Source organism: Manacus candei, unplaced genomic scaffold (genome assembly GCF_025592945.1).
Source record: "Manacus candei isolate 608988 ecotype Guabito, Panama unplaced genomic scaffold, ASM2559294v1 h1tg000014l, whole genome shotgun sequence".
Taxonomy (NCBI): Eukaryota; Metazoa; Chordata; class Aves; order Passeriformes; family Pipridae; genus Manacus; species Manacus candei.
The window spans coordinates 30,012,242-30,083,674 of record NW_026138062.1 but is presented as its reverse complement, the minus strand read 5'-3'; the positions used below and the strand labels follow the sequence as shown (position 1 = coordinate 30,083,674).

General features: G+C 38.2%; 2 protein-coding genes across 2 annotated transcripts; one reads left to right on the top strand and one right to left on the bottom strand.

Moving 5' to 3' along the window:
• Positions 1-19,022: 19,022 nt before the first annotated feature.
• ALG5 (ALG5 dolichyl-phosphate beta-glucosyltransferase) lies at positions 19,023-39,871 on the bottom strand. Its single transcript, XM_051778908.1, is given in 6 exon segments — positions 19,023-21,572; positions 36,659-36,716; positions 37,391-37,437; positions 38,284-38,321; positions 38,323-38,453; positions 39,527-39,871. Coding segments are annotated over 5 exon segments (567 nt in total). The 5' UTR covers positions 39,863-39,871; the 3' UTR covers positions 19,023-21,572; positions 36,659-36,701.
• EXOSC8 (exosome component 8) lies at positions 39,781-49,348 on the top strand. Its single transcript, XM_051778906.1, has 11 exons — positions 39,781-39,877; positions 41,591-41,627; positions 42,232-42,295; positions 43,417-43,490; positions 44,035-44,080; positions 45,048-45,153; positions 45,241-45,286; positions 45,546-45,642; positions 46,221-46,341; positions 48,582-48,688; positions 49,136-49,348. The coding sequence occupies exons 1-11, from the start codon at positions 39,861-39,863 to the stop codon at positions 49,249-49,251; spliced, it is 831 nt and encodes a 276-aa protein (XP_051634866.1). The 5' UTR covers positions 39,781-39,860; the 3' UTR covers positions 49,252-49,348.
• The last annotated feature ends 22,085 nt before the right edge of the window (positions 49,349-71,433 follow it).

Genomic DNA, 71,433 nt, shown 5'->3' with positions numbered 1-71,433 from the left:
GCTGAGGTGTGGTGTGTAACTTAATGAGGCATGGCTCTTGATCATGAATCTGAGGGCCCTCACTGCTGGGTCTCACTGCATCTTTTCAGGTGTTGAAAACACCAGTTTCTCATGCCTCTGCTCACAGTTGCTGTTACCAATAAAGGGATGGCAGGACAAGGTGGGTCTGTACCCATTGCCGCTCTGGTGCAGAGCCTGCTGTGCTATCTCCCGTCCATCTTCATTGGCAGTGTTCATTAAAATGCCAGTACTGCTACTGGAGCAATCCCAGCCGGTGGGGGATAGCAGCAGAGCCGCTGTTGAGATTGATCGATCAGTTCCTAAAGCTTTACTTTGATTGAAGCTTCCCGTTAAATAGGCAAAAACTATTCATGAAATGACTGAATTGCATTCATATTTGTGTGGTGCTAATTTTAACTGTGCCGTTATGAAAAAAGTCTAGCTAACAGAGATTAGATGGGTATATATACTACTACAGTTTGATATACTATAGATTATAGAGCAGGCAGCAATTTTTTTGCATACAGTTGTACTTCAGATCATGTGGCATTTGCACATAGAAGTTTTATTATGATAGCTGAATACTTGCTGGTGTAACCTCTGATCTGATAAACCCTTTGAACTATGTGTCTTCTCAGGAGCAGGGCTGAAATATCCCACATCTCCTTCCCCCTCTTTCCACACACACTTTCAGACCCATTCCTCATTCCAAATCTTCAGCATGGCTTTCAAAGCCTATGTCCGCTTTATAAGGCTCTGCTCCTCCTGCCAGGGTGACTCATCACCTGTCCCTCCTCTGCACCGCCTAGGGTCTGCTAATTCCATTTCTCATTTGCTGTTATCCCTCTTGAGTGCCTCATTTCCCATCCTGCCCCTTGTAAATGCTTTCCCTTCATCTGCACATGATCTAACTTATCTTCTCAAATCCTGTCCTGTAAAACATGGACCAACCTTCTTTAATCATAAACAAATCCTGATATGAGGGTATCCTCCTTATTTTGGTCTGTATTTTGTCTTTTTTTGCTGGATAGCTATGTAAAGAAAATCAAATAAAAGGTTAAGTAGAAAATAGTAAAGATTGGATGTAGCTGTAAAAGAGAAGGAAGCATTCTAATTCCTTTTAGCATTAAAACTGTGTAAAACACATAGAATAACATGAATTTTCCACTCGGAGAGAACTGCAAGTTCCTAAGAGTTGTAAGTCCATTGACTCTGTATGTACTGCTCCAGAGCTCCGCTGAAGTACTGGCACTGTCCTCCACCTAACAAGAAATAGCTGTTAAAACAGCAATGTCATGTGCTGTGTGATGGAGATAGCTCAAACAGCTCCAAGTGTGCTGGTGCAGGCACTAGAAGACTTCTAGCCACAGTATCATGGATTTTCTGAGTGAGTTACATTTTCCTCAAGGGCTTTCTCGAGGCGAAGACGCAGCAGGCACTTGCCTCTGGCAGCAGATTTTTGAGAACAGCAACGTAGCTGTGGTTCTGTTGCCCGCTCTGCCTGTGCCAGAGCCCTGGAAAGTGAGGGCTGTTCCTGTATTGCAGGGTGGAGTCAGACATGCAGGGCAGCGTGGCCAAGAAGAAGCTGACTATTCAAGCAGCAGCAATCACCATCTCACTCCTTCAGTGGGTGCTTGAACAATGAGCCCGAGCCCTTCCAGGATGCCTAGCTCCACACTTTTAGCTCCCCTTTCCAGGATAGGACTGGGCCAGTCCCAGCCCCTCACCCTCGGGGTTGACTAAGTTTGATGTCTCTTGTGCTGTCTAGAAGCTTGGAGCTTGCTCAGTTTACCCTGCTTCTTATTCATAGACAGTTTGGTTATCTCAGTATCCTAACTAATGTCCAGCCAGTTTGGACACATCTGTATCAGGTTTAAAGATAAACACTTGAACCATCAGGAAGTCTTCTGTCGCACCTCTTTTCCAGCACTGGCAGGATGAAACATTTGCTCTTTACAAACATATTTCATGCTCCTCGCGTCAATTTTCCTGCATGTTTGTGGCTTAAGATGATAATTCTCAGAAGAAAAGCAGGTGGAAAAAGCAGCTGCAATCTTGTGCAACATATTGGTGAATGAGGCATTGCAGAGATTGTGCTGGGCAGCTGAGTTCTCTGTTCCGTCACAGCAAAGGCATTACAATTGCTCATCTTACTGCTCTTTGCTTCAGACTCTAAAAGTGAAGCTATAAATCCAGAGAGACAGAAGAAGGAGGTAGGCAGGCAGGTTTGGAGATCTGTGCCTAAAGGGAGAGAAGGGAAAAAGAGAATCATCAGTAGAGTGGATGGGTAACAGGGATCACCTGAGAAGACTGTAAAACAGTAGTTCAGAAATACTGGGAGAGACAGAGGTGACCAGGCTGAGTGGCTTCATGTACTGCCACCAGGGTGTGGATTCTGACCCTTTTAGGTTAGATGACCAGTAAGATCTAAAATCTATCATTTAGCCTCATGGCACTTTTCATGTGGAGTTGAAAGAGGTGTCAAGAAGTGAAAGAGCATACTCTGATATGGACAAATGAACTTAAAGCAGTCTTGATAACTTTGAATTACTAGCCGAAAAAGACTCAGGAAAACATTTGCCCAGGTTACTACAGTTTTCAGAAGTGGAAAAGATAATTTCCTACCCAGAACAGTAATTGAGCTAAAGATTTTTGTTAATGCACGTATGTAAGTACCTGCTGAAGCAGTTGAACAAGAATGAAATCATATTATTTGTGATTAAAGATTTTGGGGGCAAATTCTGCTCTGAGCTAAAACCCCATAAATTTTAAGGCATTCCAGTGAAATTTGTCATCATTGTATTATACCAAAGCTCTATAGACTCCCTTGGTTTTTTTCCTTTTCTTTGATTCATGTACAAAGGCTTGGCTTTAATTCACCAAAAATTTTAATGCATTGAGATCCAGCTACCTGTCTTGTTATTTGTTCTGTTTGTTTTCTGCTGCAGAGAATAAGACTCAAGATGCTCAGAACGGTATGATGGTTGAGATGCCTTTTTACTCCAAGAAATGTAGCTTAACCCCAGACTAGCTGAGTTTAGTCTGAAGAATAAGATCTTCCAGTTGATAGAGTCTGTTACTTCCTCCTCAAAACTATGAGACCATGTGAGGAAGAGGACAGACACAATCTACTTTTGTACTTCTTGTTCCTTTTGCATAGCAATGTTGATGCCTTAATAAACCTTAGAAGGTAAATTCCAGAAGGATTCTATTTCCACCCTTTTTAGCCAGCACTGGCTGAAATGTGTAATAAATCACTTCCCTGGTGTTTTCTTCACCTGGATGAAATATTTATGTGCCTCTGGCTCAGCTGGCACTGGCTCAAGAACCACTGTAATCCCCTGCCTTCACTTCACCTTCTGAACTTCACACCTAATGCTGGGAAGAATCAGATGAATTATCAGCCATTTTATGTAACTCCACTCTTTATCTTATAATGTGAGCAGTTTTCTTGTTGTTGATGATTTGCTTGGATGAAAAGAAACAGTATGGAAAAAATAGTATGTAAAGATTCATAAATGGTAAGAATGAACCACTGTCCTCTGACTTCCCATACATTCAGAGGTCCCACGATTTCACTGAACTGTGGCATCAAAGCCAGCAGCTATGGTTGAGCTAGAGCAAATCTTCTGGATAAAGAGATTTTGAAATCTTTAGTGATGGAAAATCCATTACAAGCCCTGCTAAGTTGTTCTATGGTTAGGCTTATCCTCGGTTGTGAAGAAAAATGGCTTTATCTGCTCTGAATTTTTCTAGCTTCAGCTACTAGCAGTTTGATCTTGTGTCTTTACACATGAGATTGAGAGTTCATTATTACATGTCTGTTCCTTTACAGCCCATGCTTGTGCTACCTTTTCCTTCATACACTCAGCAATGGCTATTAAGTATCAGGTGATTAAACCATCTTAAGAGTTACTGGGCTCTTCTTTGAGCCTTTTCCAAATTCTTAACATCTTTTTGAATTGTGGACATCAAGAACTCAGGCTTCTCCAGCTCTACCAGACATCAGGGGACATACACAGAGCGCAATAAACTTTGTTAAACTTGTATGTCTTTGTTTCAACGTATAGAGATCACATCAGCATTTAATAATTTTGGCTCATGCTGAAAAGCCCAAGATTTATTCAGATTCCAGGTTAGACTCCCCATCTTCTCATACGTTGACCTGCAAACATTCTTCACTCCATCATGTCACCTTACTTTGAGTGTGCAGAAACATCTGCTGTTTTCTTGTGCCAGGCTTACAAGGAAATACTAGAGTAACTTCCCTATGGGAAGAAACTCTCCCTCTGAAGAGCAGATTAAACAAAAATCTATCAGAACAACTGGTCCTTCCTTGGAAATGGGGAGGGATGGAGTGACCTTGAAGACCTCACCTGCCCTATTGATAATCTAACTACATAATCCCTTTAATTTTTTTCTCTTCCCTTTTCAACAATGCCATACTTTAAGTCATTGGCAAAGTTCTCAGTAACAACTTCATGGATTGTTTTGCGTCATTGTTAAAAACATAGTTAAATACTGTTGGGTCAAGAAATTGTCTCTTTGAAACCTCGTTAAAAACCCATCAAGCTGATAAAATTTTCCTCATTTATGGTGACATTTTCAGACCTAGGAACTAGTCAGTTTTTAATCAATGTAGAATAATGCAAATTCAATACAGCTTACATTAATTTCCTAATTAAAATGTCAGGTAGCGCGAAGCTGAATACCTCTGAAAGGTATGTAGTATCAAACTCATTTCCTTTACCAGCTAATCTTTTAATTCAGTTTTAATTTCACCAGATGTATTTGTTGAGTGGTGGTACTTATGTTATCCTCCCTTAATTCTGTAGTTACTATGACCTGTGTTAACTGTTCCAGTGTTTTCCCTGGAATTGCTTTTAGCTCTGAAAGACCTCTAATCATACCGCCTATTCCATATATCTGAAAATGCTGATATAATATTAACCATCTTCCACTTTGACGTACCTAGCCTTTCAAAATCTGTTGAAGTAACCTGTGTTGGTCAGAGAGCTCCTTATTGCTCATATTTAAAATTCTTGAGAGCAGGGTGTCAGGACTCAATGATTTCAAAATGTCTTAAGTTAGGATTTGCTTTTTAACATCATATTTGGTTATTGTTAAAATAGAAAATATGTTGCTATATTGCAGTATAAGTAATTTATAATTTAACCTTTTTTCTTTTCCAGATACTTTTTGAAATCTTTCCTTTATTATACTCAGTTCTATCATTTCCACCTAGTACTGATACAAATAACTGTTTGAATTACTTTAACTTCTGGAGTGCTTAACTCCTTTCTTACTGTTATTTCTTCTAGCCAGGGATTTGTCCTCCTCTTTTTTCCATTATGATTTTTTTTCGTAAAATCTCTATTACTTTGTTATCTGCCATGTTTTATAGAATATATTTGTATTTGTACTTGTTCTGAGTCCTTCTGTTCTCTGTTAACCGGAATAGCCTCCGTTCTTAGTTGGATTGTGGTTTTGAAAGCATCCCCCTAGAATGTTTTAGCAGTTCCTAATTATTATTCCCTTTTCTATTTATTTGCTTTCTTTTCAGCTGATTTAGCTTTTAACTGTTTTCAGCTTTGTTAGACTGGATGGCTGGGTTTTTTTGTGGAGGGTTTTTTTTATTATTTCCAAGAACATGTATAGCTGTCTGAACTGTCTTCTGGTCACACATCACAAATATGATCAAGTCACAATGCCTTGGACTTAAGCAATCTTTATAATTTAGTGACAGATTTCTCTACCAACCAAGACTAACTCTAACACATGTTCCTTTCATGTTAGATGTTGAATTTTTGAGGCCAGGGAAGCCTTCCTTAGTGAGGAGAACTTTTCACAAGAAACTATTAACCTGATAGGATATCATTCCTGACCCTTCCTGGAAGTAGATTTAAAGTGAGTCTGTGAAGAGATTATTCTCTTGGCCGTGTTGGCAATGAAGAAGAGGTACGAAGAAGGTAAGCAGGTTTTGGAAGTATTGAGTGGGGTCATCTTGATGTGCTAATTTTGGTTCTGGTGTGTCTTCTTCCATTTGAAACTCAGCTTAAGTTCCATTGCTCTCTACAAGCACCTGAAAGGAGGCTGTAGCAGGGTTGGCCTCTTCTCTCAGGAAACTAGTGACAGGATGGGGGAATGGCCTCACCTTGCACGAGGAGAGGTTCAGGTTGGATATTAGAAAAAAAATTTTTCACTGATAGAGTGGCTAGCCATTGGAACACGTTCCCCAGGAAGTGGTGGAGTCACCATCCCTGGAAGTGTTCAAAAACCAAGAAGACGTGGCACTTTTTGATATGGTCTAGTGGGCATGGTGGTATTCAGTTGAAGGTTAGATTTGGTGATCTTAAAGGTGTTTTCCAACCTTATTGATTCTATGATCTCAGAATCATGGTCTATTAAGGACATGAAGCTGTTGGAGTAAGTCCAGAGGAGGACTCTGAAGAAGATCAGAATGCTGGAGTACCTTGCCTGTGAAGATAGGCTGAGAGAGCTGGAGTTGTTCAGCCTGTAGAAGAGAAGTCTCTGGGCAGACCTTAGAGCAACCTTCCAGTACCTAAAGGGTCCCTTCAAGAAAGCTGGAAGGGAGGAAGACTTTTTGAAGGACATGAAGTGATAGGACAAGGAATAGCTGTAAACGGACAGAGCATAGGTTTAGACTAGATATTAGGAAGAAATTCTTTACTGTGAGGGTGGTGAGACACTGGAACAGGTTGCTCAGAGAAGCTGTGGATGCCCCATCCCTGGAAGCATTCAAGGCCTGATTGGATGGGGCTCTGAGCAACCTGGTCTAGTGGAAGGTGTCCCTACCTATGGCAGGGGCTTTGAAACTAGATGATCTTTAATGTCCCTTTCATCACAAACCATTCTGGTATTCTATGATGTACAGAAGTTTGGGGCAAAACAGAAACAAAATACTTTTGTCTTTACAATGTCAAGGTATGGAGTTATAGAAGCATTACCTTAGCCACCTGTGCAACCATATCTCTCACCATGTTTTGTCTTTTTCTGTCATAGTGCAGCAGTAATCCCTAAAATGCTCTTGTGTGTTCTGTTAATTTAGAAAGTATGGTTATTTGGATTTTCACATGCTTATATGGTTTCTTAATATTATTGCTGTAGAAAGGGAAAAGAATGGTCACAACAACAACAGGCCAGTAATTCCCCCCCTCCTTTTTTTCATGGATTTACAAGCTCATTAACAAATGTCTCAAAACAGAGACTGTAAAGATGTGTATCACTTTCTGAGAAAGCCCATCTTGACCTTCCCTCTCCAGATGAAAACATGAAAAGATGTTCGCAATTAATGTCAATGGCAAACATCTCCTTAATAATATTTTATTTTAAAACACTCCCACGGTTTAAACAAAGACTGTATGTGTGCCTGCCAGGGGAGAAAAGAAGACATCTTTATAAACTAGACTATTTAAAACTCAAAATATAAAAAGAGGAAAAAACCCTCAGTGATATCTGGCAGACAAAAACATTGTACTGATAAGCACAGCTTATTTGTTCAGTGAGAAGGGAAAGTGCCATTTGTGTTAAAAAACTCGATATATTTTAATTAAAACTTGATTTATATGGATTGGATTTATCTGTATTTTCATTATCTGGCAGAAGTAAAAAGAACCCCATAAAGTTATAGTTGCTTCAAGCAATAGGGGTCAAGCAATGCATCATTTTACCATCTTTTTGCTTTAACACAAGTTAGGTACTGACTGAATATTTTGCTTAGGAGTTCCAAAAAGGAGACCACTGCACTCCAATCCACTTCTTGCAAATATGTTAACAGCAGTTGTCTTGGAGATCATGAAGTTATTACTGCTCCATACGACCAGTAGCAGTAATCTGGAGGTCTGTACCCTTCAAAGGGAGATGCATTTGGTAATTTATACCCTAATTTAAAGTTGACTGTAGTTCATAGGAACTACCACTATTTTCATTAAGTTATAGTTCTAGCAGTTATTAAGTAAGGATTGCAAAACTAAGCATGTGATAAATTCACTCCCCTGGGAATCACCTGGCACCAAATTCCAAGCCTCACATTTAATCAAGTTATCAGAGAAACTGAGACACATGAAGATCTGTTTTACTGAATATCTGCTCAGTGATTATCAGCATCCAACATATAGAAATTTTAAAGAATATTTTTATGCCTACAAATATTTTTAACCGACTCAGTGCCTAGGATGAAATACTTTGAGATAGTGCATTAGTCTTAGAGTCTTTAGTCTTATAATAAAAAAACTCAACCCAAACCAAAACAGAAATAGGAGGAGGAGAAGCTATTTCTTATAGACGAAAATAGATCAACATTTAAAGAGATGCCACTAAAACATACTGTAGGTATATCACTATATGAACTTTGGACAGAAAAGTATTTATTCCTTAAGTCATAAAGCAGCTACTTATTTTCTAGAGTCTTACCACATTTGCATAACAGAGATAGACAGCGATGCAGAAAAGTATTTATTCCTTAAGTCATAAAGCAGCTACTTATTTTCTAGAGTCTTACCACATTTGCATAACAGAGATAGACAGCGATGCATATACTGTTGCCTTTTCATGACGCCTCTTCATCTTTTTCCACCCTCCAGACCATATTCCAGAAAAATTTCCTCACTCCTTCCACAGAGACATCTGCCCAACTGTAAAATGGATCTTTTTTGTTGTTGTTGTTGTTGTTTTGTGGCTTCCAGAATTTTACTTCCCCCCATCACAAGACTTAAAGGCACCATATTCTACAATCTAACACATTTAGATTCAATGAAACCCTATGTTACTGCACACTAATGTAATAATGAGAAATGTAATTAAAGTCACTACTATAATAATATCTTATCGGAATGCACAATGAAGATAAACTTGCTTATTCCAGAGACAGAGGGTTTATTGCATAGGAAGTAGTTTGTTCTGATGGATTCTTTGATGTACAACTGGTATCTTTCTTAACTGGAGGGATGGGGAAGAGCTTGGTATATATTGCCACATTTTCTTTCATCTGCCAAGAGGAGAATGATTAAAAATAAAGGGGGCTTCAGGATCAAAGAAATGGAAAAAGTTACACTGCCTAGTGAGCAGGCTGAGGGAAAAAGTTTTAAAAAAGATCTTAATTAGTAAATATTTAGAAAGCACAGATGCTGAATAAACACCTCATTTAGCTACAGACTTCAGCAGAGCAATTACTGGATGAAAAAAATCAAAAGACTCAAAAATAAAACTAAGTTGGTGGCAAGTATATAAACTGTGTATAGAAATACCACAACTATGCACAAGGTATCAGGTTTTCTTCATAAAGGGCAAGAAATTACTCTGACTCATCGCTCCATATTTTGTACACAAATGAGACTGGATGGCAACTGAAAGCCTCAGAGAAGGCTCAGAAGTCAGTCCCTGGGAACAGGATGAGATAGTTTCAGCAAATTGGTCCTTGGCACTGTGTGTCTCAAACTGGGATATTCAGCTAGGTCTAGTCTCTGCCAAAGGAGGCACTAACAAGCACAGGGAAATAAAGAAGAAAAGGAGTGATTTCTTTTTTCTGCTTAAGGCTTGCGAAAGCTGGAGCACAACATTAATTGTTTATTCCAAAGACTTAAACACTCAGTGCAAGGGTCCATGTTTGCAGAGTCCAAGTGGAAATGACTCAGTATGCTAAAAAGAAAAAGAGGAGGCTGTCCTGTTGTAATTCACGTAATTAAAATATTCTGCCTAAATACGTTACATCTCCCCCCACACATCAAAGGCTTGTGTTTCCTCAAACTCTCCATTTACATTTAGGGAAGCCAGAGTTCTTAAGCTCTTGTGAGAGAGAAAATATCATGTGGTCTGGGCATCTCTGCCTTGGTGTGGATAACAAATCACGACACTGTGTAAAATACCAGGTGGTGGGCAAAGATGCCTTATATTTAACATATACTGCAGCACCACCACTACTGCTCTGTTACTCTTTGCTGCATTAAGGGCAGTTTGTGTGTCAGTCTGTAGTGACATGTACCTGCATTAGGGCATCTAGGGCCTCTAATAATCCATCAGCAGTCCAGCTGTGTTGGAAAACTGGGTTGCAGGTGTTAAAGAATCGGCAGGAATTTGTGTCTTAGCTGGTATAGTTTCAAAGGTTTTCTGGGGATGAATGATTTTTGGTTTAGTTGCTTTTTGAAGGTTATATGGGGAAGTTTTGGAAAGTAGAGGGCTACCTAGAAGGGCAGCACTTCTAATGTGAATGGGGCAAGTGAATGTGCTGTGCTGTGTATTTCAACTGGCATTTGGATGGGGCTGCCCTTTTCCTCTGTGGCTTTAGATAAAATTAATGAAGACTTTCTTCACCAGCCTGTGTGAGATATTTGCTGTCTTGCCTGGCAGCCTCCAGGTGATGGAGAATGCAGGTTGAGAGGCTGCAGTTTAGGGAAATAAGGACTCAGAGACACTGATGTGGGAAAAGCAGCAGGAGCAGTAGCTGTGTGCTTTGGGCCAGTAATGAGTGACAGTCATTGCAGAGGTCTACTGAAAGCAATGAGGAGCCAGCAGTAATTCTTGTCCAGGCTGCTTGCACTGTGAATAACCAGTACTGGGGCTGGTGTAGCTTTGTGGGGCTTTGCTGGGAAGAGAGATGGACAGGAAAGATGAGGGACAGACACTTAGTGCTTGTTGTACCTTCTTATATCACATCCAGGAGGCCTAATGATAAGAGCAAGAATGACCAAAAGCTTTAGAAGAAAAGGTGGATGCTATTTTCCCTTTATAGCCCAGCTGGGCCTACAGCTGGGATGGTACCAAGTCAAGGATGCTAAGAACATGAAAATAGTGAGGGTAGGGGCCAGGGTGTGGTGGTGTAATGCCCCCCCCCCCCCATCTCTAGATGTCAGATTGAGTCTTTGCCTTGCATTAGAGGGCTGTTTTCTGGCTGACCATGTGATGGATAGTGACAGGACTCTGCTGGTGAGGGCAGCAACTCAAAAGCTGGAGTCCATCACCTGGCTCATATTCTTCTTGGCTGAAGCAACTTCTCCCTTCAGGTTTCTTTAAGGTAATTTGGTACTTCCAGTGGGCTGGTGGCACTTACTGGGGTATCTTGTGAAGACAAGGTACTGTGTATCTTGTGAAGACAAGACTTAAGACTGAATACTATAAACAACTACCACATAGTTCAGGGGATGAAGAAATGAGACCATTGACTGAGTGTATTTTAGAAAAATTTCCTTGTTCAGTATTTTCCCATGATACTCCTAATCTAATTTTCTCTAGCAGAAGTAACCAATCATTCTGTTGCTCTTAGTCTTATGCTACAAAACATCCCAATTAATTATGTCTTAGTGAAGAGTTGGGGAATAGATCTCATTTCCACAACATGGCTGTATAATCCCTTTTTGGCAAAGTTTTAATGATAGTAATAGCATTCTCCCTCCTTGCCTTAGTCCCTCAGTTGAAAGTTGTTGAGCATAAGAGATGGTACTCGGTCACAGTGGGGTGGTTCTCACAGTGGAAGGCAGGTGGTCGGGCTCTTCGTGATAGACAAGGCTGGGTGCTCTCACAGGAGGGTGAGTGAAGTGTGTGTGTGACTCCATGGTGGTCTCCAGCTGATGAATGCAGGACTGCTCTCAGCAGGGACCAGTCCACCTTCCCTTGGCTGTGGCTTCTTGTCCCTTCCCTTGCACAGGCATTTGTAATTGAGTCTCCATGTGGGGAGTTTGATGGGTAAAAGGTCCTGCTGAAAATGAAGCATGCTTCGAATGGACAATTGGGCAACATGCTGCTGTAGGTGTGGTTTTGCGGTAGTGACATGAAGGAAGAGATGAGGATGACAAACAAGAAGATCAAGACTCCACCTTACAGCAGTACAGGAACCTTATGTAGGCTACCTCTTCATGGTATGGGGGCTCCATATGCCTCTGCATGGCAATTTCTGGGTTTGTTTTAATGTGTGTAGGAGCAAAGCCATTTGGAGTCAGCTCATAGAAAACACACAATACCCTTGAAATGTGTGCTTCAAGAGGCAGTTGACTCAGGGCTTCACAAGAGACTTGCACCTCTTTGTAGGAGAGCGAACACCAGACCATCTTCTGAGGAAGGTAGGAAGTAGGAACTACGTTACCACAGCAATGTAATGGTTACAGCAAAATGGAGAAGAGGGGCTCTGAGTCCTGCTTAGCTTAAAGGAATTTAATCTGTGGTACCTCCTTTCTGAAACAGCCACTGAGCTATGGAAAGGTCTAGCATGAGGCCACCAAACTCTGAAATTGGGCCACTGTTCAGCAAGGAGTGCAAGACTCTTGAGGATACAGACTAAATGAAGAGGTACACACCCTCCTTTCTAACAGAGGAATGTGTCTGAGAATGGGAAGTCTTGGTTCTTGTCCATGTGTTGGAAACTGCTTCACAACACTCGCCTGAGAAGCCACTGAATAAAACGCCTCTGCAGCACTGGAAACAAGACAGAGGACTCCTTTCCCAAGAGGATATTTAAACTTTTCATTGGAAAAGATTTAAACTTGTCATTGGATATATTTTGTCAGCAATGATTTTATTACTCAGTAGCTATTAATCATGTGCCTTACTGTGGCATTCATATTTCAAGTCATTATCCTCTTATTTTCTGGCAAAAATGTAGTAGATCTGTAAGACTGACTGTTCCCTGCTGTTGAGAAAGCCATGGCATCATAAAACTTGAGAAGCCTTGCACTAATGTAATCAATCTACTCAATGACAGCTATATTTGAAATATTGTGTGCATGTATAATGCCTCACAATAGAAAACAAAATACTAGTAGCATTACTGTGTTCTGCCTCTAATCCAGAGTTTGGTGAGTTTTTTGTGTGAAACTACTTCTGTGCTGCAAACCCTTCTTCTACTTGAAGGTCTGTTCCCTCAGACTTAGTGGTGCTTATCAAACACAAACGGTGTGCTGCCACATAACATTTTGATGTCAGGTTTGCATCTTAGCAAAATGACAACTATATCTTCTTTTTTCCTTTTTTTTTTTTTTTTAACTACATTATCTCTCCGATATCAAAGATTATGTTTGCCACTGACTTTACATCCAGTGAATGTTTCCCCATAAACTTTTTTACTGTGTTAAGCAAAGCCCTGGGGAATGTGAGTCCATTTATTTTGAAGTTCTTTAGTGTGATACTGACTACAAGGGCAACAGCCATCTTAGGTGTATCTATCCTCACTTTGGTCCATCCTCTTCTTTGAGAATGAAGAATTTGTCTCTAAAGGACACAGTCCCATCTAGAAGGACTGTATGGGATTCAACTCTGAGTGGATATAAATGCAGATTAAATTATGGACAAAATGTTGACAAGTCTGCAGCAGAAACATGGAAAGAACAAACCTTTTGCAGAGCTAGGGATGTGAGTTTCCTAAGAAACTTTTAGGGTCCTCCTAAATTATTATCTAGACACAGCTGAGAATAACAGTCTACCTGCTGAATTTTCCTAGTTCTTAAATATCTGAAGTGAGTGCAGTAGAGGCTTTACAAATGATCATTCTGCAAATGGTTTCCCCAAACATTTTGCTTGATGGGAGAATAAAAGCTCTTGCACATTGCTCAAACTTGTACAGTGATATTATGCATTACATTTGCACTTAGTAGCAAAGACTGTATTCTCCCCAAAGTAATCACTGTGCATAATAAAGCTTCTTTAAAGCAGGGAACATGATTGCTTGGTGTTGACTGCACACCTACAGAACTATATGCCTAGTGCTTACACTAATAGAGAACATCTTCGGCGGAGAGAAGCTAAACCCCAGGATTTTTAGTGCAGCCTGCAGACAGGATAATTGGGGTCCTAGGTAATCAACAAAATTATGTCATATCCCCTGTGAATATTTGCTGTTCATAGCAAGGAGCTTCTATTCTAACATATTAAAATATTTTGTCCTACCACTGGAAAATTCAGTAGGAGTTTTTTGAGGGTAAATAAATTATCATGCCCATGTTCCAGATTAGGGCTAGACTGATGTACTGTATAATCTTGAGTAAATCAGGAGTAGCCAGGAATAGAAAGAATGCTTCATTATTTTACAACCCAGAGAAATCATTACACGTGAAATTAGATTCCTGTAACCATGCAGGTCTGTTCAAGCCACTCCTGAAATTCCTTCATGATGTTGGAGGAGGCACACAGCAAGATAATCATCCCTTGCTATTTTCTCCAAAACCTTTCCATATGGGAGGCAGAGCATCCATGGTTTCAGGGAATGGAGTGGGCCTTACACTGATTTTTTCTTCCTTCAGTCTTCTCAGTGTAGGATGCAACCACGTTCTCTCTCCTTTGAATGACTGTTCAGGTGTAACTAATTTCTAGGGTACCTGAGCAGTGATCCTGTATTTGGGATTTTATGATGATTCTCTTCTATTTTCTGGGGAAGGCAATGTCCAGGATATGAAGTTCACTATTCCTTGGTTATCATGAGACTTAGGAAGGCACTGTCAAGTATGTGAAGGACAAACATCACACATGCAGACAAAATGGCAAGTAACATCTCCACTCTAGTATTTCTGTAGGATATGAAAAATCACAGAATTCCTTATTCCTCTTTTAATACTTAAAAATGAATGGGTCTATTAAGTTGTCTAGCTGTATTTATTTATTTTGGTAAACAGACTTTTAAAGTAATTAATTAATTTTATAAGTGAATTGATAAGGTCCAGATTTCTTCTGCCACGGGGTCACTACATGCAGATATGAGTGTGGGTGTAAGAATTTTAGAGGTATCATGGAAGTTGAGGCAATGTATGAAAACATGAACAGTGCATGCAGCAGTTGCTTAAAACTAATATATTCTTGTGCAGTCAACCACTCCTTTTTTTCTATCTTTCTAGCAAATACTGGAATAAAATTGCTTGGTGTTTCCTTTATGAGAATAATTGATCCTTCTTGTAGTCCCATTGCAGTACTCCTGCAGAAAACTGTTTTTTTTTCTTCTGTTACTGTTCTCATGGAGCTTTTTATTGAGAAAATAAATTGTCAAGAATAGTAAAATCAGACATAACATCAGAAAACATTTTTGTGAGACCAGAAGTTTATTGTTTGATGAAAAAACAGTAAAGGTTCTAACCTCATCTGCGCTTAAGCTTTCATTGTCATGAAACCTTCTAGCAGGCAGAACCTAGCCAGACTTGTAAAACAAACAGAGGGAGAGCTGACGCGGTTGATTACAATTTCCAAAACTTATGACTTGGCTTAAAGACTGGAAGATGGCCATGGATATAGTTTTGAGTTTTTGTTTTTTTGGCAACAAGGTATGAAAGCTATCAGAAGTTCTGTTGTTGAGACCTTAGATAGCATCAGACCTAGTCAGCCAAATGGAGTTAGAAATTTCTTGTGGTTTTAACCTTGTTCCTAGTTTGATAGCAGATGATTCAGAGTATGCAGTGGGTGGTTTATGACAGCCTGTACAACTGAGGTTATAATATGGCTACTGGGTGAAGTCTGTCTGACATAACTAGCTAAACCTTTTTCTACTCTACAAAGACAGGAAGATAAGAATTTGTCCCACATGTGGAAGGCTGCTTTCCAGAGACCATGCAAAGTGAATTTGCCAAAACTGTTTGCAGAACTCAATGATTCTTCATCATTGTGTGGTTCAAATAACTCTTCTGATCTCCAGTCCAAAAGTGGATAGTCAATGTTTTGTAATGGGATCTTTCTACAGCTTCAGAATAACCCCAGATGAAACATCAGAACATGCCAAAAACCAGGTGGGAATGCCAGAATTAATGTCACCTCATTCTTCAAGAATATTGCACAGAACATGCCATTGACAAAGGCATGAATTCAGTCTAGATGTTGAAGTTCACTCTGCTAAAATGACAAATTGATCAACATTCAAAGGAGGAAAGTGATCTTGACAGCAAAATGTGAAGACTCAAGGAAAGCAGAGCCTGACGGATGCAAAGGCATGGACCTGAGAGGGAGTTAAGGTCATGTAGGTAAGAAGGATCACCTGTGGCTAAGCCAGTTTGGGAGGGTGTTTGGTCTGCAGCTGTTTCTTGAATACTGAGTTTATATGCAGAAAGAGAATGTGAGAATTTGCAGCTTGCATGGGAGTGCTGGGAAGTGTAGTAGAGCAAACGTAGTCAAAGGATAACCTCTCACAACCTGTTAAAGCTCTTATGACTGAATACTGCTTGCTGATGGTAGACTGTCCTTAGAAAAGGTCTGAGAATTCGGAGGCCTTAATGCAATATCTGGAAGCTGCAGAAAGTCTGAAAAGGAGTATTCCCTGCTTGTAGTGGCTTTCCTCAAGAGAAGCTGAAAGCATTTCCCCTGGGCCTTGCTGTAGAAATGCTTACTTTGCAGTTAGCCAACATGCCCAGCTGCCCACAGCCCATGCTCCTGCAGCTTGCTTGCTGCTGTTTGCCTCAAGTAAGTCAGAATATTTCTAGTAACTGCAGTCATGCATTTACAGTGCATTGAAGAGCTACTGCTGACCTGGCTGCTGATCTGAAACAGGCTAGACCATTTAACTTCAGGTGTGGAGTGATATTACCAGCAGATTCCACATCCGGCAAGAGTTCAACTCCTTCTGCAAAAAGGGAAACACTGAAAACATTGCTTTAGCAAAAAGCAGGTCTACTTTTTGCACTAACACAAACATACTGTGTTTGTGTTAGTGTATGTAAATGTGTGTAGTTTAAGGATCTGGCGGACAGACCAACAACTTACAGACTGATTTACAGACTGATACACCTGCAAGAGTGTACAGGTACTTGGAAGACTGCGTCCAGGACGCAGGACTGGAAAAGTTTTGTTTCTTTCTTACATCAGGGAAATACCTAATTATGCAGTTGGGCAGTTGAACAGCTCGATGAACAGTATAAAGAAAAATAGATTAAAAAATATCCAGGAAAATGGAGGCTAGTTAGCTCTTTCTTTTCTGATGGATCTATTAAATGAAATCATATTCTAGCACACAACTCTCAGCTATGATCTCACAACTATTAGTTAAGCTTGGTCATATGAAAATGCCATTTCTTTTCCCAGTAAGAAACCAAGGTTTGTCTGTAGCTTCTCCCCTGAGGGCTTGTGTGCTCAAGACTCTCTCATGTGCTGTTGGCTAATGCAATAGGCAGGTTGTAGTAGCATCCAATTCTTAACCTCTAAATCCCTATCCCAAAGAGGTAGATAACTTATGGTTCAACTGGCAGGGTGCAGTCTTCAACAATGCTGGAACACTACTTTAATTCATACCCCTTGAGCTGTTACAGACATGCCACTGCATCCCTAAGAAACATACACGGATCATAAATAAGGTTAGATGTTATTTTAAGTAATAAACATTGAGATACAGAAGCTTCATTGCAGCCTTCTGTCTTCGCCTGTCTCTTCATTTCAACTATTTTTAGTTTGCAGTCAGCATTATGACTGTGAAATCAAGGAACACTTGGACAATAGGTACGTAAATAATTATGGATAGGTCTCCAGAGCCTTAAACATTAGCAGAGAATTCAAGTTAAATACTGTCTGGGACTATTCAATGGCTTGGAAATGTTGCTGTGCTTATACATATTGATATAATTTAATTTCCTATGGTGAAAAAACTAACCTGGACATTGGCAGTGGTGGAATGGTCCGCACAGAAGCTTTGAGAGCTTGCAAATCTATGTATTACTGAACGCAATTCTGCAGAATGAGCTGGAGCCATCTTCTGCTTACACTTCACAACAGTGATCTCTGAGAACTTTATACAGGTTAAAACTGATTAAAGCTGTGTTATTACTCATTTAAGAGTTACCCTGCCTTGTGACAATACTGCAGTGTTGCTGAAACCTGTTTGAGATATTAACTGCTAGAGTTGTCAAAGAAAACATACTGCACATCTGCAGACATGCCTGAGAGTAAAAACAGATATTTTTATACTGGTTTTCCAATCCATATTTAAAATATGAGTTAAAAAATAGCTTGTAAGGATGAAAGCTAAGTGTATATCAAGGGATACTGCATTGCTGTTGCTTTGGGTTGTGATAAAAAATGACAATAGTGAAGAAAACCTGTGTAAACTACTGAACCTTTTTCAGTAACTTGCTTTTTCTGCATGTGTTTTTCAAAGACAGCTCTTTGATATTAAGTCACCCCTTGAAAAAGTCTCTTATGAAGTATTAGTTAAAGGGTGCAGAAAAGTAAGGCTTTTATGCAGAGATATAAAAATATTTTTTTTAAACATTGAAATTTCTATTTATGAAAGCACTATGCAGACATTGATGTTGGTAAGAATGTTGCAAAATTATCATGTAGATTTTCTCTATTTGTTTTTATTTCCTTTTCAAAGTTTGTGAGAATAATTTGTTTTGATGTGTCTTTGGACGGCTGGATCATGCAGGACAGTAACATAGAAGACTTTCACCTCCCTGGGTCACCCCTGCAAATGCAAGGGTAGGAAGAAATAGTACAGGAAGAACTTCTTTAAATTGAGGGTGGCAGAGCACTGGAACAGGCTGACCAGGGAGGCCATGGAGTCTCTAGAGACATTCAAACATCACTCAGATACATTCCTGTGTAATCTGCTGTAGGTAACCCTTCCCTGGCAGGGTACCAGATGATCTCCAGAGTTCCCTTCCAACCCTAACTATCCTGTGATTCTGTGAAATTATAAAAAAAAATATATATATTTAGCACCCTCTTTCCAACCTTTGGCATATGATTCAAAAGAAGAATTTTTCTTAAGAAGACATCACCAGATATTTACTTATCATGCTAAAAATAATGCATGGCCTAAGCCTCATAATTTGAAAGAGGTGAGCTACTTTCATTAAAATTTCAAACATGCTCAATTCTAAGGTAAGATGTGAGGAAAATTTTGGGAATCTGCTTTTGAAAACTGGTGGGCAACTTCAATTATGAGCAGAGCTATTACTGTTTAGGCTCGATCACGGAAATTCACTTTACAAAAACTGAGAAGCTGGTATTTTATTCTAGTAATGGCATTGAGGAGTTGTGATTGATTCTGCAGAAGTGACAGAGATGTATCTGGACTAGGCAAGAGAATAAAGCCTGCGAAATCAAACTGAATATATTTTTTGAGACTTTATTTCAGCACTTGATAGAAAACTGCAGTAACCCTAACAGGAACAAAATTCAAGTCAATATTACAGAAAGAATAAGAAAAATCACCAGTGAATTTCCATGTCAAAGTACAACCATTTACCATTCATTCTTTACATCTGTTGAAATTTTTACATGTTTCTGAAAAACAGACTGCCTTAGTTTGTTGGCAATCCACAACTATTTTGAAAGCCCAAATGAAACTAGGTTACTGTACTGTAACATAGTATGACATTACTATGAAAGACTCAAGACCCCTCCCTCCCTCTCTGATCTCATTTGAAGTGTGACAACATCAGATTGGCATTGCTAATGCACAGCCCCCCCAGTGTACACTGGGTCTCATTTTTGCATGCTCTGAACTAGCCTTCCATACCCTCTTCACTTCAGACCTGTAGATGTCAAGGACTTCTAGCCTTGAGTAGGCAGGAATAATTAGTACACATGAACAAAACACATTTATAAAAGACAACATTTTAAAACTAAATGTGCTTGGTCTTGGACCTTCTACAGTCTGCACATGATCTGCAGTTTGATCTCAGGAAAACTATTTCAGCTTCAGACAAAAACATTTGGAATTTTAAGAGACTACTGAAAAGTCCTGAGAACAACCTTAAGAACATTGCTGTTATAACTCAGTAAAATCCATTAATGTTTCCCATAACATTGAATCTAAACATGCATCAGTGTGAACCATGAATGACAATTTCAAGTTGCAATATGGCCTAAAATTTCCAGATATCACAGAAACAAATGGTTGAGGTCATTCATGACACAACATTGCACAATGTAGAATAGAGTGCCTCTTTTAAATACGTATATGGAAATTCCAGAAGTGTGATGAGACAAAAGCAGATATATATATTTGAATTAATTTATAAGACATGTTAAAGCTACTATTTAATAAAATAAAAACTGATTACTAGGTAAGAAAATCTTTTTTGAAATGCTTTCTCTTTTAAAAATGTACAAATTCCCTGCCGGCAATCTTACAAAACACACACATGCTGCAAAAATGAAACATACACGAAGAGGAGCAATGACAAATTACCTCAGCTTTCATCACTACTTCACTTGATTGAAACTGTTCTCATGTTCCATTAAATATAATAATATATTTGGAAAATGTAAATAACCTAATTATATTTTCTTCTTTCAAGCTGCCAGGCACCAGTCATATATCGCAGTCGTATAAAAAGAAGATCCCTGCCCATCTGCAGCCAGCTCCAAACTTCTACTAACTTAGAACCTGTGATTAATGAAGAAAAAAATCAGGACATTATTAGAAAAAAATGAGCACTGGCAAGACACACACCTAAGCAGTCTTGAAACTCTGCATTTTCAGCACACTCAGTCACACAACCTAGATCTTAATATTAATAAAAATTTATATTTTGAAAGTTATGGCTTTATAGTAATTACATTATGCTGCAGGTGGGAGACTCCAGTTTGCAAGCAGCACAGTAATTCCATGTATGTGACAAGATGCACAGTCTTCTCCATGACAGGAGTAAATAGGAACCTGAACACCAATAATTAGTCAAATGATCTTTTTATCAACTTTGGAGAAGAGGACCACCACCTTATCTTACAGTGGTAATATGAATGTGCCAATCTTCAGGCAAGTAAGGAACCTACACCACAAAACCAAGCTTTCTTCCATTTCTGCTAATATTTGTGATAGGTGTAATGCACGTGTGGAACTGCATCCTTTCTAGCAAAGCTGTCTCAGGATGTTCTCTACTTGCATCCTTCATCATCACTGCAGTTCATTGCACTATCTGTTGTTCAGGAGTTGTGTTGAGGGGAAGAGATTCAGATTGAGAAAAGACAAAAACACAAAAAGGGTAAAAAAAAATGGAGGAACTGCATTTGATGGGAGGTAAGTGAGCAGAAGCAAGCAGTACCTCTTCAGCTGGCTTTGCTATGACAAAATATGCATGGAGCTATACTTTCCAGTAACCCAGTGTCAGAGACCTCCCTACGGGTCTGAAAGAACATCACATCTTCAGAAGAGATGGTGCCTCAGAGGAGGCCTTAATAGCTGAGAATTCTGGAAGGCAAGACACAGTGAAATGGAGTTGAATCAATAAGCGACAATGGTCAGACTTCCTGCACAGTGTTTTACAATTGCTCTATTTTTACTAACACATTACAGCAAGAGGACATATTAAAGTAGTGTTTTGTCCTAGCAGTATAACTACCTACTTTTGCCTCCAGTGGGAGTGCAGAGTTTCTCTCCCTTGTTACTCCTTCACCTACTCTTCCTGTACCAAGCCATGGAAGAAGGCTGGCAAGGACAGGAAGTTCAAAATTTGTATGGAAAGAAGGCTGTATGTTATCAAAACTGAGTGAAACATGGGCAGACCACTGGATACTTTATTCTGGATTGACATGTAAGGAATCTTACAAGAATATAAACAATTTGCTTACCTTCTATTTCAGTCCAGTTAACAGCAACTTCTGCTATAGGTATTTTCAGGCGCTGGGCTATATAAAGAAGTTCCATGTCAAATGCCCTGAAGAAGAACAGGAAATAGAAAATACAGTCACACTTATTTCTAGAAGAAAGACAGCGGCAATGTTAATTAAATCCCTTGCCTGATTTAATTGGTATCAAGCGCATAACTGAACTAATTGTTCTGTTACGCAGTTGATATCAGTGCTCTACAGGTCAGATGCACATGGAAGGGAAATTTATTTCCCTGACTGAAAATCTCAGAACACAGGCAATATACCATATTACAACAGTAACAACAACACTTCACTTCATTCTGTTTTTGAAAGTATAGGTCATGCTGTATTCAGACCACTGCTCGCTTTTCATTGCGGCCACTATCGTGGTTTTAACATTTTTAAAAACCATGAAGACCAAGCAGTCAAACATACAGTGTCATTCCACATCTTTAGGAGTTTCATCGAAGGGGACAACTACCTGCTGTGGCTTTACACCAATTTGATGATCTCTCCTTGTACTTTCTAAGTCAAGAAACTCAAGGCAGCAGCACAGAAGTGAGAAATTACCTAAGTTACTGTGCATAACAAAACCTGAACAACAGTTTTACTTTATCCAGTGACCATTTAAAGCACAACATAGAAACCCTCTTGAGACACTTGTGTTTTTTGCTGGCACAATTTTTTGCAGGTTGTGCAGCAAAATGAACTGGGGAAGTGATCCTGCTGTAAATCAGCTGCCCCTTTCTGCCCACTTTGTCCAAAATATACTCAATCCTCTCAGTTCTCTGCACAGAGAATTGTTTGTGTGTTTCATTGTTGCAACTGCATGCTCAAATGGGCCTTCTGGACCCGAAGCACTGAAGCTTTTGATATCAGACAAGTAGCTTAGCAGCTTGTAACGCTCATGCAAAAATCAGCATATGAAACTGCCAGTAGCTACTATTGACAAGGGTGAATGCAAATCACAATTATGAAGATTCTGGTGATTTTTGTTAAATTTCTTAGATTTACTGACTGTTAGGTCTATTTTTTTTTTCCTCTTTGTAGTCTTCGAATGTCACTAGGGATGTTCTTGTTCCTTCAATGAGGTTTAATAACTGGAATTTAAGCTAAACAGTCCCCCATTCCCCTCAGTAAGCAGCTTTTTAAAATACTAGTCCCTATTGGAAAAAAACTGTCAATGGCCTTCCACATGTAGTTTCCACTAGATTTAAAATATATTCAAATATAGAGGTTTTGTTTTTTTTTTTTTTCCCAGAAAACTAACCTTGAAGGTTAAGGAACTGGAAACATTTTAGCCAAGCTGTTGGTAAGATTCCCAGTTTGAAGTCAAGGGAACAGATGTTCAAGGCCAGCTTACAGGAGGGGTCTTGAAAATGCAGCTGTGAGGCAGTCAAGTATGATTCAACATTAGTCCACATTTTCTCTCAGTAACTTCTTAAGTTTAGATTCTCCTTAAATTCTCATTGCTAAGTCCAAGACATTTTTCTTTTAAAATGAAAAAAAAATCTTCTCTTACTGGAGAAAATGTATGCAATAAAAACCCCACATTACTCATTCATGCTTCAAGGGTTGCTTGAATTCAAGTCATTGGTAATTCCATTTAACATTACAGAAAGGGTAGAAAGAGACAGACAGGTGATCAAGAGCAGGCTCAGAGTCATACTTTAGCAGGCTGCTAGCCAAGTTCAGATGTTACTTCCTTCTACCTCAAACCACCCTTTCCTTTTTAGCAGTGTATTTCTACTAAACTATTAATGAATGCAACAACAGCAGTCAACTTTGAAATGTGCTGCAAAGGCAGCATAAACAGATATTATCTACAGAGACTACGCTTACTGTGTATGGAGAGTTTAGAGCTATTTTCTAAATTTGATTTTGATCAGGACACAGACCTTTTAATTGTCACCAAAACAGTTACAGGAATACATTTTTTTTCCTTGGTGAATTGAATCTGCTCAAAGCAGCCTTGCCATTTTACTGCTTTCTTTAAATGAGGGCTGAATATTATTTCATTAATTACGCCACAGTCTCTTTTGCTGAAGTTATATTATTTAATTTTTTTGCTGACATTTTATGTTTGTAAGCCAAAACGTCCATGTATTCACCTTTGAATGTTTATGAATCATGTGTATTAAGACTAAACCTAATTTTGTAATACTTACTACTTAAATGACTAAAAATCTTAAGAGACGCAGAATAATTGTCTGATGAATTAGACTATATGAGCTCCTCTAAAAGTATTACTACATAAGGTATTAGCCTAGTGAACTGTTATTTGCAACAATTCCTGTGGACAACTGATTACTGGAATGTCAGCATATACATCACAGAACAACAACATCAAATAGTTCTGTGAACTACAGTGCTCAAAGTAAAAGATTAAAAGTACAGAAATTAATCAGGTTGAACACTAATATTGTTACATGTGGTTGCCATTTGGGTAACAGTGAACATATCCCAAAAATTAAAAAAAATCCTATTCAAAGCTGAAGGGAGAATGATTTTAGTAGAATATCACTGGGGTATCTTTTTTCTTCCCTTTTCCCCACCACCTTTCAGTATACCAGAATAGTTAATCAGAGAATAAAGACCGCAGTATGTTCAATACACTGGTAGCATTACATCCATAATGCAGATCACCAGACACAGATGGTATAGAAGAACCATACAGAAGCTTCCACAGCCAAGATTTAAGTGTGGGTATGTTACATGGAGCCTGTCCTAGAGGAGATCAAAGCCACACCAGTAGATGAGTCGGTGAGTGCGATTTGCCAGGAAGCCATTTGTGACTAGTTAATATGAGACAAAAGCACTCTTAGAAACAGAAGGTATTACTCATACCATGTACTTCATCCTGCTGCAGAGACTGAAAGTAGGTGCCTCTTGGAAGAGGGACACACAGCTCAGAATACCTAAGTTTGGCTCCAGCCTGAATGAATTCAGGCTCCAAGCTAAGTTTAGATCCAAAATTTAGACACACAAAAATAGATGGTGTGAACAATTTCCCCACCTATTTCTAACAGTGGTTCCATTATGTGTTAATTGACACTAATATGTAATGTAAAATAAAGAAAAATTTCTCCAGGTAGTTGTGTTTTGGTTAAGTTACAATTTAAGACAATGCTGGCTAAAATTCATTTGAACACCAAGTTGGTAGGTGTTTAATTGAATTCCATCCTTTTAAACTGAACCCTTAAAATGCCTGAGCTTATAAAATACGTATCCTGAAAAATTATTCTGTATTTTAAAATTGCACTAGGACTCTTCTTTTTTTCCTGGTCCTATATTACGAGTTTCAAAAAATAAATTCAGACCTTCAGTTATAAAGTTTTAACTGGAATTCAGGACTTTTGTACACTCATAATATGTTTTTCCAGTAAACTCTTAATGGGTAGAGAAAAATTCCAATAGTCAAAGAGGTCTGAGAATGAAACAAGATGTCAAATGGGTTAGTCTGCCAGCACTGCTCTAGCTAAACTGGGGCTTTTGAAAGTCCACATATCTGTGTGCCAGGAGCAAGACTTTTTGTAAAACAAAAGAGACAAAGTTAAAATAGCAAAATGTTTTTGTGTTGATTAGACATTAATAAACAATTCTATGTGCCATGCAGAAAACCAGGAAAAAAAATCATTCCATTGCTTGTGTTGGTCTACAATGCCAAAGAAGTGGGAAAAAAATCCCTGTAGCAATATGAATGCTTATTTTTCTGTAATTTTTATATGGTGAGTCACATTTAGAGATTAGTGACAAACTGGATAAACAAATGTTAATTTCTTATATTGATCTTTCCAGTTTTCAAAGTGAAATAGCATGGCTTGTTCAGTGCACAAGGCAACTTTTATAGACAAAAGTAATAGCACCATTTGATCTAACCAGTGATCTCCTGGCTTGGGTAATATCATAATAAATTGCAACTTCACAAAAGTTTGTCAATCAAACCAGGACTAGAACTATGTTTTTTATCATTATTCCAGGTAGGACAGTAATAGCTGCTATGTCTGGTTCTCCTAAGGATGGACATTTTCTGGCTGGAAGGAAATTTATAATTATGTTTGGTTGTCAGAAGAAAGCAATGACCAAATTCAGGATAGGAAAATTCTGCCAGTGAGACCATTTAATTTTCCAGTATTTCTCCTGTGCATCAAAATTTAACACAGTTACATTTCTCAAGTCAAGACTGTAGATGCAGAACTAGACCTTCTTTTGTAGCCTGAAGTAATTACAACTGTCTCTGTTATGTTTTTATAATATCTCTTTTAATTTTCTTTTAAGTCTTAAATTAAAAAATGTGCTCCATCCATTTCTGAAAAACAGATTAATGGTGTAATCAGATTCAGAACCTAAAACACAAAGCATATGCTCTCTGTTCAAAAGGTTGCTCTCATTTCAAACTAATGTCAAAACACTGCTATTTAGAAAGTAAATTTCAAGAATGTTTGGTTTGCATTCATATATACAGAGCCAGCTCTCCAAAGAACAGTTAAACAAAAAGACAATGAGAATACTCACTAAAAAGCTAGTTTAGGATTTAGGCATTACTACTTAATATTGAATATATAAACAGTTTGCAAAATCTATTGATTTTCAAATTCTTTCTTAACTTTAAGGGTAGATTAACAAAATATTCTAGGAAATCTGTTGGTCTCTCTTTAAAAAGTGTTACATGATCCTTATTGCCGTAATGATAAAACTGTAATTTTTCCTTGTATACTTCAGTTTGCTTTCAAGATTTCCTAAATATAAGCAACTATAAATCAAATTCACCACAGCAAGAAGAAAGATGTGGTCTGTTTCCTAGTATTTGCAACATTAAAGAGGTGATATTGCCATCAATGTCCACTGGAATGGAAAACATGAAGAAAGCATAAAAAAGTGAAGGTCTAAGCAGGTAGGAATTACTAGGTAGCTGATTTTATAGTAATTTTATATTAACATCATGAGTAAACACGTTTTGCATGAATTTTAGTCTAAATATTTGTTATGTGCTCACATAAGAATTCACCTAGCATTGTAGTACCCCAAAAAATCCAAGCATGACAAAACTTGAGCAGACATGACAGATGATCTGGTTTTCGCAGAAGCCTCACATTCATTCCCCTCATCAGCTCACCACATGCTCCAGTGCAGCAGCTGGGGAGCCCTCGACAGACTCAAGGACCAGGATGCTCTCAGATGGCTTTTATTCGATTAAATGATGCTTGTTTGTTGAATATTCTCCAGCACTCTCCATTATTCACCATTATTCCTAGAACATCTGAGCTCTGACCATCCTGAACTGAACTCTTCTTTCAATATCTAACAGAGCTGCACTTCACTTGTAGGATTTTAAGACTCCAAGAGAATCAAATAATTTCTTCAGATGTTGAATAGCTCCAGTGCAGTGATGCAGAGGCTGTAACAAACCCAGCTTTCAGAGCCTTTTACCCAATATCAAGATAGTGGTTTCTCTGCAACTCATTCATACTGGTCTCAGTATGAATGAGTTGTTCTGTAACACAGCTGGGGACCCCACATTGTTCCAGGTTCCAGCAGAAATACAATACTGATGACTACTTCTTACTCTTACGTCTTCATACTCGTGGTAGGTACAGAACCTCTATGACACAATATCTAACCAGTTTTTATTTTCCTTTTTACACATGTTATGCAATGGAAAGGTATTAGGGGCCAGATTTGTTTAAAAGAAAAGGTTTCCACTACCGGCCTATTTCTGATTCTTACATAATTACATACAAAAGTATCTATGGAAGATCTGTGGGATGACTATTTGACGTCTCTATCTAATTTCCAACTGCAATTACTGCACTTGTTTGTACAACACTGACATTTACTTAGGCCTATAATTTCTTTTAATTTATCCACTCTCCCCATATCCCCCATATCTCCCCATGTCCCAGTTTATTTCCAGGTCTTATAAATATTAACTGGGAAAGGGACAGTACTCAGTTTTGTCCACTGCCAAGTTATCTTCCAGTTGCACATGCTAAATGACTAGCTGTGAAGATGGTAAGTACCTTTTGAATCCTTATTGAATTTTTTTTCTTTCTTCAGCGATGGCAATAATCTGAGTTTCTCTCCTCTAAGAGGGTTTCAGTTTCCACAAAACTTGCCAAAGCTTTTGATCTTCAAATCTCTACTGTTCTGCCAGATTTGGTTTAAATTAGCCAATAAACATGAAATTGAAAGCAGGGAAACACAGAGACTGTTGATGGACAGATGAAGATATAACCAGACAATATATTTCCTGTTTTAGCAGAACATTAAACCAAACTAAAAAAAACCCAAACAAACCATTGTTGTTTTAGGCAAATTTGTGACTTGGAATTATCTGAAGAGCTTCTTTATTGGAAGAATTTGTGTTATTCTTTCCTTGACAAACAAAACAAACATTCCTCTTCACTAACCAGTACATTTTTGATAAATAAGGGATTAGTTTTTGGATTACTGCAAATAAAAGTGCAAGACTAGAAGGCCAATTTTATAGCAGTACATACAAGGTGCAATGAATTAAGATATGAAAATCTGGTGTGTTACACATCAACAATATAATTACTATAAGTCAGCAATATCCTTTTTTCATTGCCTCTATTCCCAGATAATGGGGTACAGCACATTTATTTTTACTCTTTCATTCCTTTGGTGCTACAAAATTGAAGTGGCAGAAGAAAACTTGTTAAGATTTTTTCTGTAGAAAACACTTCATATAATCAGTAAGTGCAATTAGAATCAGAATCTTCAGTTTGAAAAAAAATAAAATTTAAGATTGCATTTTTACAGCTTAAACTTATTATCCTCATTTATTTCTTTCAGTTTTCTTCTTGAAGAACTTAATTTATAAAGTGAAGTTAAATAGGGCAACTTTGGGATGTGCACATCTGGACCTCACATATGTGTTTAACCATCTATTTAGAAAATCCCTCTATGTGAAATTTACAGAACTTTACAGATCAAGTTTGGGTTTGGAGATAACAGCACAAATCATACTTCTGGCTCAGCTATAGTTTCCTTTAGAGCAATACGCAAAACCACTTGGGTAGAAAAGTGAGACCAAGTGATTTTCTGAACATTGACTGCTCACATTTACAGATTCCATACAACAGAAGCTCTATGTTCCACACTTGTGTGCCCAAACACTACATTCACAATTTCATTCTGGAGGAGCAACGTAGCTCAGCTATCACTGCCAAACCTCAACCTAAAACTAGATGTATTGGAATTGACTAGGCACTGTAGGCTTGCACTCATTTTTGTACGGGAACACTGTTCAGTAATTCTGTTCTCTGTCAGCAAGCAGTAGCCCACGAGAGATTTTCTTGAATGAAGACAACAGTTTGAAAATATTTGATTATACTTAATTAAACTATCCTTTTTAGCAACAATTTCGGTGCAGGAAATTTACAGAAATTATAGTAATTGTGTGGAAACAGTGTTTCAGTCCCTTAACAGTACTCATGACTGTATCACTCATAAGGGAAATGTTCTAGCTAAATTACAACAAAAGGAGCTCTAAAATAATTCAAAGAATATGAATCATCTTCTATTGTCTCAAACTAATGATATGTATCAGTAGTCCTCTCATCAAATATTTTAGCAAGAAAAGAAAAGAATAAGCATTTCCTTTCACTTTGAGTCTTCAGCAATTACAAACATCAGATATTGATTCTAGGTAAAAGGTTTTGCTTAAGCAGTACTGAATTGTAAAGAACATAGAATTTCTGGCAATTACCAGGATATTTGAACATAACAAGAAATCTAAGCTGCCATGCAAGCAGTACTACAACTGGTTAAACTGAGCAGCTAGGATTTATATACAGACATGACATGTTTCATAGTAGCTGCAATACTAAAATTACTTTTTCAAAACCATGTTCCATTTTTAAAAAAACCCCAACAACAAAAAAAAAAGGAGCAATTTGCCACTCTTCTATATGAAGAGTTGAGAAAGTCTGCAAGGCAGCTTCTCTGATTAGAAGTTTAAATCCTCACTCTGTGTCCCTGATCTCTTTGACACAGAGAAACCAAACAAGGAAGTGGAACCTGTACATACGATGAGTTTGAAAATAAGAGCGCTGTGGACAAAAGGCAGTAAGTAAGATGGTTTCATTTAAGTGATGAGTGAAGTGCTTGAACAGAGCTGTCTTACAGGACAATAATCCTGTTTTGTGACAGCTTTCAAAGTTTGTAAACTATTTCTGTTTTGCACTGGAAGGGAAATAGAACGTATCAATTGTTACAGTGAAACAAAATTACAGCTGAAAGGGAAAGACTTGCCAGTCAAGCACAGCCTAGGATAAGGGAAGTCCCAAGTTCTTTTTTCTGCTTTCCCCAATTCACAGCAGTTTTTCACTTGGAAAAATGCTTTATTAAGTAAAGCAGGAACCTGCACCTGGATTTCAAATAATGAATGGGAAGACCACAGTATCTTCTGCACGATTCTTTGGGAATTCCCCAAGGAAAAGAAGAGTGAAGGAGGAAGAGCATGGCATGTTACACACTCTACTCCACTGGACACTTACAAGCTATTTTTTCCCTCTGTCTAGTCCTCTTGTTTTTCTAAAAATTGGCTGAATAGATGCAATAAATTCAAAAGTTACCAAGACAGACAATGGACAATAAGCCAGCAGGACACCATAAAGTGCTACTCCTAAGAATACACATTTAAATTAAACAGGTTCCAGCTGCTAGTCCAACACAAAAATTAAAAAAGTTTTTAATTATTAAAAACCCAGATGGGAGCATCTCCTGTTATTTGTCACCCAACTTCTTTCATTCAAGACTGAATGATCTCCAGAGCTTGCACACACCATGTTAAGGCACTTAAGAGAACACAACTAGAGAATGCACCTTTTTGCAGTATACGATGGACCAAGTAAATATCAGGTCTTAAGTAAAGGCTACTGTGCAAGATAATATTTCATTTTATATTTCCAGCAATGTTACACAGTCATCTCTTTTCTTCTTTTGCTTTCAGAGATATATTTTATGTTCCTGGTAAATGTTCTCCCAGCCTACTCTTTGGTTACATTTTTGTTCTTGATGCAATAATCACGTGGATAAGTTTGTCCATGGACTCCAGAGGCTGGAGTTTGGATTTGCAGAGGTCGCTCTTAGTCTTTTTTCAAGACAGTTCCTAAACAACCAGAACTCTGATCTACAAATCACTTCTGAACTCACTGCTGGTCTTAAGCTCAATTTAAGCGATTGTATCTAAGACTGCAAACCAAGTATCATGTAAAATCTTTAGGAGCCATCAATTTAACTGGTAAGCATCTCTGGGTGAAAAGAGATGCCTTCAAACCTAACAATTTAGAACCTCACTTGAAAAGTGAGAAGATGCTCAGCTTATTATGCAACAGCCTTTGGCTTAAATTAAAATCCATAGGTTGTGCCTTTCAAAAAGTGCTCCAGTCCCAGGTTAATGGTGGATCTGGTGTGGCTTCTTTGGCTCTGTGACAAAGAACACAAGGCTGCCACTAGTGCCAAAAGGGAAGTGCTAAGAGGCTGCATGATTGTCAGACAGTGAAACTGTGCACTTGCTTCACAAAGAGGCATTCCTGGGTTATGATTATCACTCCTAAGACTATTTATACCTGTCATATTTTAGATTCATTAAAGTACATTAACAATTCTGGAGGCAGAACAGAGTTCTTGATGTCTTCAGACTGAATTTAAGGTGAAATTCTGGTCTCAATAAATCCTATACAGTTGCTTATCACAGCTTCATTCTACCGTTTCAGATGCCACTAAGTAGAGAGAAACATCCCAACATCTAAAAGACTGTTCTGCAACTGTTTTATACCTATTGCACTACAGAATGGGTATTTTCTTCCCACCGTAGTAGTCTTTCTGTCATTTTGTTTCAGACTAGGGACAGCTGGATGACGAAATGAAATGGGCTACGTATTTCAAACAAATCAGTTCTACCTAACCGGTCGATGATTCCTTTATTAAAATCAGGAATACGTGGAGAAACAGGAAACAGAGCACAGACACATCCTAAAAATTGTACTTTTGTATTAAAAGATAAAAGTCCTCTCCCCTATGTAGCAAGACCTTCAAAGATGAAAAGAAATATGAGTACACTGAAGAAAGTTTATCTGCATTCAGTACCTGATCATACAAAGAAGCATTTTTCCTGGGTTCAAATTTCTGAACGTTACCAGTGTATCTTGCTTTGAACTTTTGTAACTATTTTAGTAGTTGTGTATATATTTTAGAATTATTTCAAGTATTAAGCATCAGTATAAACAAAGCTTACTCATGAAAACATTCAACATGATGAGCACATCCAATGATGCTGAAAAAATGAGCCCAGCAACGTGTCTGTTGCAATACAAGTCCCATGCCTGTACTTTGTCAACTACTCTCTGCCAAGACATCAGAAAACCAGATGCAAGATAAGGTCATGTGCCTATGCATCACTGTTTATTCCACAAGAGCCACACGCAGAACAGTACTGTCTGTGTGTTCAAAACTCACAAATTTTACAATGAGTAAAAATTACACCACTTTACCAAGAATTGAGATACTCTTTAAACAGTTGGCTGCTAATTATCCTTAAATCACTTTAAACAGGTTTCAAGATCTGCAGGTCAAGCTCTTGCACTGCAAGGGAATCAGTAATAAATGAACTCATTTTCCTTCCACTCTAGCCCCAGTACTGGTTACTAGTTACCAATTTTATCAGGGTTTAGAGGCTCTGTTCGTGACATGTTCTCAACTCAAAAAATTAAATCCATAAATTGGAACACTGACTGAAACAAGTACAAAGTGCCTGAAATCCAGAACACATCCTCTGTATATGATGGACCACAATCTACACTTATGACAATCTTTTCCTTATTTTTAGCTTCCATTCTTTTACAAATATTGATTCTGTAATTGCAAAACCTGTAGAGCAGATAAGCTCTAGAACCACAGGAAATAGCCATTTGGTTCTGTATAGGAATATAAATTAAAAAGTTATTACTTAAACTAGTATTTCAGAATCAGTGGAATCTTGTATTGAGAACCATATAAAAACCTCAAAGTACTATACTTTTCTGCTTCTTCTAGCTGCACTTCTACTGCTAAATTCTGAGCCTAAATCAGTCTTTTCTACAGTTTACAGATAATCTAAAGTTTATTACAGTTTGCATATGGTGCGTACAAATTACTTCAATTTATTCAGGTTTGGGTTAGCTTACACTGTTTACTGTATGAATACAGTATATGTGTTTAACAGCACAGATAAGCATGCAGCATTCCTAGGAAATGAATGTTTTCCTTAAATATTGTGCAATGGAAGGGTAACAGAATGAAGTACTTGTTGCACTGATGTACCTTCAAACAAATAAAATGCCATGGTGTTAGAAAAACACATAACCTCAAATTAAATAAATGTAACGAAAATGAAAGGTTTAGCATTGTTCTCGTGCTACTATTTCTCACATAAAATCTCTCAAATCTACAGCTGCTGCTGCCCTCGTAGCAAAAAGCATCAGGGTCACACTGCTGCCTGTTGGCTCCTGTACTTGTGCTTCTGAACTCACAGGCACATCCCTTGCAGCTCTGGCTGGAAGCCTGCACATCACTTCTGGCACTCTGGGAAACTAGCTACAAGTACCTCACTCATATGTGTTTAAGCAGAAAATAAACCTCAGTTCTTTCAAGTCAAGCTCTCAAAAAAGAATGACTATCCAGGGAGGTGTTCTTGTTCCACAGGTTTTTGAATTTTTATTTACAATAAAAGTTCTTCCAAACACTGTCATTTAACTAAGGACCCTGAGAAAAGAAAACCTCTTTAAAAGAAGGTGAAATTAAGATGCATCCTTAAAGGTATACAGGATGACATCAGATAAAATGAAAATACAAAACAGTTAACAAAGAAAACTAAGTAGGCAACACATGGTATTTACACAGAACAGAACAACTTCAAAGAAGTTAAAGGAAGGATGAATAGAGCATTTTGTACTGTATTGAAGTAGGCTCACTGGATGCAAAGCAGTTAAGAACTCTGTGGAAGCTCTTTCTGACCGCCCATTCTTGAGGCTTCTAAGCTTACACCTAGGTCTTCAGACTTACACCTACATCTTCAGCTGGATTTCAAAAAAGTTGAAGAGAATTACAAAGGTCAATCTCTGTGCATGTGTATTAAACTAAAGCCATGAGAATTTATACTTACAGGTCATGGCTGGAGATGTTTTAGACCTTCTTCTACTTTTTCAATATCTGCAAATTTTGTAGCTCCATCTGCATCAGCCATAAGAATTTTTTTCCCCTGAGAACTAAAGACACCCTCCAATGAAAATAGTCAATAAAAATCAACAGTTTTGAAATCAGTATTTGTCATAAGCTATATGCAAAAGACTCCAAAACCCTAATGTAGTAACAAGAACAGTGATATCTCACAGATTCAACACAACAAGTGAGTCTTAATATTCTGCTACTAACCACAATTTACCAACTTGTAATAACATCTAAAGACTTTACACACTGTGTGGTGTCCCACAGTGACACACAATGCATGAACACAAAAGGCTAACAATCCCTCTGAAGAGAAGGTTCCAAACTAAAAGCTTCACAAACCAAAATCTAAAAGTCAACAAGTTGCTACAGTCAGCTGTAGAAGGGAGCACAAGAAGCAGTGATTAGCAGCTGCCACTGCACTGAATGGCTTTTCTTTGTCATTTCAGCTATGGAAAGGAGGATGCAGAGGTAGTTTTTCCCAACACTGTTTCAAGAGAATTCAAGAGCTATTTCTCAAAACTAATTTAAGATTCAGTCTTAAGTCACAGTCTCACTGCAAAACGTTTCTGATGCACAGGTCTCACAGTTTGTTTTGCCATATTCTTGGTCAGAAAAATTTCACAATTTTTGAAGGGGTCCAGACAGGAAAACAATGAGTAGTGGGTTTGACCAAAGTACTGTCACAACCAAGCATGTGTGAATTTGGAAAACCCTGTCAGGGAAGTAGTTGTATACACATCCACTCTACACTCTGCACTGCAAAAGTGTATCACACAGAGAATTTTCTCCTTCTCTTGAAATAACTTCAGAAGTATATACCTTACAAAAGTCCCATATGTTCTAATATAATGTTCTCTCCATTTCCTATATTTACTCATTTTTCATAAAAAAAATAAAATTGACACATTAAAGATAGAGCATAAAATACAGATAAAGACAAGTCACTGATAACTCACAGATGATACTACCCTTTTTCGTAAAAGTAAAGTGTTATTCATCTTAGGAAAAAATATTCCTTCAAAATGTCTAACAGCTGTTTTATTTTTAGGACAACATGATTTCAGGATAATGTCTATGTGAAAGCATAAATTGTGTTGTTTCTGCTATCGAGTGTGGGTGATGACAGTGGGCTTCAGTAAAAACAAACTTTGCTGGATGAGAATGCTTCTTTATTAGCCATTTTAAAAAACACATCTATGACCTGAAGAACAAAGTTTGCAAATTTGGCTGTATTTTGTCTACAAAAACTTAACTTTAATCTGTAACAGTTTGGTTGTTTGTTTTTTTTTTTTGGTTGGCTTTTATAAACACAAGTCTATTTCTAAGTGGAACTAACATGAATATGAAATTCAAGGGTTTTTTTACCCTTTGAAATCTCATACAAAAAAAGTCTTCATTACTGATCTTCCTGGCAAGAAAATACTGCTTCCAAGATCTCAAATAAGCTTATTTTGAAAAAGAGGTTTTGCTTTAATTTATAGAATCTGTACTCAGTTTTCTCATAATCATTTTGTTAATGCATTGAATTCAAAATGTCAATCAGCACAAGTTTATCTTCTGTATATTTGGTGGTTCAAACAGAAAAGGAGAGGAAAGTATCTATTACCATGCTGACTGCTTCTCCTTTCCCTTGATTTTTTACCGAAGAAAGCACTTACACTTTGTCACTTCCATATTTCTTGCAGTACTCCATTGCAACCTGACAGACACACAAAAAACCACCATAAAACAAACCCAGGAATCAAGGTAGAAGTTTACATTTGCTCATCTTTTAAAACAAAATAAATTAACAGCACAGAGGTATAACCACTTCAGTCAGCACAAATACATTGCCAGTTTTCGCTGGAGTCTGTTTGGGAAAATAAAAACTAGTTCACAGTCAAAACAAGAAGACTGAAGAAACTAGTCATGTTCAAAAGAACAGGATACTCCAAACCCCATCCTCCCACTCCAAAAACCTCAAACTTAATTTAACTTATACTATTACAGACCTTTTATATTAACACCAATAGTTAATAAAAGAAATATAATTTTCAACTACAGTCACCTGTTTATCACTTGTCTTGCTGCTGTTTGTGGTTTTAAAGAAAAATTCACATTGATCTAAAATCCCGTTCACATTGCAAAGATCTGCAGATTTTGTTCCATGCTGTGAGGAAGAGAAAGCATGAGTTTTCTCATCTTAATTTTTTCTAAAGGTTGTCTTGAGTGTTTGTAAATCCAGAGGCCTGCAGCCGTTGTATGCTCAGTTAAAAGAGATGCCAGAAGGAATGCACAGTAGTCAAAAATATTTACGAGCAATCCTTAATGGACAAGCTTAAGGAAAGTAAATCAAAAAGCAGTATGCATTTTAGTAGCTACCTCAAACATCTTCCAAGCAGTAGTAAAAAAAGCCCTCAAGTTAGTGACATACATCAAAGTTGAACCAGAAGAATACAGAACTATTTTGAAAATACTACTACTGACACAGGGATTTTTAAATAAACAATGCCAAGAAGAGTGTGAAGAAGAACTATGTCAGATGTTCTGTCAATCACAGTATGAATTGGGTATTTTAAAAGACTTTTTAGCTTCCTCAAGTTCATATTCACATCATCACTATGCATACATAGAGTATTTCATAAGAAATTTCTTGAAGTTAGGATTAGAATTCTGAGAATCTCAGCTGCAGGAAAATGGCTGTCACACTTGCCAACCAAGAAAACTAGAATTTGCAAAAGAATTATATGTGTATTCATGTGCATACGTGACATCCATGATGCATAAAGAACAATGACAGAAAGCACTCAGAAATATGAACTTCAATTGTCAACTATTTCAAGTACCAAAATATAAATGCAAAAAACTGTTACATTCCACAAACGTAGTACAAAACCCCACACCTCTGATTGCTTGGGAAGACAATTGTTTTTCTTACCTTTGTAGTTTGATCTTTACTGCCATCATTAGCCCCTATGACTTCATAAGTCTCGCTTCTTGAAAATAAAAGCAGAAATAATATATTTAATCCAATTTCATAAGTAGGCAGTAGGTCTTTCAAACATCATTATTCTTTTCTCTCCAGAAGGTTTTAAATCATTCATGGTTGCCAATGGACACTAATATGATATAGTAAATTTGTTAAAATGGCATAATTAAAGAATTTTGCCATACTTGATGAACGTACCATTACACTGGGTTGTCATGCTACCATCCAGAACTGAAAAATCAATTCAATTGTAAAAGATGAACACTCGGAACATTATCACTGTTGAGAAAACCCAAACGGAACAAATCCACAAACTTTCACAATGGGCTTCTTACCCAGAGAACAAATCATAATGAAGAACAGATACTTAAGAAACTTGTTGGAACAAACTAGGATTTAGTTTAGAAAGTTAAATGTATGGTTAATCTTTAGCTTTGTCTTGGAAAGATAACATTCACATGAAGATTTTTTCATCGCATAGCAGTATATTAAATTTTTACTTAATTTAAAAATACTTTTTTGCAATTGATCTAAAAATAACTGATGAGAGACAGAAGTGTTACTTCTAAGTAGCCAAGTATTACTGTTTAATATACACTAACATAACAAAGTAACTAGATGACTGTTTATTATACATAGTACACCAAAAAATAATGAATTTTGAATGCAAAAAGAAAATACCTGTCTTTTTTCTAGATAATCCAAAGCTTCATCCATCATAAGAGGTACTAGAGAAAAGGTGGAGGAGGTCAGGTTAGTAGATTATAACAGGCAAAGCACCAAAAGCACTTGCACAAGCAAGCTGTAAACAACCACAAAGCAAAGCTGAGCAAATCGACTCTTTCATACGACACTACCTTCAGCAAACAAGCTTAGCAGCTGCAACTCAAAGTTCTGTCCTTTCTGACTGCAAAAAGAACACTGAAGAAAATCACGCACATGATAAAAGACAGGATAAAAATATTTCTTCTGAGGAACCAATTTTTCATTTTGAAATTTTTAATTCTCTACACAAGATTAAAAGAAAAAGAAATCATTCTTCATGACTGACCTTGAAAACCAGCACTGACTTTATCTACTTAAGCAAGCTGACAGCTTGTGTACTACCATGTTTGATTATTTCTATCACATCTGAAAGCCTTCACTCAGTATCAGGTACTCATATCTATGGCCAAGTCAAACACAAACCTGTGAGACCATCCTTTTTTCTGCTCGTCTGAAGCGGCTGCTGTTTAAAGGGTGGAAATCTCTCAAATCAGTTTTAAAAGTCTTTTTTTTTTTACTTCTTGCCTTGCAGCATTTACAGGAGCAATGAACAACCATTCTTCTGGGGTTCATTAAAATAGAGGACTCGTAGTTAAAGTGCCCCATGCTATTTTTTGCAGCAGAAATCAAGTTATACAATGACTTAATTTTGAAATTCAATGTAATTGGACTGTTTTCTGGAAATTGTGTCCAAAATCTGATACATAATCTGGCCTGCCAGAATCTACCCCAAACATAACTGACCTCTGCATTATTACAGTAACAACAGATAGATTTTCTTCTTTTCCTCAAAACAAGAAAAATCTTACACCAGTCTTCGTCATCATATGAAGGCATCACAACAGAGTTCCCTTGTAGGGGGATCGTGTATACTTTGTACAGGTTCTTTCCTGCCTTCAGCGCTTACGAAGAATTTATCTTCTTTGTGTCGATGAAGGGTTGGCATTTTTTTGGGAGTTACGTAAGCTATTGCACAAATCTATGACGAAAAAGAAATAAGAAAAGTTGTTGAGCATTCTATTAGAAGTTGACCTAGCTGTTGAATGTGCTACAAAGGGCAACCAAATGTATTTCAATAATGAGGTGGGTCAATGCTGTGGAACTTCGTCCACTGACTGAATCACACAGGACTAAAATCCTCTCATGTCGTTTGGTTACTCCTAGTCTGACCACTGTCAGCATCATTGGCTTGTTACTATTTTTGACTGCAAAGCATGCAGATGCCTCCAAAGTTGTGGTCCAAGCGCACACAGCCCCTTCCCCAAGTAATCCCGAGCACACAAACTGGTGCGGCCCCTGATCCCACCCTGCGCCACTGAAATCAAGGACCTAGCTCATGACCAGCCAGCCATGTGCTTGCAAAACAGAGGCTCTGATCACCTTATGAATAGCTAAAATAAAGTCATGGGACTTGGGGTTTGGAGCACTTTATTTGGTAACACCACATACAGAATCACAGAATCAATTAGGTTGGAAAAGACCTCTGAGATCATCGAGTCCAACCTACAACCGAACACCACCATGTCAACTACACCATGGCACAGAGTGCCACGTCCAGGAAACACCTCTAGGGACAGGAGGCATACGTGGACAGGAGGATTCCACCACCTCCCCGGGCAGGAGGCATACGTGGCACTGCGGACAGGCAGCAGAATTCCACCTTCCAGGGTGTCCAATTTCTGCAACTTGCAGGGTATTGCTGCCACGCAGAGACACAGCGATTTCCCAAACTGTTACCGCGAACGGGCGTTACCAGGACATTTCCCAAGGCGTCTTTATCCCCTCGGCAGGTCCCCGGACGCCTTGCCCGCACCAACCCCCGCACCAGCGCAGCCCCGCCGGCTGCTGCCCGCACGGCTCCAGGTGCCACCTGCTGCTCCAGGGTCAGCCCTGCCCGGGCCCGCCGCAGTCTCCCGGGACCCCCTGGCAGGGCCGCGACCCGCGGGCAGTGCCCCCGCTCCGCATCGCGGGGGCGGGCACGGGGCGGCACCGCGCACCGCCCCCGCCACGGAGCCCCCCGGGCCTGCCGTGACCGCTGTGCGCAGCTCTCACCAGGACGAGCAGGAGGGTGGCGAGGGTCGCCAGCGCCGCCGTCCGCAGGGATAGGGATAGGGACAGGGACAGAGACAGGGACAGGGACAAGGGCAGAGACAGCGGCGGCGCCATCGCCCTCGGCGGCGCGCGGGGACCTGTCGCGCGGCGGCAGCGAGGCGGATGCGGCCGCACCGCCCGCCGCTGCCGCCGGAAGCCGCCGGCGCCCCCTCGCGGCCGGGCCCCGCCAGCGCCGCTGGTTTGACCGCCGCCGCCAAGGCCGGTCCTCCCGCAGAGCCTGCCGGGCGGGCCGACCGCCAGGGGGCGCCACATCCGGGTTGGTAGCGGTGCCGCCATGGCAGCCGCGTTCAGGTGAGTGCAGGGCCTGGCGGCCGCGGTCCCGCCAGCCCCGCTCCGGGGACCCGCCCGCGCGCGAGGGTCGCGGCAGCGCCGCCCCGGTCCCCCGGTCCCGCGGGGCCGCTGGGCCCACTCCGCGCCACCGCGGCGGCACTGCGCGCGCGAGGGGAGCGGGCTCTGCGCGGCCCCCGGGATGGGGTCGGTGTTGAGGGGGCTGCGGTGCCCCGGTGTGTGCGAGGGGGCTGAGCGAGCAAGGAGTGTCCAGCCGGGAAAAGGCCTGGCAAAGCGCGACGCTCAGTGTGGCCTGGAGCTACCTGGTGTCACAGAATCGCAGAGTATCCCGAGTTGGATCCACAGGAATCAGCGAGTCTAAGTCCTGGCCCTACACAGGCCACCTGAGAGTCACACCACGAGCCTGAGAGCGTTGTCCAAACCTTCTTGGACTCTGTCAGGCTTGGTGCTGTGACCACTTCCTTGGGAAACGTCTTCTAGCATCTAACCACTCTCTGGGTGAAAAACCTTTTCCTCATATCCACCCTAAACCTCTCCTGACACAGCTGATAGCATTACAAGGAGATTAAAACTGTAGGGAATTCAGTGGCTTCTCATTTATAACTACTCGTTTTAGAACAGTAGAATGGTTTGGGTCAGAGGGAATCTTCAGAGATCATCTGATTCCAACTCCCCTGCCGTGGGCAGGGACACCTGCCACTAGACCAGATTGCTCAGAGCCCTATCCAACCAGGCCTTGAACTCTTCCAGGGATGGAGCATCCACAGCTTCTCTGGGCAGCCTGTTCTAGTGTTCTTGCTTCTGTATTTATGTCTTAAATGTGCAAAACAATGTTTAGCATGTGCTTTTACATGAATTGGAAGAGAACAGGCATTTTGTTGGGCTTCAGAGAACCAGTAGTACAGGACCAATATATATGGAGCCAACAGGAGCTAATTGATGCTTGCCATTATGTTTGTGATATCTCTGTATGTTAGTTCGCATTTGGAAAACTTGCTTTTCCCATTTATCTTTTTCTGATTTTTCCTTCAGAAGCACTAGATTAACAAAACTGTGACTGCTTTGTTTAAGTATTAAGAATACTTTTATAAAAAAAAGATGGGGTTGTTTTTTACATTAATGATCCTTGCTTAAAATACTAATACACGAACACTGATAGTAGTATGTAATTAATAATGAGCGTTAATTATTTCTCACCTGAAGCACTGCATGAAGCGTATTTTGTAATTTTATATTTTCTCAAAGGCTCTAAGAAAAATTGTAGCATTTAAAATTGTTTTATATCATTTTGTACATCTGAATGCGGTCCTTGAACTAACAGATATTTCAGACACAGTTATAAAATTATACTTTCTGCGTTTCTTGAAAACCATTCTCCAGCCGTCTGTTCAGTAAACACTTCTGTTGATTTATAACTGATATTATTGAGGTGAAAGCTAGTAGTTTTTGTTAGGTATATGTGCAGACAGGTTCCTTGTAAGGAGGAAGCATTTTCGAGCGGAATGTAGGAAAACAGATCAGTTCAGAGTTTTCTCATCTTTCCATAACCATGTTGCTAAGCAGCTTTGCTTAGCATTTGCTTTGCCACACTGGTAGGCATCTTGATTCTCCAGTTGTTTGTTGTTGTGTGTTAGTGCTTGCTTATCTTTTGTTTTTTTTGCTATCTCTTGCCTACTCAAGAGCTTGCATGTGAACTTCTCTTTCTATTTGTTTTAGAACTGTGGAACCATTGGAATATTACAGAAGGTTTTTGGTGAGTAAAACATGAGATGCCTGTATAAGTTGCCTGTAATGAAATTTTTCTTTCTTGTGGTTCTTCAGATCTAACACGATGGAATATTGTTCAATTTCTAACTTAAGGGTCTTGTACTGTGCAGTTTCTGCCTGATGGTATTTGAATGTTACGGGTTTTTTGGGGTTGTTTTGTTTTAGTTCACTCTCTTTAGAGCTCCACTAGGTGGGGATGGAGGAGGGGAATTGCCTACGAAACCTTAGCAGTGTAGACAGGTGGAAACTCTCATTTTAAGTTACCAACGAGTATTCATTCATGGATGATGTTCTGAATCTAGCCTGTAATTCTTACCTTTGAGACAATCAATTTATTGTTATATTTTCTAAATAAATTATAATAAATTTTAAAAATCAGGGATTTTTTTGCAGGCCTAGAACCACAAACTACATATCAATTGATGAAAAACCAACTAGAGTGTGACCAAGTTTTTACTAGCATTTTTGAGACCGTATATTTCTGCTAAAAAGAAGAGAATATTATTTTATATCAACTTCTATAGCATAGGTATTACTGTATTATTTAATAAAGTATGTTTTCTAATTTGAACTTTGTAATTTTTGTTTAGAAAGAGAACTGTCGACCTGATGGAAGGGAGTTAGGTGAATTCCGAGCAACCACTGTCAACATAGGCAAGTGCTTATTTGGAATAATAATAATAATAATAATAATAATAATAATAATAATAATAATAGTGGGGGAGGTATTATTAATATCAGGTTATAATAGTGACCTTAATGACTTGCTAATCGGTTTTCTTGGTTCTTACTTTGCAACAAGGAAGAGAAAGGATTTTTATTTACCATTTCAGTAAGCATGAAAGAGAGTGCATGGCAGTAATATACTTTAACATTGTTTTCAGTCCTGATCCTGGGCTAATGTGCACAGTGTAATTACTCAGGTCTGCTCCTGTCCAGGTACGTGCAGCACAATTTAGGTGGTTGTGGAATCTTGTCTCTGTCTCAGGTCAGCAGCATATGTTATAGATGCTGAAGGCAGCGACAAGGCATACACTGACCAGCACAAAATTGATGCCTGAGCATCTTGGGAGGGACACTGAGTTCTGGCTTCTGCTCGTTCTGAGCTTGGTGGGCACCTGCCTCAAGCAGAGGCAGAATGAGCCAGCAATGTGCCCTTGCTGCAAAGAAGCCAATGTTGTCCAGGGCTGCATTAGGCACAGCATTGCCAGCAGTTAAGGAACATGATCCTGCTCTCTGCTCAGCACTGGTGAGGCCACACCTGGAGTGTTGTGTCCAATGCTGGGCAATGTATATAAATGCCTGAAGGGAGGGCATGGGAAAGACAAAGCCAAGTTCTATTCATTAGTGCCCAGTAACAGAACATGAGTCAATGGGCACAAGCTGAAACACAGGATGTTCCCTCTGAACATGATGAAACAGTTCTTTACTGTGAGAGTGATGAAGCACTGGCACAGGTTGGCCAGAGAAGTTGTGGAGTCTCCTTCCTTGGAGATAATCAAAAAAAAAGCCATCTGGGTACAGTTCTGGGCAACCAGCTCTAGGTGGCCCTTCTTGAGTAGGGATGTTGAACCAGATGAGCTCCAGCTGTCCCAGCCTCAGTCATTCTGTGTGATGGTTTAATATAGAGATTCTGTCCCACTCTGGATTTGAGACGTTGCTTATCCTCTGTTTAGTATAAAATGATGGAAAGTTAACACTTTGTGAAGGTGGATGTTAATTAATGCTCTCTGAATGAAAAATAGATTTTATTGAACAGTACTTTTTCTCTTCAGGTTCAATTACAACTGCAGATGGTTCTGCCCTGGTGAAATTAGGAAATACCACGGTGATTTGTGGAGTGAAAGCGGTATGGTTGGTTTTATTTTAATTTATGTGTTAGCAGAATTTGTGCATTGGTGTTTAGAATGAATCACCCACAGAGTTACAATAATGTGCCAATCAGACACAGTTACAGTCTTTCACTAGAGTTATTTTCAGACAGGAAAGTTAATATAGAATTTAATTACCTAATCCTACCTGTTTAGTCTGAGGACATGTATTTTTTGTGGTGCCCATCGTGTAGGGGAAAAGATGTATACAAATATAAACTCCTTGTTATTTCTAGATAAAAGCTATATAATTGAAAAGTTACTGAATATTGATCAATAAGTACACTGGGGATTAGTTGGCTGGACTATCAAGTGCCTTGTAGCCTTAACTTTACTGCTGGCCTGCCATGAACTATGAGCCAAATCACTGCACACCCCTGTACTGGGTTTTTCCATAGGAAATTTACAGACAAGGACCGATTAAAAATGGCTTTTGTAAATCTCATTGTAATGATAACTTTCAAGAAAATGACTAGTTGTATATAGAATAGCTGGAAAATCTTGTCTTTTTTGTTTCTCCAGGAACTTGCTGCACCTGCAGCAGATTCTACTAATAAAGGGTATATTGGTGAGTGTGGATCTTGCTCAGGTCTTGTGTTGCTTCGGTTAAGAGGCTGTAATGACAGATTGTGTTGGGAAGATTTCTTAAAAGAATGGATTTGGTAAAATTATATTTCCAAATTGACATCTAGGCAGTGGTACCTCAGAAGTTTTAGAATGCCCTCTACTCGTGAGTTTTCCATGTAAAACTACTTTTTTATTGCTGATTCCAGGCCAGGCTGGAAACAGACCTGCAGCAGGGGCAAGCGTGTATATTAAGAGGGGGAAGGTAGTTAATCTATAAAAGATTATGGCATGCAAGGTTGTGCAAAGGCATGTTAACTTCTGTTTTGAAGACAGTAGACAAAAAATGTAACTCTTGAAAACACTGAAATAAACCCTGTTTATTTTTTGGAAAACTCTAAAAGTCCTGGGGGTACCTCCCTGCTCCTGTTTGGAGTTTCTTTGGAAATAAAATAGTTCTGTGGAACTGAGAGGTTAGACCAAATCCCTCTTTTGTAAGGCATCTCCAAAGTATGTTATTTTCAGAGAGCTTGGGGTTTTTTAACAAATGTTTATGCATGTTTTTGCTTCAAGTCTAAAGCCTCAGTTTTTAATGACTGATGAAAAACAGATAGCATACCAGTCAAGTCAGGCAGCGGGATGAAAATACTGCTGTTTCTTGATCTACTGAAGAGTGCCTAACACTTAAAGAAGAGTTTGTATGGGGTCATGATAGCCATAGCAGGATTATAAACAGAAAATGGTAGTTAGGATTATGTGTTGTACCATGAAATATATAGTTTCTAAATACAGAGTACTACAAGTTCTTTAAAACCAACTCACGCGTAACTTAAGTTTTGAAAGGAGTAGGGAGGCTTGATTGAAAAATTTTTGGTCTTGCCTTGCATTTGAAGTACATAAAATGGTATTAAGAGTGATTGTTGACTTAAATCTATTTTTGATATCCCATTGCCTGCTTTTCTGATGCCTAGTACCAAATGTAGAACTACCATCCCTCTGTTCAGAGAGGTTTCGCTCCGGACCACCTGGTGAAGAGGCTCAAGCAGCAAGCCAGTTCATTGCAGATGTGATTGAAAAGTAAGAACCATCATAGTGCATTTAAAACACAGACAACTCTGCAAGACAGTTTTCTGTTTCCTGGCTTATTCTCTCATGTTATTTTAGTTCACAGATGATAGTGAAAGAAGATCTGTGTATTGCAAATGGCAAGGTAAGTTGTATATCAAAATGAAGAGGGGAATACTAACAAGATCTCAGTAATGAGATGTTAAAGAAGGTATTTGGGGTTATAGGTTGTTTTGTTGTTGTTTTGCTTTTCAGTCTTCATAGCTTGGTTTACATCTGAAGTGTAAAAAAAAATTGCATGATAGAAATAAGTATCTCTATTCAATGTGGGTAAAATTTTCTTGCCTATTGCACGATTTGCTTAGCTGCTGTGATATCTCACGTGTGCAAACCTTTTTTGATAGCTTGCTTGGGTGTTATACTGTGATATCATATGTCTGGACTATGATGGAAACCTTTTGGATGCCAGTGTCTTTGCTTTGTTAGCAGCATTAAAAAATGGTAAGTCTTCTTTAGAGTAGGGGACATGTTCTTATTAGTGTTGCTTGGAGAAATGCGTTAATTTTGAACCATGATTAATAGATAACTGGTTCACAGTTTGTTAGGACTGTTTGTTTCCTGTCATTTGAATGCTAAATTACTAAAATGCAAAGTGAAAATGATGGTATGGGTACCATAGGTGTGTAACACCAGGAAAGACTATATTCCTGGTTTTTATATGTCCAGTAGGCTTTTTGGGGGAAAAATACTTTTTGTTAAATATGACTCCAAACTATTTTAATTGCATGGCATTTTAGAAATAGAAAATGCTTCTGTGTAAGGATAAATGCTTCTGTTACCTTGAGGAGAAAAATCAAATAATTCCTTGAACAGGTAGTCCTAAGCTAAATACTTTGCTTGAAATTGAGATTTATTTTTTTTTGTACAGAATACTGTTAACGTAGCCAAAACTCTATTCTGATTGATTTTTGGTGGGTTAAAAGGACAGCTTAAATATTTCAGTAGTCTTGGACATCTTTAGGCCTGCTAAACCCAGCAGTGTTTAATATTAGACCACTGTAATTTTTTCATCTCTTCAGTACAATTGCCATCGGTTATTATAAATGAAGAAACTGGTTTATCAGAAGTGAATTTAAAACAGAAGAGTCCTTTGACTATCAGAAAGCATCCAGTTGCCACATCGTTTGCTATATTTGATGAGTAAGTTCATAACTGTTTTGTACTTGTGGAAACAACTGTGTCTGTAAAAGTTTGAGTGAAAGACCGAGGATGCTACCAGTGATGCTTCTGCACTTCTAGTGATGAGTGTGCAGCCTCAGGCAGTGCTGTTTAACTCATCTTATATCCAGGCCTCTCTTGTTGAACTGACCTGTAGTTCTGTGATGTGAATGAATATGCAGAACAAAACAGTCTACACAGCTTCTTCCTGTGACTTTAAGCTGAACTGGCTCCCAACCTAAAAGATATGCTTAAAAGTACAGGGATAGGTATTGGTTTAGGTTTTTGAAATATCCATGAGATGAAACAATGTTACCAATGCAATTAATGTTTTAGAAGCCTATGTAAACAACTGATATAAAAGATAGTACTTTTCGAACAGCTTATACTGAGGACATAGTCAACAGAGGAAGTAAGAAGTAACAGTCTAGTTAGAACAACATAACCTCTGGATAACTGACACATAATTACCTAAGGTGAAGTATGACCAGCACTCCTAAGTCATTGTTTATGTAGGAAAAGAATTGAATTATGAGATTTCAGAATAATCACATCTGATAATTTTACTCCTCTCCTGAAATTGTTTACTGGCTCTTTGTTAGTCCAAGTTAAGGATATATTCTGCTGCTGTTTATAAGAAATGCAGTCATTTCTGGTGGCATCCATTTGAAAGTAGAAAATGACAAACAAGACAGTGTTAACTGTACTATTTAAGATTTAGGTCTGTTTAGACACATTGGTAGTTTATGACACAATCTGTATTCACAGAAGTGATTAGTAGGGCCTTTCACTCAAATAAGAGGGTGGGGAAAACAATAAAGTCAAATGTTGACCAAGTGATTACCAAAATGAATCAGAACAGGATTTTATTGGTGCTTTAGAGTGCCTGTGTTAATTGCTTTAATACCAGTTCTGATGGCTCTGAAATTTGATGTAGACTGAGGGAGTTTGGATAACATACTGGACAGACACACAAATCACACTTACATATAGACAAAAAATCGCCTTTGTAAGAAAGCTTTCTATGCATATCTCTCAGGCTTTGTTTCCTTCACTGAAATCAGCTGTTGCCTCAAACAAGCTACTTAAGTCTCCCTTTAGCTCCCAAAAGTAAATATCGAGGGGGTATGTGCCTGTGTTGTGTAGTTGGTTGGTTTGTTTGTTTTAATTCTGATTTGTTAGTTTTTCTACAGCTGTTGACACAGCCCTCTAAATAAAATGCTTGACATACTCTGGCATTCAGAGGCATTTTTCTTCTGTGTGAAAGCCCTCCTTGAATAAATAAGATTTGTAGGTTGCTGGGTGGTGTGGCAGTGGGTGAGGAGCACTGGTGCAGAATGTGGTGCAGCTCCACAGCTGGCTGCTGGGGTGTTGACTTGTACATAAAAAATAAATGATACTTTTAACTCTTCATGTGTCCCTGCATCACACAAAGGGCTGATGTGTCACAGTGTTAGACTTTTAAAAAGCAGCACTTTTGTATGGGGTAGCTATGTTTTTGTTACTATTGCTATTAAATGGCAGTCTGAAATATTGGTGAGGTTTTAAAGTTCAGCTTTAAGTTCAGGTTTTTCTTGTTGAACAAAGTTGGCTTATAGTTTAGATCCTCTTTTTTTTTCCATTGATTTTGTTCCATTTTTAACTTAAATGATTCAAAAATAACAGTATTTAATCTCTGAAAGATATGCATCATGTGATGTATGACAGTTTGTTTTGTATGCTTTAAGGACAGTCAAACAGTAAATCCATTTTTTAACTATTCCCAGGCTGAGTGATGTTAGAGTTCTCTGACAAGAGACTGAGAACTACTTTGGGTGAACTTACCATTGGAAATGAGTTTTGCATTAAGGTGACTGGTAGATTAGTGCAGGCTACACCCCATACCAGTCTTTGTGTAACTACACAATGAGTGACTGCATCCTTCAAATGGCAGTTTAGTGGCATTTTCCTGCGATACATGGATGTCACAAATCTAGGAAACTTTAGGCATAAAGCTGTATTTTCAGTAGACATATACACTTGATTATGTGGAATCTCCCATATCTTTTGACTTTTAAATTTTTTTTAAATCAGCGCACTATGGTAAGAAAACAACCTGGGCACTAAATCCATCTACAAGTATTTTGTAAGACTGCAGTAAAAATTAATGTTACCTGTATTTTGCAATAATGTTAATGGAACAATATGTACAAACATGTCTGCACGTGTTTTTCTTTCACAAGCACATTACTCATTGTTGATCCAACTGCTGAAGAGGAAGATTTAGCAACTGGAACAGTAACCATTGTCACTGATGAAGAAGGGAGACTATGTTCCGTCCATAAACCAGGTACTTCCAAATTTATTACAGTATATTACATATAGGTTTATTATTAAACATATGGAGATGATAACGTTTAGGTCAAGAAAAGACTATGTATCTGTTTTGTAAGATTTGGGGGTGCTTTACAGTAACAGAGTGTCTGCTCAAATACTCATTAAATTACTTCCCCTTGAAATTAGTTTTTAAGATGGTGGCGTGACTGAAGTTCAAAAAGAAGTCACAGCTTGACTTACATACAGCAGAGGACAGATTTTAAGCCTGTCTTCTGTTACATCTCTAGTTTTTTTCCATTGTCTTTGCCTGAGGCTAGAGCTGGGAAAGCTGCCTGATCCCCAGGTGAAAGGTGTGTTGGTCATGAGAATTACTATATTAATACTCTTATTTGTAAATCACATTTAGAGATACATAACTGAAGTATAAGTAGAAAATCAAATTGTTCCCTTTAATTTTTAGGTGGAAGTCCTCTTACAGGAGCCAAGCTTCAGGACTGTATCACCAGAGCAATTACAAGACATAAAGAAGTAAAGAAGCTGATTGACAAAGTAATAAAAAGTATAATGTCCAAGTGAACGAAAGGAGAGATCTTTTAAAAAATGGATTTGTAAAAATTGTATTTGTTACAGTGTTCACAAACCTTTTATACTAAATAAACAAATACCAATACTACCTTTACAAAGATCATTTTTTTCTAAAACGGTTTTCACCCTTATTCTATGTATAATGCTGCTGAATGGTAAAAAATACAAGATAAAACATTCTGTTAAAAAATTTAAGTAACTTAAGGAAACCAGATCCTAGCTGCTTTGTAGATGAAATTTCTAGGTTCTGTAGGGTTGGCTTCCAAAATCAGTTCATTTTTTTTAGAGTAATGTCAAAACTTAATTTTCCCACCAGTAATAAACCCCACAAATTTAACTTTAAGCTTTCTCCTTATTAATCTGAAAAAAATCCCTGTTTAATCAATTTTTGGGGGGGGAGGCAAATCTCATAATTTTGGAGGGGCCGGTGTGCCTCTTTTACTTTTTGAGTGGCTGCCTGAATGCTGTTGATGATGCAGGTGAGCTGCTTGTGCTGCTGCTGCTGCTGCCACCATGGCCATTTGATGCTGCAAGAATCAAAACTGCTGCCATGAAGGAGAAGGGGGAGAAAAAGCTTGCTAGTGTTGACTGTAAAGCTTTCACATTAGGAAGAATGAGAGGAAGGTGGGGGGAGGGGGAAAGTAGAAAAATGAGGAAGCACCAGGTTGACAAAAGGAACACACCATGTACTGGGGCAATGGGTACAGTCAAGCAGCACCCAGGACACAGAAGTCTGCAGAGGGTACAGCTAACATTTTATATGTGTATGTGCCCTGTTTTGGTTTTTTGCCCTTTCTCTTCATTGCAGTAACTGCAGTAACTCAGCAACTTCTGTGAATGTTTGGGTTACACAGTGCATTTTTAACATAATACCTTCTCAGTGTATGCATCGTATGTATTTTCTTTATATATTACAAAGAGCAGACTGTGTGCTGAAAAAATATTAAAATATTTTCATAAAGAATCTGGATGACAGAATGGTAAAAGGAATGCTTTGCAGAGCTGTTGCTTCCATGTACTGATTGTAGCAGTGCTACATTTGAACTTGCAGGTGCTTATATTCATGCCATTTTGAAGTCTATTGGCACCTGCCAGACCTGATTTAGATAAGTGTCACAAGCACCCCTTGAATGTTTGCAAATCAGGAAGGTGGATGGCTTAAATGAATAAAAGTAAATTCAGTGCTCCAAGCTGAGAGAACCATAGATTATAAATCTTGCATGATAGTTTGCCAAATTCAAGGTTTTTTGTAATTTGTGAGACCATAGTGACATTAGTTAAAGAAGTCAAAAGGGCAAGATTTTTGATTTTGGAGCCAAGAATTGTATTTTTTTGGTTTGTTTGTTTGTTTTTATTTGCTTTTCTTTTTTTTTTTTTTTTAAAAACTCTGTCAGAGTGAGGTTGCTGGATTGCTTGTATCTGTTGCTGCTGCTGCTGCTGCAAGGTTTGTTGCTCTTGCAAGGCCGAAGAGAGCTGGAATCTCTGCTGAGGGAGGCTTTGCCCAGGTCTGTTCATGGCAGAGCCAAGCTGAGACAACACTGAGAAAGGAGAACAGAAAGGCAGGCAGGTCAAAGAGGTCAGGTTGAGTTTGTCAGGGCTGAGGAAGGAAGGCATAGGAATACAGTGTAGCAGGAAAGGGGATCAGTAGAATTAGTTTCAGAGTCAGATTTAAAACAGTGCAGAGTAAGGTATACATGATATACCTACTCAGAACATAACTAGATTATGAAGTGCTTGTGGAGACACAAATAAGTTTCTCACACCAGATGTTAAGCACAGAGTTAAAGAAATACTCCTCAGCGAAGTCTGGCATGGAAGTTCCCATCATTTTCTTTTTGTATTAAGTACAGCTTATTTTCATGTGATACAATCAATTGACTGCACTTAACTGCCAAACAAAACAGAGAAGTGCATATGTTAAAAGTCCAGTATTTCTTGTGTAACTCACATGCTGATAATAATCAATAAATTGTTCTGATCTAACATATGACTTCTTTAAGATCAAACTCCACTTCAGTGTGAATTTATCAATATACACACTTAACTACAAAAGGAGGCTCAGCAAGCACATACCTGTGGCTTGAGGTTGCATAAAATTCCCTACTCCAGTCAGGTTAATTACAACAGCTTGTTGGGCAGATAATGCCTGATCTTGAGTGGATGGACCTTGGTCAGACCCCTAGCAAAAATGAAAAGCTTGATCCTTATTACCAAACTTTGGTTTGAAGTGTTGTTTAAAAATATTTAATGCTATGTCCTCCAGTGTATGCATATACAGGCTATAATGCAGTCACTACAAATAGAACCGATGTTGAATGCCCCCAAACAGCTTTGTTTTGGCAGAAATGGTACTGCACCTGTTACCCTGCAGAAGTCCCATGTAGTTGTCAACTTCCCTGTAGTCTAGCAGAGACTAGACTTTATGGTTGTAATCTTATGACTGTTTCCTGTCCCACTCCCAGCCCCAGAGTCTTCAGGTGACCCTGAAACCATCCATGTGCAAAGGTCCTAATCAATCAAAGTATGGAAAGCCTGACACTTTACTTTCCCATGTTCATATTGTGCCACACACTCCTTAATTTCATAAAAAATACAAACCCCGCTTTTAAAATTATATTTTCAGAATAGAGTAGTTCTCAAGTAATCACACAAATAGAGTAAGTGGAATCTGACAGTATCTCCTGAAGTCAAAGGGTGCTGAATTATGACCTCTTCTAGAACTTAAATTATGCATTGTTTTATAACATAGGGAAATAAAGCATTATATTCACAATCCAAGCAAACTGCACGGCTTATCAGTCAGATAAAGAGCCTGGTGCATTCCAGGAGCTGTGATGCTTCTTTAGCATAACCATATGATATAATGCCACTAAGATCTAAGAAAACCAGACCAGAAGATTGCGTGTTAAGAAGACATCATCACCTCTAAGACTGATGACTAAGACTTGCAGAGTCATAGAACCATATGGAGAAAACCCTAAGAATGAGATGAGAATGCATCTGTTCTGTTGGTAGCCAAGAAAATTGTTGGTCTTTATGGTTTGTTTCCACTAAGCACTGTGAGTACATATGTTCTTGTCCTTATGAAAGATAAGGGATCTACTGTTCATAATAGCTCATTTTAGGTAACCACCCCCTAGTCTTCCTCTAGAATGCACAGAAAGAGGGAAATTCCTTAGGGTAATTTAACCAATGCAGAGATTGATTTCCTCCACAAGAACTTTCTACCACAAGAAAGACTAAGCTTACATCAGCCTTTTTGTAAATGCCCTTGATGTTCAATGTCTAGACTATAAAAGAGTATGAGCTAGCATGATTTTTTTTCAGTAATTTAACCAGTAACTGACATTCAGACATTTGGATGCTGTGAACAAATCCGAAAATTTCCCATTAAACTGTTCCACATTCCAGAACAAGGCTTGTGACACAGGAGACTATACACCGTAAAATATTTGAGACAGGCATCTTGTTTATGAGCAGTCTACAGTAGCACAAGTGAAATGATTATGACAAACTTCAGTATCCAGTAGAGACTATTTGGTAAGCAAAAGTCTTGCATGTCTGGGAAGACAAACACAAAAGCAGAGCAGCTAGTTTTCCCAAACTGCTGCATCAGTGTTGGTAAAGATTTTTAAGTGCAGGCAGAACTAACCACTCAAAATTTGTCATTTTGAGAATAGGTCTCGGTCAAGACTTTAGACTTTTTCAATGCTTAAAGCCTTTAACACCAATTACAGGCAAGAGTAGTGCAAATGTCTTAAGATTACAACTTTAAAGCCAACTGATACCTCCTCTGGTGCAAAGAAAATTCTGTTGAATTACAGCAGTGAGGATTGTAAGCCAGCTCACAGCAGTGTAAGTAAGAAGTTTTAGTTAACTCTGTAATAATCGTGACAGCATTTTTTCCTCTGTTCATCTGATGTATCTGCTAGTTATGATAAACATTAACACTAAGCTGATTTTACACATCCAGTAGGCTGGCTCTCTTCATGATAGAGTTAGACAATGCTCAGCCAGTGGTTTTGTTACAGCTCTTCTATACAGTATACAAATAAAGAAGTATAACTCAGTTCCAGTCATAGCAACAGAGCCACTGCAGTCTTTGCTGTTCGAGAAGATTTAGGAGGAAGACTTTCCTCTCTCTCTGCTACAGATCTGTTGGGTAAAGGCTCGTTTACTTGTGAAGGTGGGGAGAATAGGAGAAACTGTTTCATCCATGCACTCCAGACTGAGGGCTGTTAGCACACACCCGTTCTCCCTGTTGCTGAGGACTACAGGTTGTAGGCTGCTGAGGTTGTTGCTGTGGAGAAAACTGTGATAGCTGCTGCTGGAGTGGGTTAAAAATAAGTGAACTGCCTGGAAGCTGATGAAGATTAAAAACAAAAGGCGTGATTCAATCAAACTGCTGAGTTTCCTACTGTTCTAGGATGAACATAACATTGATAATGACATACTCCCTAGAGGTTTCTTTTTTGGTTTGTTTTTTAATTCCTTTAAAATCAATAAGTTTACAATTGCTGCTGTTTGGGAAAAAGTCTTATGTTCTGAAAACAAACCTGCATGAAATTATAGTGAGATATGTCCACAGAAAAATACATTTTAATTATTCTAATTAAAACAGTAGATATTGTACTGATACTGAAAATGTAAATGTTAGCCTTCAAAAGCCTTGCATATTATTTCATCTTTCAGAATATTCCACTGGATTTTAATAGATAGTGAGATGACCTTGATTTCTCTCCTTACCCCAGGTTTAATTACTCTGATTTCAGCCAAATATTCTTGGTGTATATGAGTGGCAGAGCTAGCTTGAAAGGATGTGCTTCAATGTGGAATCATACAAATACAAGCATTTAGATCTATAGAAGAGCTCTACTCTGGCATAATTGCCTCCTGTGCCTCCCTTTTCCATGTTTCTGGAGTGCGTACAGGAGTGGGAGGTAGAAGTGGCAAAGCTACAGCTGTTCTTTTACTGGTAATAACTTCTTGAAGCATGGTGAAACACGTGGAACATTGTAGCTGCAATTCTGCACCTGTAACTGGCAACTGACTTCAAGATCCTGGAACTCCACCCAGTTCCACAAACAGTCCTTGTTCTGCTTTTAAATGCAACTCTGACATAAAAAGCAATATTCTGCTCATGTTTGTATGTATGCTTAGTGGAAAGAAAGCATTTACAGACCTTCTAAACTCCCTATCTTACATGAGCTTTTATTTCCATTACCAGAAGCTCTTTTAACTTATTATCATACCTAGCTGGGCATGCTGAGCTCAGCTTTTAGGCATTCTATGTGTAACCCCTGAGTGATTCTACTGTACTGTTTTGTACAGTATAATCATAATTAGAGTATAAAGAATGATTTGCAATAAAAGCTTAGGCAAATCCTGAAAATAGAATATTGTATGTTAGCATTAATCTTTTGAATTCAAATGTCAGCATTTTTAGATTGTTCCAGAAAATTAACTACTTTGTTCTGAGCTAGGAATATAATTTCCTCCTGGTATCTCTATGGAAATAGCTTTTTCTCTTAGTCCAAGCATTTTAAATAAGCAATTTAAACTTGCTGTAAGTGGTCTGACCAACTGGCTCCAAAGATCTGTGCAGGGCAGTGCAGTAAGCAGGTCTCTACAGAAACATAAGAAATAATCATTCTTATTGTGTCCAAGTATATCAATTACCTGTAGAAGATTTAAGGGCCAAAGATTTGATGTGTTTTTCAAACCAAAGGGGCTACTGTTAAAGAGAACATCTTTTTTTACAACAATTTCTTAGTGACTACTTTAACCTAATTAATGTTTTGTCCTAAACTGTTAAACAAATACTATATATGCACTGCCTGCACAATAGCATAGTGTTAAAAACTTAAAAGTTGAAAACAACGGAGTCAACAAAGAACATGTACTATTTCAATCATCATGGGACTTATCTAAATTTCATCAGATAGTTAAACTGCCATTTGCCAAATTTGGATCAACTATGAAGCAATTATTTAAGAATCAGAGGATAATACTGCATCTTTAAAAGCTACTGTGTAACTCCTGCTTAAATGTATCATGTACCGCTGTATTTGTTGTGGATGCACTAGCCAAAGTGTATCAATAGAAAAGCTTGAGCTGGTTTTTTTGGTTTTCTTTCTTTTTTTTTTTTTCTTCTTAATCTTTCATGTCCTGCAGAAAGAAAGGAAATAAATGCCAATGGAGGCTAGAGCTTTAACATAACTCTGTGCAGCACATTTACACAATTCATAGCACTAACATAAAACCACAGTCAATATGATAGAAGAAAACTTTTATAAGTTTTTTTCTTTGTGCAAAACAAGAAGGCAGAAAATTTACATCTTTTGAACTACTCACTTTTTAAATTATTTAATGCAAAAAGCATATTAGAATACTATGGAGGACACTGGAATGTTCAGTGTACAATTATTCATAAGAAAACTGAGAAACTGCAGCTATGGTTTCCTCTTTGTATGAATCTGTTCATGAAATGGCTCAAGATGCATACATATTTTAAAAATCTTTTATGATCTATAGCTATGATTACAATGAATCTGTCAGTGTTAATGAAAATACTTAAACTACAACATCACTTCTGATTGAAATTTGCATTTTAACACTTGAATGTATGGTGCTATCATCAGCAGCATCACCACCACACTTGCAATCAGCAATAATTTGTAAACCAGTGTAGGAGTGTTTTTAAAAAATCATCTTATTGTTTATTGTATCATCACCTCAGGACTGATCAGGTTATATACATACATTGATACACAACTGCACCAGCTTCTATAACATTTAATAAACTAGATGCTTAAATTATGTAAAGGCAAACTGATCTAACATACTGTTTTTATGCTGCAGAAAAAAAATCTACACTTTGGAGTTTTACCTCATCACATCATCTACCAGCTTTTCATATATGAGGAGATCATACTAATTGCATAAAATGTATTAAAACATATACACAGAGGGTGCATACATATATATACAGAAAAAAAACATAGTTACAATAAACAGAAAATACATACAGTGAACAAGAGACCTGCCTAAAACTGCGTAACTTACACAATTTAGGGTACACTGTACGCTTAAGTTTCATCATTCCACAATTTAAGAAGTTTACCTCAGGAAGCATTTATGCAAAAGCCTGAGATTTAATGGAGAATTTAGGTCGTGACTCACTTTGCGAAGAGCTTGCAGGAGACATGGCAGCTGGAGAGAGCAGGCAAACTCGATTAAGATCCATAGATTGTTTCCGAGAAAGACCAGGAGGCTTAGAAGGAGGAGGAGGAGTTGGGGATTTTAGATGACCACTTGACTGTTGTGAACTAAAAATATTCCCTGAAAAAGCATAATTAAAATATATTATTGTTCTGTGAGTACAGATTTACTCAAATATTTGTTAAGATACACTTTTGTGACCAATATAATCAGAAATAAAAAAAAAGAAATGCTCTTCTCACAGATAAGATTCTGGTATTTTTTTAATTAAATCTTTACTAAAGGGATATCCTGTAATTTTACAACAGGCAGAACATGTAAAAAGGAGATGCTTGAGTCAATAAATAGTTACCTGAAGAGCTACTTAGTGAACTTGAAGGTAATTTGATGGGAGGAGGTTGGTATTTTACACCTTTCCCCAGCACTGAAGACTGAACAGAGCCTGATATACTTTCTGGCTGCTGAGAAGAAAGAGAAATTAATACCACCACAGCAATGATGTGAGCTTCCATATAGCTGACAGAAAAGACAATTCAATTAATTTGTACTAAGATACCTCAAAACTATGACAAAATTCCCTTCAAACATTTCAGATTTTTATGTATTTATTTTAAAAAAACATAACCTATGACCAACGCTTTTTAGATGAAGTGTTTACCATCAAGAAGCAGCATGAAAGTGCTGGTAAAAATTTAAACAGAGCAAAGAAATAATTAAAGTAATTAAGGAGTTTCACTTTTGTCCATAATTCTGAAATCTTTCTTAGTAATTTTCACAAATGCAAGAGTGACAAATACACTTGAGGTAAAATAACACTTTGGTTTTACTTGAAAAATTGCCTAATTTCATTCATGCGCTCTGTCTATACCTGCCATTTCCAACCAAGACAGATTTAAAGAATAGGATCAGAATTCCTGATTCTAGGAGTAGAATTTTAAATACATTCAGCAAAATCCTGAAGGCACAGAAATCAAGACACATTTCCCCGCTGGCTTTAGTGGGATAAAAATTTCATTAATGTTTTTAGAGGAATGTGCTCCCTTTTTATTTGTTCTTAAAATTTACTTATCAGGCTGTCTGAACATAAATTAACTTCAGCTACTTGAGTCTGTAGTTCGCTGTCCTTCACAGCAGACCCTAAATCCAGAATTCCAATAGCTGACACTGTCAAAAGACTCAAGAATGAAACATATTTACAGTCATAGGTAGTCTATGTATTTTTACCTATAAAGCAGGTATCCATAAACGAAAGTAATGTCTAAGCAAACATACAGCCCACAAACTGCTGAAACTAGCAGATGAGGCTGCTGATATGGTGAATGGAATATTTCAATACTGGACCCTAAATTAGATGTGCATTGGTTGAGAAATCAGATCATTCTGCATTGTGCAGAATCACCTTTTTTTGGTAAGCTTGCCTTCCACTGATTCTCAGTAATGAGAGAGTCCCTCTATGTGTTTCTAATTGCTTGCTTATAAAAAATAATCTTTTGAGGAAAATTCTGAGGACTATCTTTCTCTTCTTCTACTAAAATCTGCTTTCTTGATTTTGAAAATAAAGACTAATGCCCCATTCCAAAGGTGACTAGATCATTGAATACTGTAACCTGAGTAACTTTGGTCCAGCTTTTGGTGGGGGCTTGCACAGGCAGACAAGATGACTTCTGCAAGTACCCTCCCACCCCAAGTTATTATATGATTTTAATGCATATATACATGCTTGCAGGTACATACCTGTATGTGTATACACATAAACATTTGTATCCCTTTCTGCAACTGCTGGCCTTGGAACACTGCTGGTCTGGCTGACACCAAGAACTACCTCTTTCAGGTTGTTGGAGTTTAAAACTAGGTGTTTAGGGGGGAGATGTTGATAAGGAAATAGCCCAACAGATACAAATATCATTTACGACTTGGAGCCTAAATACAGCTCATTGCGAAAGTACTGAATCTGACCAACAAAGCCAGAAGCAGCACATAAAACACAAGATGATGCCAACAGGCAGGAAAATTTGGGAATGCAAGAATTTATACTGGAAATGTAGAAGTCTGTGTGCATGCAAATATACACACTTTAAAGTTGTTGGGGTTTTTTTTGTTTCCTAGTTTATGGGTTGTTTTTTTATTATTATTTTGGTGTTTGTTTGTTTGGTTGGGTTTTTTTTTATTATTTTGTTTTAAGTTTTCCACTTCAAAGTAAAGAGAAAATAATTTTAATTTCTAAAGGTAAAAAAAGTTTAGCTACTACATCTTCTTCTGTGTTTACTGACCTGCAAAATAAAACACATAGCTGCATTTTACTATACTGCTCTGTGAAAGGTTTATCTGAATAGGGAAAAATGCTAAGACAAAACCTTGGAGCTAGCTACACTATACACAGCCAAAAAACCCTTGAAACATCTAAAAGACAGCATTTGAACACTGAAAACATGAACGCTTTCCTTTAACTTTTCTGATATACTCATGTTTGAATGATTGTGACCACAACACATTTAAAAATTCATTCAAAATGACATTTTAAATGTGGATAGCAAAAATTACCCTGAGATTAGCTCAGTTGGTTAGAACATGTGCTAATAATGCCAAGGTCACAGGTTAGATCCCCATACAGGCCATTCACTTCAGTGCTGATGATCCTTGTGGGTCCCTCCCAACTCAAAATACTCTTTGAAACAAACAAAGCAATCTTTGAAATTCTAATAATTCAATAATCAAGGTCAAATAAAAAATATGTGGCTCAATAAACTCACTTCCATTTCCTTCCCTGGAGAAAGAAGACTAAGATTGCCTGATCCACTTGAATTATGAAATATTTTTCATGGGACATTAGCTTCCCTCTGTGGTAACTGGTTTGCCACCCTGAAACAAACAATGAGGACATAAAGAGATTAACAACTTTTAACTTCTAAAGTAGATACATATATATAAACACATAATTGTATATGTTATGGTCATATATTTTATATATTATGTAAGCATATCTGTATAAAATAGATATGCACATATGTAAAAATATTTATATCTCTATATATCTTTCTACATTATGTTCCTGGGCTCTTAGGTTTATTCCATTTTAGCTTTTAATCCCTGTCTTTTTTTTCTAATGCAAAATGCAGTGTAAGAAACACTCTTTTGGAGGAATATGGAAAACAGTAGATAGAAGACTTCCCTTCCTGAAAGCAACTGCAGGTCTTTGGGATGTCAGTCAATGGGGATCCCATTCCCTTCACAGAGGCCCATAATCTTTTGTAAAGGTGTCTCTTCTGCTTATGCTTCCTGTGGAACAATCAACCCCTCCTTTAACTTCAGGTCTGTGTCAGATGAGGAGTCTAAATGCAAGGGATGAACAGTCACTCCTCTGAGCATCATGACAGACACTTGATAAAGCACCAATAGCATCAGGCAAACAAATTTAAAATACTGTTCAATCACATGAAATTCTACATCTCTACTCATCTAAGACAACCAAGTTGAAGGAAAACTGCTTCATAAACATGAGCAGAATATACAAAGTGACCTTGCAGACTTGAAAAATCAGGCTGAAGTGCTGTTGTCACTTACACTCTGGCAGACTGAACCTCAGTGAAAAGCTGCTGGAATATTTGTATTACCTTACACCTAAACGTGATGAACTACACTTTATTTTGGTATAGCACTGATTCTGTAATATGCTGTTACTTGAGTAATGCAGACCTAAACAAGGGCCCTGAGACACACGACAGAAGAAAAGGTGCAGTGTACTTTTTTCAGCATTAGATTTGAGACTGACTTAAAATTACAGTGGAATTAAGAACAGTAAAATACCATGTACTCAAAAAGGTTGTCCTGCTCTCTTCTATTGTTGCATCTTGTCCTAGTCCCTGAAACCCAATTTCTTATTCTGATAGAAGGACTTGTGCAATGAGATAAAATGGTTCTCATCTCATACTGCACCAGTGAGGACTCGTCCCTCTTGGGAAGTAGACTGATTTTGCCAGGACACTATCCTCATACCTCTAATTTTTGCCTAAGGATTGCCAACAAAAGCTGTTAGACTCCAAATCAATACGTCCCTGGAGTAGAACACACTCTGTTCTCAACCAATATTAAACAATTTGACTGTTGTGCTGAGCATCTTTAGGCCTCTGGACGTCACTTTGTGCCTTCAGGGATCATTATCAGATCCAAGTATATTCCTTCTATGAATCAAACAAATTACATTATTATTTCAGAAATAATACATAAAATATAATTTCAATTTCTTTCTAAAAGAAAATACTTACAGTTTCTTTTACATTTCAGTTAGGGGCTGTGTATCTGTGGTTTTAGGTCAAATAGAGCTTTGAGAGATTCTGTGAGTAAAATAACAGTATTCTTTTAAGTTTAGAGTGAAACATTTATTCAGAAAAATAAAGAAAAGGCGAATTGAAAACAATAGGAATGTTGCCAAACTTGGGCCATACACCACTGTTTTCAAAGTCATCATAGAAAATTCATCTTAGTTTGTACATGATGTATTGTAAGAAATATTGAGGATGACAGGGATCTATCATTCAAAAAAAATTGGGAAATTATGAGAAATTAATTATATATTCGAAATTTTAATTTTTATCTGAAGAATTTTTAAGAGTAATTTGGCAAGAAAAGTGACTGGGAATGAAATTGTTCTCTAATGCATTCATAGATTTTCAGAGCAAAATATATTTGATTGCTGTTAAGTATCGTAGAGTAATTCTCACTAAAATCTCACTACATTTTTTTAATTGTTCTTATTACAGTCAGAAAAAATATCTGTTCATTTGGGTTGGTGTTTCAATGTATATTCTTAAACTCTTCAAGCAAGGCAAACTTGGTCCTGAAAAAACTTCCTAACTGAAGTTGTAGTTAAAAATCACTGCACTTATGTGACCTATTTAATAATGCATGAGGAAATAAAATTGTCAGTTTTATAATGATACAAAACCAAATGATGACATTTCAAACACTAACTCTCATTGAGGAGAGTTCTCATGCTAATAAATTTTGTATGTGGAGAACGCCTCATGCAAAGAAATACAGAAAATCACTGAAGCATCTCAGTGCAGCTGCCAAACTACCTGAGAGAAAAGAAATATCTGAATGTTGTAATCAGGAGGCTAATTTATTTACTCCTATGAACTATCTTAAAAAAAAAAAATCTGACAGAAGATTTGGAGCCTAATTTTATGTTCCTTAATGTCTCCTACTTCTGAAATGCTACTGAAATAAAATAAGAGAATAATTTAGGTTGGATAGGACCTCTGGAGATCACCTGGTCCAAACCTGCTAGACCATCTTTGAAGCTGGATCTAACTACAAATTTTTATGAGATTGCTCATGATCTTTTTTGATTGATATTTGAATACCCGAAGACAGATGACACAAGCATTTGTGTGACCTGATTGCAGGTTGTGGGTTTTTTTTTCCCTGATGTCAAATCACGTTTTTTCGTATTGCAGCTTGTGTCCATTGTCCTACACCCTATAGCTGTGCTTGTCTAAGATATTTGAAGAAAGCAATAAAATTATTTCTTAGTCTTCTTTTATTAAAATTGAAGAAGTCTAGATCTCTCATTCTTTCCTTGTCTCTCATATTTAAGAATGTGAATGGCCATAGCATCTACAGGGCAGTTCTCTGACCCATATTTTCTTTTTTTGCAAATAACGACTGAGAGCAGCTGTAAGTAGCTAGCAGTCAAAGTGCTTGATAAAGAACAAATCAAAATTCTCTTTTGATCAGAATCAAAATTCTGGGTTTTATCTGTAATTTAAAAAGTATAAGGATATTCTTTGCACTATTTTGCACTTTTTTTTGCAGCAGGATCAGTGATATGCAACATTGCACTTCTGTATTGTGTACCAGAAGGATCAGATTTATGTTAGAAAGGTTTCTGTGCCACAACTTACATGGTTGTGCAAGTACGTGCTGACATCTGGTGGATGTTTGACAGAACACTTCAATAAAACAGTGCTACTACATAATGCTTGTTCAAAGCAACACCTATGGGAGAAAATAAAACCCAAGTAAAGGCTTCAAGATCGAGATTTCTGTTGGTGCCATGCTGTTTGGGAAGAGCAGATTTCCACAGAAAGTCTAGTTATTTTCTGTTTTTCTTTGTAAACAAATGCACTGTTAAAAATACATATGGCAGCATGTTGAACCATTTCAACACATATGACTATACTCACATATGTCCATCTGGCAGTATATGACGTAGCTTAGCCCATCACAAGTTCAAAAACCCCACATTATAACATTTGCTGGCTGCTAGTCCATGAAGCTGTGCTTAATGAGTACCTACTTGATCATAGAACAGATGCTGTTAAAGAATAGATGAGTGTGTTGGTCGACAGCAGTGTGCCCTGGCAGCCAAGAGGGCAAACTGCACCCTGGGCTGCATCAAACACAGCATAACGAGCTGACCAAAAGAGGTGATTATCCCTCTGTATTCAACTGGTAAACTTCATTTTGCACATGGAGGCAAAAACCCCTACCATGAATACCTAAACCCAAAGTACCAACAGTCTGTATGTTTCATTTATTTCTGCATTTTTATTTGTCATTTTTCATGCTCAGAAATTAAGTGGAAGCACTTGGAAGATGCAAGTCCTCTTCTAAACAGGGCTGACAAGATAATTGCAAATGACACAGAAAAAGCTGTGTATCCAGTGTCTTCTACACCCTAGTTTTCATTGGGAAGTATCCAGTCCCCAAGTATCCATCTGAATAAGGAATGACAAAGCAAATGCCAAAATAGTTTCTAGGGTGAAGAAAAAAATATGAGTGAACAATTGCTTATTTGGCAGGATTCCACACAGTCTTTGTGGACAAGCTGGTAAAATATGACTGGAGAGATATAGCATGACATGAATGGAAGCTGGATGAACCACCAAGCTCAAACCAAGCTTCAGGGAAGATGGTTAATGGTTAAAAGTTGAACTGACAGCTGGAGTTCCTTAGAGGTTGATACTGAGTCTCCATATTTTTAAAATTATGGGGGAAATAAGAATGAATGAATCCTCTCTGTGTCTGGGGAAAACACTAAACTGAAAAGAAGACAGACTAGAAGAAGAGCCACCGTAGAGAGAGACCTCAACATTGAGTCAACAAGAATGGCATGAGGTGTGAAAAATATAACGCCCTGCACCTCTGACAGAATAATCTCAAACAGCAATACAGAGAAGGGTCCAGTTGACTAGAGTGTTGCTCTACCAAAAAAAATTGCTCTACCAAAAAAACCCTTCAGGGTCCTGGTGGACAGCAATTAGGACAAGAATCATTAGTGTGTGTCCTCAGTGGTATCAGTAAGAACACAGCATAAGTATTTAAGTCTGCCTGTTGTGGTTTAACCCCAGTCAGCAGCTAAGTACTCAGCATGGTGGGACAGCAGCAGTCAGTGGTGGTGTGACTTCATTCAGGCCACAATAGTCTACTGTTAGTCTCTATTCTCTGTTAGACTTTTTCACTGGCCATATGGGACTCTCCTAGGTTGAATGGGTCCTGCTGGTCAGTACTTGGCTCTCCAGTTGACAAGTCAGCCTATGGATCAGAATCAGGGAGCAAAGAACACTTACTCAAGCTCTGCCAGGGGAGGTTTAGGTTAGATGTTAGGAAGAAATTCTTTACAGAGAGGGTTATCAGGCATTGGAATGGCCTACCCAGAGAGGTAGTGGATTCACCATCCCTAGAGATTTTTAAAAAGAGATTGGATGTGACCCTTAGTGCCATGATATAGTAATTGGAGTTGGATCAGGGGTTGGACTTGATGATCTTGGAGGTCTTTTCCAACCCAACCTATTCTATGATTTTATGATTCTACTCTTGATAGCTGACATGCAAGTCTGTACAGGTGGGGAGTGGGACATATCCTCTTTTGATTTGCTGGAACTCCTGGGATAGTTTTCCCCACTTTTCAGACAGTTTTTCCACAGCCAAGATGCAAGTCTGTAGCAAGAAGAAAGGTTTTATTTGTATTGCCAGATTTGACAGCCAATTCATCTGTTGATGGTGACTCTTTGTGTGAGGGGAGATGGCAGGCCCATGGAACCCCTGGGCCCCCTGGAAGCAGAAGAACTGGAGGCGTTGAGGGGAGTAAGACCGTTCCCCTGAGAAAGGTGGAGGTGGCTGCATATTCCCATGGAGGTGGCCCTGAGAGTTGGACAGTACAATGTGGGGGGAAGTCACAGCCCCACAACTGAAGTTTGAGGAGTTTGGAGTGTTGCGGGGTGTTGGGCTGTTTTCCATGGGAGCAGTGAAGCTAACTAGATAGCCACAGACACAGCCTTGAGCTGTGTGGCTGAAGTGCAGGTGCGCATTCCTCAGTGTTTTTGTAGAAATATGTTTGTGTTGTGTGTGTGAGAAAGTAGAAGTAGGAGAACCTAATAAAAGGCTGCCTGCTGCGCTGAGCAGACAGACATCTCTTTGTCTCATCATACTCGTGTGTGTTGTGTGTCTTCTTCCCCCTTGGACCGGGACCCTTCGACAGATACCCAGCGACATCTTTGTCTCTCCAGGTCATTACTGCCAGTGACTTGGCATATGACAATTGTGTACTCCATTCAAATTTCCACCACATGGGTCATCTGCATTGGACTTCTGGATCTGTGGGGGACTGCATGTTGTTCAGATTATGGGCCAGTTCCCTCAGGTGCTAGATATCTCTCTCCATTGTGGTCTGTTTACCTGCATGACATACAACATTTTCCTTGAAAGAGATATCTTTCCTTCAGGCTTGAGAGGAGTTGCCTCCAGAGACAGAGTACTTGTCAATGCCCCTTTCTGTGGAAAGTGATGCCATCTGCTTGGCTTCCCTGTCCCCTAATTCCAGGCTATTAGCCTTGTTATCACAGCATTGGAGAAGCCAGGTGATAACATGTTGAAATTTTTTCACATATCCTGCAGCTCACTCAGAAGTAGGAATTTGGTCCTTACCTCTTGTCCCGTCTCTTCGTGCTGTTCTGGTAGTGACTGTGCTTCATTCTCCTTTAGTAAATGAGCTGACTTTCATGTTTATTTCTTCTTATATATAGAGGCAACTGATACTGGCATGGATTGGTTCTCTGGTTCAGCTGCATCACACATTGCCAGGGTCTGAGTAGCTGCACTCAGGATCACAAGGGTATAAGTAGCCACAGTGCTTGTCACCGGGCTTTGGGCAGCTGCAGTGCTTGTCACGGGGGTTGAAGTAGTCACAATGCTTGTCAGAGGGGTCAGAGTAATCACAAATATTTGCTTAACCATAAAAAAAATCTGAACCACATTCACTGTTCCTAGCAATACCACCATGCTGGTTTCAACATCGCAAGGATATTCAGAATTTTCAAAATTCTTAAACGTTACTGTAATTGTCCTGGAGGAGAAGGGAAAGATATGGGAAGATGTCCCCTCCATAGATTGTCCCTCCTAACAGGTAAAAGATGTAATTATTAGTGGCTTCCAATAGATGGCTCCCGAAGTACAGAGCTGACGGCGGCGCTCAGTACAAACACCAGATTACTTTCAGGACCAGCAATTCCATCGTATCATAAGGAAGTATTACAAAGTTCAGCAACATGATAACCTTAGCTGAGCCTCCAGAAGTGATATATAGCACAATGGAACATATACTGCAAGTAAAGTTAAACATAACTCTGAGAACAAGCACAAAAACTCTGAGAGCAAATAAATGGACATTGTAAACAGCGAGTATTAAACTTATATAATAAATGCTTATTATGAATTTATTTTAGCGTGCTCTTGTCAGATCTGTTGTAATCTCAACCCTTTATGCCCTACCTTGGGTGTCAAAAAGGACTGTCATGGTTTAATCCCACCTGAGAACTAAGCACCACGCAGCTGCTGCCTCCTTCACACCACCTCCCACAGGGGGATGGAGGAGAGAACTGCAAAAAGCCAAACCCCGTGGGTTGAAGTAGAAACAGTTTAATAATAGAAATAAAATAAAATATAATAATAATAATAATAACAATAACAATAATAATAATAATAATAATAGGAAAAAAAAAAGAAAAAAAGAGGAATAAAAGACAAGAAAGACAAGAGATGAAAAATACAATTTCTTACCTCTCACCAACTTATGCCATCCCCAGCAGTGACCAGGCCCTTCTGGCTAACTCTCTTCACTTTATATGTGGGGCATGACATCCTATAATATGGAATATTCCTTTGGTCAGTTTGAGTCAGCTGTCCTGGCTATGCTCCCTCCCAGCTTCTTGTACATATGTTCACTGACAGATTCCAGGGAACTGGAAGTCCTTGACTTAGGGTAAGCACTACTTAGCAAGAAGCCTCAAAATATATGCAATAGCTTCACCACAGGAAATGCCCATTCCCAGTTCTTATTCCCTGGTTATTTGTCCAGTCCTAAACTGAATCAGAAGCCCTGATCAGTGCAAATCAAGAATATCAGTAAAAAGATGTCAATTCCAGCAGAGGGCTTAAAGCAACTTGTTGCCATCCTGCAGAGATAAGGACATCACATGAATGGTTTTTCCACACCAGGTAGGTTCCACATATAGGTACAGTAGAAGAATGATAGATCAGGGCTAGAGGGTCAAGTTTGAGAAGATTGTTCTGTAGTGCAGTAAATTTGGTCATGCTGTTGGTAGACCATGGGGTTTGTACTGACTTCACATAGCTTTGGGACTGAGAGACTGAGAAACTTGTCAGTCTTACTTTTCTATGTTTTAAATCCCTAAACATATAACTTTTGTAGTCAGTTGAACTACTCATTCAAATAAAGCTATTGACATTTTGTTATTGTTTATTGTCAAATCACAATGGTTTTTGAGAATTGTAACATTAATTTTATTTGCTTTGCATGTAACTTTATTTATACTAGGAAACTCAATAACAGCTGGATTTAACTCCATTTGTCTTTTTCTCTCCAATTTTGATAAAAGAATTCTTTTAAGACAAGAATGTAATGACATGTTTTTTCAAACTGTTTTGATAAAGCTTTTATGCTTAGAGAAACTATTTAAATCACATCATAAATTCCTTCTACTCTTTGCTGACCTCAGCTTTTACACAATGTCAAGAGCAATCACTTTGTAGACTACATCTATGTTAGTAACTTAAACAGAACCAGGCAGGCAATGCTCTCAGGTCTGAAATGCAATTGTCTGTATTTCTAAGCTCTTAGACCATTCTCTGGAACAATTTTGACCTAAGCCAACTAGTAAGTTCTTAACTAATTCATGAATGTGTTTTACGAAGTTGAATATTTCAACTACTGTCTCTAAATGCCAGCTGGCAGTTTGCATGTAGCTGCTCTCTTTTTGTGGCTAGAAGCATTTACTAATAGATATGAGTCATTCTATTTAACCCCTTGCCCAGAAAGGTTTCTGAGTTCTGTTTAATCTGACATAGCTATTGACATAGCTTTAGCTTCTGAACTTGAAGAGTTTCATCTATCATGTTCTTCTGGTGATATTTGAAGTACAGATTTGTTTACTTTGAAAAGGTTTTGACTAATTGGAAAGAACAGCTTTGTAATATAAGTTTTTGCCCTTTTTAGGAAAATGTGTATTAGCTATATGGAAACTTATAAGCACTAAATCTAATTATAAACACTAAAATAATGAAAGGGCTCACAGATATTTTAAACTTAATTTTTTCAGACACCTTTCATCAGACACTAACCTGTTTTGATTATAGCATCTTCCATCTGAGGATTTAAAAATATTGCTAAAACATTAATAAGTGAGTCAGTGAAACCTTGTAACATTTCAGTAAGCTGGGGAAGATTGAAAGCTGAATTTATCATTTATTATTAGTGCAACTACATGGCTCTGGGAAGTAGAAAAGCCATGTCAAATAAAAATACCACAACCTTCCTAAAGAGATATCATTCTCATATGATGAGAACAGATTAGTAAAGAGTAATTAATCTACTTGCCAAACTCTGGTGAGTGTAACTCCCACTAGTACTAGACTCCAGGCTGCTATTTTCTCCCTCTTACAGAGTTTTAGCTCCCATTATTCATATGTCTAAGGTCTGCATTAAACATAAAGTGTCTAATCCTTGATAGTAATCACAGTTCCTTTATGGTATGGTTTCCCAAAGCTGTTTTGCTCTGTGCTCTCTCCTAATGAACAGACTGTACTATTAAAAATCCTATCATTCCAACTGGAAAAGGGAGATAACCCAAACATCTAGGCCAGTAAGGAATTCCCAGAAGACCCCTTTTGTGGGAATGAAGCAGTTGTCACCTGTCCTAGTTAGGACAGCTGAGACCAGTTCATCATGGTATGGGTGTAACCCAAAACTGTGTATTCTATAGCCTTCCATGCCATTTCCCAGAAATTGTTAGCAGTAGAGGCCTGTAGATGTTCCTGTCCTCATAGCCTTTTATGGAATTCCCCGCTCTGAGGGAAAGACTGAGTATTCTTGCCTGAATGGGAGAATATATAAACTTAGAGTTTTGGAACCTTTTTACCCACTCGTGGGATCCAGAGGAAGACTGCAGCTCACCGCTCTCGATCAAACTGCAGCTCACCACCCTCAACTGGACTGCAATCACCACTTTTGTGACCAGACTGCAACAGCTCTCCCACCAGCAGGTTTTTTTCCCTCTCCCTTTACTCCGGACTTGGGGGTGGGGGGCAAGAAACACCACTTTGTTCATGCCCCAGGGTACTGGGTTATACATTTGGGTTTGTGGGTTAAAACCAAATTACTTGTCTGTATAATTGTACTTATTATATTATTTTATTAAATTGTTATTCTGACTTATAATCTCTCTTTTGAGTTGAGTTCATTTCCCCTGCTGGTTTACCTTTAAACTAGCACATCACCCCAGTGCAGGTGAAAGATTTGGGCCAGGCATGAATGCAGTCAGTAGATGATGTGCACTGGGTCCTCAGCACAGTTCACTTCAATAAGTACCTGCTATAAGATGACCAATACCAAGCACAACATCACTGAACAGCTTGGCTCAAATCCCTTTCTGAACATCTTTCACTTGCTACAGGTATATCCTTGCTACAGGGAGATGCACAAAAGAAACAGAAGCATTTAAATCTTTGGCATTTTCCTTCACAATTTTTAAAGAGTTCTTCAGTGTTATGTGACTATAGAACAGCTCTCCTGACCATACATTACATTTATTTTGATTATCCTATCTTTGCTTTTGCAGTATAGTGAGTGTTTTGACTATATATAGTTCTTGCCATCTTTTGTAGACTGGCTATTGTTTAAAGCCTTCCTATTAGAATAAATATAGAAAACTATTTTCAACAGTCTTTATGCCTGGGTGAATTATATAGATTTCTAGATAATTTATACAGCTTTTATTATCACTATCTGCTGCATGGCTGGACAGAGTTATGTTATTGTTTTTCCTACTACCTTAAATTGCAGTATAAAATTCTTTTTAAAAAGGTCCTCAAAATATCTGAGCTAGTTACAATGCACAAACAGTTATAGCCACAAGAGAGGGCTCTTGTAAAAGCATAAGGCTACTTGAGAAATATGTACATTTTGCACTTTAACAATGAAAAATAGTTTTAGTAATTAGTGTTTACTTTAATTATTATATTTCAGGAAATTAAACACTGATGCAAATTAGCACAGTATTCCCAATTCCATTTATATTCACCTTTTTATTTGTTTTTAATTAAAATCAAGAACTAGTAAATAACATATATAGCTACATTTTTTTTTTTAAATAACAAACTATGTTAGGCAATTATATTTTTGCTAAGATTTGATCCTTTGCTCTTTGCTTACACAATGCAATGACCCTTAGAGGTAAAATTGATCAATTCAATATGAAAATGCAGCACCACTCCCAATAATGTGTTTGCTTGACAGAAAAAGGTTTATGTCAGATAAAGTCTTCCTCATGCCCTTTGTGCATTAAATTAAACCTTTTTAGGCACTTAAATACAAGCTCATGTCTTTGAGACCTTACAGTAACATACCTCTCCATATCCTAGAAGAGGATGCTTTGTAAATGCAGAATAGAACATGATACAGATAGTCTTGTAACCCAGTGGAAGTCTGCAATTTAGCAGTACTTATATCTTGGTGATAGATACCCTACCTTGTTCAAAAACAAACTGAACTTTGTAGAGAGAACACAGGATCACAAGAGAGCTAGATCTCACATCCTGAGCTATCTAGATGTGTTGAAGATCAAAGTACAATGCTGCCCTGGTTTATGTCACTGACTGAGTCAGTACGAATGAGTATCTGTCTCTGTCACACCCTGCCCTCTTAAAAATCATTTAAATCCAAAGGAATGAGGTTACTCTTGCTAACTGTTTCCCAGAAAACTGTTCCCCTGACTAGAGGACTTGGGCAGTAGTTACATTTAGCCCCTTTAAGTTCAATTTATGTTTACAGAGCAGAAAACTACATCAATTGGAAAATGTGGTCTTTTATGTTTACAACCTTTTCTCAGCACTTCTGATGACATAGTTTATTCTACTTTCATTAAAATCAATGGCAAAACTCTGTTTATTCCAGTGACTGCAAGATCTGCCCATTAATATGTTAATTTCTAATCTTCCCTTCAAAATTCTACCATCTGGGTTCCTTTTTTCCTGTTTTGAATTAAAAAAATGTGTTTTACAGACATATTTTCAGTTATCAATGTTATTTCTTTCCTTATGCCTGATTCTCTTCAGCTGAACTTTCCAGATGGTATCCAAGATCCAAGCATCTTTACTTTAGGTTCTTAATTTTAAAGTTGCCTCCGCATGATAAATATTGAATTAGAATAACAACCTTTCTCAGGTACCAAAATAGCTCACCCTTCTGATCTCATTATTTTCTTCCATTCTTCCTCTAAATCTAATAGCTTTCTGTCCTCAAATTGCAGTGCTTAAAATATCTATGACTCATTAATTGTAAAAAAATTGTCTTTTTATTCATTAGTAGTAGAGCTTTTCATTGAATGTCCCAGCAGTGGCCTAAGACAATTTAGATAATAACCATTATTCCTTCTG

Bases quoted from the DNA above. Each gene is read 5' to 3' on its own strand.
- EXOSC8 (XM_051778906.1), top strand. The intron at 42,296-43,416 runs GCAAGTGCTTAT...TTTTCTCTTCAG, and splicing joins AGCAACCACTGTCAACATAG to GTTCAATTACAACTGCAGAT. The intron at 45,154-45,240 runs GTAAGAACCATC...ATGTTATTTTAG, and splicing joins ATTGCAGATGTGATTGAAAA to TTCACAGATGATAGTGAAAG.